Below are 72,089 nucleotides of genomic sequence, written 5' to 3'. Positions count from 1 at the left end.
GAAGCCGATCTCGAAGAGCATATCCAGACTCTTCCGAGGTGGGCCAAGATATATGTATGGACAGCCTACCTGGAGAGGCCCAATTGACTGTTAGTCAGCCATTTGAAGGGCTGTCCGCTTCAAAGCATCTGAATCTGTTTAACTGAAACTTCAGCTCAGCCCTTCATTTTGAGTCTTCCACAGAGTCATATCTAGAAGCATCCTCTCAGGTAGTGGATTCAATTTTCCAATTCGGCTACCCAGTTAGGTGTCTGGGTTCAGCCATCCAGGTTAACAACGGATTGCAGAGGGAGCATCTTGGGTGAAACCCTGTGGTCAGTACGTTTGTGAACAATTCAACATCAAGAATAAAGAAATCGATACAACCAAAATTCAGTCAAAATTAAGGTTTTAAAAATCGGACTAGAGTACAGGGAACTGTTTTGGATCCAGTTCTTGGGTTGAATGGTCTAACTGTCCAATCCGAACAGATGACCCATTCTGACAAAAAATAACTAAAAACCATTGTCTTAATCAATAAATTAATCACCCGAATCAATAATTTTCTAATCAAATCAATCATTTTTGGCCAAAAAAAAAAACTATTTTGAAATAAAACAGAACTGGTCAAGTGATCGATTCCTGCATTTTCTAGTCCGGTTTTAAAAACACTGGTCAAAACGAATGTGACATGACAAAAGAAGCATGGCATTAATTAACACACCTGCATTCTATAAAATTTCATTCATTATCAATCAATCCCTTGATTTTTTTTTTCTTTTGACAAAAACCCACCTCATTGGTTTCATGATGATGCCCGTTGATTTGGTTATAATTTTTTTTTCCGATATCATATCTCAACGTCATCATAGTCGAATCCTTTCTTTTAATATCTGAATAATTTTTAGATTATTTAAAATCATTTGGATGGTTGGAATTAATTGAATGATCATAGTTTGCTAATTTGATCAACTTTCCCCTCTTAAAATCCCCCCCCCCCCCAAAAAAAAAAAAAAACCCCAAGTATCACACCTCTTAAAATCCGAAAAAAGAACACCCCTAAGTACAGTGGATCCCTGTAATTTACATAAGAAATAAGAAAAAATATCCCTCTTTGAACAGACTACATCTCACTTTGTATTAGATTTTCAGAGGGTTTTCTCGTATAGTCCACAATTGGATTTATCTCCAAGTTAGGTCCTGGTTTTACGGTTAACCGGAAGGTTCATCTGTTCATTTGATCTTCACAGTCCAACCGTCCGGTCCGGGCCATCTCTTATAACATTGATCTGAACCTAAAATCCTTGTCATGTAATCAGAATAAATTGCTTCTTGTAAGCAAGTTCAATATTAAAATAACATTATTGAAGCTTTGGTAGACCAATGTTGCTTTGATAAGGCAGTATGTAATAAAAGGTGGATACATATAGACGACCATTCAAGTGTCCTGCATCTTCAAGCTTGTCTCTGTAAATTACTGATTTATCAGTGAAGGCCTGGTGTAAGTAATTAGAAGATTACTTTAATTTCAGTTGAAGGGTCCGTTTTGGGAAGTTCCCACAGGAAGAAGAGATGGAAGAGTGTCCATAGACTCAGAGATCACAGAAAATCTACCACCTCCATCTTCAAACATCACAAGACTAAAGACATCATTTAAGAGTAAAGGTCTAAGCACAAAAGACCTCGTTGTCCTTTCAGGTATAGAAGCTTGGAAAGCTCTCAGCTCTTACTAGAATTTTAGGGCTGTATGCTAACTTGATCTCCCCTTGATTGCATCATTCAGGTGCGCACACAATTGGACGTTCTCACTTCTCTATTTTTAGTGATCGCTTGTACAATTTCAGTGGTAGGGGTGATACAGACCCTTCACTGGATCCTAAATATGCGATTAAGTTGAAGAGGAAATGTAAGCGAGGAGATGTGACTACAGTGGTAGAATTGGATCCGGGAAGTTTCATAACTTTCAACAAAGATTATTACAAGGTTGTAGCAGAAGGAAGGGGAATCTTCCAATCTGATGCTGCTCTTCTTGATGATAATGAGACCAGAGATTATGTTATCAGCCAAGCTGCTTCTGCTGTGTCGTCTACTTTCTTGAAAGATTTTGCTGAAGCTATGATCAACTTGGGTAACATTGGAGTTATTACAGGAACAGAAGGTGAAATCAGGAAACGTTGTGCTTTTGTTAACTTCTAGTTCAGTGAGATTGAGAGAGGTTGTTAATGACCAAGTAAGGTATGAAAATGTAACAAAGAATAGAATCATTATATATCCCACTCTTTGACTCCATTTGTCTGCACCCCAAATCCTAACCCAGACGCAAAATTTACACGTTTTTAATCTTATTTGTATTCATTTGTAGTGAAAATTTTACATCCCAAGAAACTGATGCAAATTTCAAACCGCCTTCCTGACTGGGCTTGGGTTGGGTCCAATCGGAATCCAATCCAAAAAGTTGGATTGGACCAGTATTAAGTGGACCATTACGGTGATGTTTGGCATCCATGATGATTCATCCTTGCCGATTATCCAAAAATTGTTGTTTGGTATCATGTATGCCATGTAAGCAGTTTATTTGGTACAAGGGTAATTCTTTTTCCTTGGAATCATTCTTTTCTTGGAGACATATTGGATGCCATGCCATTCTTCAAAAATCGGAATCACCAAAAATGATGATCCCTCAAGATGGGCCGATTTCAAGAATCTTTTTTCTACTGATTTCTCAAAAATCATGAAAATCGACCAACCAAACAGATTGAAAATCACACCATGTGGCTTTGACATGTCACTGATTTTTGGAAAATTGGCCTATGCCAAACATCACCATATATTGTAGGATGAGATTAGATATTATCAAAATGGATCCATTAAAACCCAGTAACACTCTCATTCCCTATCATTTTTCCAGACAAGTTTATATTATTTTTATTATCTTCTATTATAAATTAATCAAACTAATAATCTTTACTAACTTTATTAGCTATTTTCTATTTTGTATTAATTTATATTATTTTAGTGGAATTAAATGGATTTAAATATTTAGGATCAAAATTGATTCAATGAAACTGGACCAATCCAGATTGATTTGATCAAACCTGACCAAAATAAAACCACCAATAATTAATAACTTAAAGTGAAAATTATAGTTTATCCCACCTCATAAATATTTATTTATTTTATTTTGCAAAAATCCTATTTATCATCCACCTACCCCCTTATGGGTGTTGTAAGGATTACCCAACCGTCGAAGAAGAGATAGTTTACTCGAAACAATGAACACAACAACGGTAAGAGGCTCTAAAACCCCATGGTTGAGCTTCCAAAGGAATTGGATTAGCTTAACTCTTCAACTGTTCAACCGTCCGTGGAACCGATTGTCACTAATAAATTGATGGCCCCACTATAAAGATATGCGCCCCATGTATTTAAACAGTTAAAGTGTTCAAAGTATTTCCTAATCACTGGTGACTTGGATAATAAACCAACAAAATGAGCATAAACCAATGAGTTAAAACTCTTATACCCTTCAACATAGATACATAAAAACTGGTGAGACTCTCGTGAAGTTAAAACTTCCCCAAATAGCTACATTGTTTTACTCCTTCAATTTCAACAAATATACAAAAAGCACAAGAACAAGCCATTATTTAAAGCGTCTCACTCAACTACTTCAAAACCCACCCATTCCATCAGTGGGAATATTTGTGAAAATTATACTCTATCTCACCTCATAAATATTTATCTATTTTATTTTGCAAAAACCCTATTTACTCGAAACAATGAACATAATAACGGTAAGAGGCCACTAAAACCCCATGGTTGGGCTTACAAAGGAATTCAGATTAGCTGAATGCTTTATCTGTTCAATCGGCTGCCAAATCAATGATGAGGTTTTACACTAATAATAAATTCATGGGCCCCACTATAAAGATATGGGCTCCATGTATTTAAATAGTGGCATGAAATCTCATCATTGATTCCACAACCCGTTGAACAGTTAAAGCGTTCAACTAAACTTTGCTCTTAAGGATGACAATTTTCCCCATCCCGGATGGGGTTGGGGATGGGGGTTGTTTTGACGGGACAGAGACGAGGACGGGGATTAATAGGATTTGGGATTGAGGTTCCCGCCCACTTCGACCTCGATTATATATTTATATATGTACTTAAATGTTATATATATATATATATATATATATATATATATATATATATATATCAAAGCATATTTAAAGCATTAGTTATAATTTAAATTTTTTATTTATTTCAAGTAAATTTGTTTTCCAAAAAAAAATACTATCATCTAAAAACTTTTGGAAATTTGGATCCCCGTGAAAACCCTTCCCATCGGAGATCGGGGATGGAGGACAAATTTTATCCCGACGGGGATCGGAAACGAGAATGGGGATTAATTTCAGAATCAAAGGCAGGGATGGGAAATATGATCCCCGCCCCGAACCCGCCTGTTGCCATTCCTACTAACTCCTATTCCCCAAGTCACCGGTGACTCCACATAGGCTGACGTTCGATAATAAACCAACAAAATGAGCATAAACCGATGAGTTAGAACTCCTTATACCCTTGAACATAGAAACATAAAAACTAGTGAGACGCTCCTAAAGTTAAAACTTCCCCAAATAGCTACATTGTTTTGTTCCTGCAACTTCAACAAACATACAAAAGCACAAGAACAAGCCATTATTTAAAGCATCTCACTCAACTACTTCAAAACCCACCCATTCCAACAGTGGGTCATATGTGTCACGTAAGGGTAGGGGTGCAAATTGATCGGATCATGATATGATCTGATCTTATTTGGTCGAATTCGGATAACCCCTGCTCAGATCTTTGGATCGGATTGGACCTGATTCTCCCCCTTATCCAATCCAAAAATTCAGTCCAATGTGTTATATATTTATACATATATATGTTATTTATTTATTTATAAATATAATATTTATATTGTATTTTTATAAATTTGTTATATTATTTATTTTTTATAAAAAACATGTGCATATATGATGAAATAATTAAAAAGTATTTGTATTTTTTGTTTTTTTTTATTTATTTAAATTGGTATATTTTATTTTTTTCTTTTAATAATTTATTAATTTTTAAAGAAAACAAGTCGGATCAAATCAGATCCAAAGATCCGATAGGATTCAAATTCAGTTTGAGTCCTATTAGATCTGATCGAGTAGGATCCAACATGAATATTGTCGGATTGGATTCAAATATACCCTGATTCAAATCCAATCCGATCCGTTTGCATCCTTTCAGTGAGAGGAAGAGGGAGGGGAGAGGGTTGGAGAGATCTATTCCATCAAATAGAGTTCTATTCCACCATTCGAATCTGATTCGAGTTCAGATCGAGTCCCATCAGATCCAATCGGATCCGACATAAATGATGTCAGATCATATTCGAATATACCCTAATTTGAATCCGATCCGATCCGATCCATTTGCATCCTTAAGTGAGGGGAGAGGGTTGGGAGAGAACATTGCAAGGTAGAACAATCAAATAGAGTTCTATTCCACCATTGAACCATAAGTCTCTTCTCTTAATTCTCTGTTCCACTGGTCATCAAATCGAGAATTGGGTCGAAAGCTGTTAGGGTTTTAACACCATTCTTTCGCCATTGAAATTGTTAGGGTCAAAGTTTTTACTCAGTTCTCTCAACTCCTTGTTTGTTCCACCATTGGAGCAAGTTTATTCCCTTAGCTTCAACTCTGCTGTTTCTCATCATGCCACTATTTTCATCACCTTTGTTTCTTATTGTTCTCAAGTCGCATGTAAATTGGAGCTTTGGATAGGTAAATCTTTTGACATTGCTCACCTTCTTTAATCTCATAGTTGTTATATAGTGTTTGGCATACTGAAGTAGGAAGTCAAGATGGAATCATATTCTTTAATCTCAAATAGTCGTTTCTTAATGTATGGTTTCTAGTTTCTACCTAGCATTTGATTTCATATTGAAGAACATAAAATTTCCGTTATATTCACTTAACATAAACACTGTGACGAAGGATTGATTTGTAACCATCCTATTCTGTTACATATCAACTCCTAATTCATTGTAATTCTTTATACGATGATCTGTAATTATCCTGTTCTTCTATATATCAACTCCCGATTCATTGTTGTTCTTTAGACATTGATATATAATTATCCTGTTCTGTTATATATCAACTCAAATTTGTTGCTTTTGTTTATAAAGAGGAAGGAAAAAAAATATGGTGTTTAAAGACTATGTAATGCTGATAAATTTTAGAATGCTACTATGAAAAAAGTATATAGTTAGAACTGAATTTGAAGACTAGTGATAGTTGTAAATACTGGTACTGCACCATTTCTCCTTCCGAAAAATTCCTTTCCTAGAGTCCAAAACATTTCTTGAACTCTGGGAAAAAATCATGGTGTTCAAAGATTATGTAATGCTGAGAAATTTTAGAATGCTACTATGAAAAAAAGTATGTAATCTTTGTAAGAGATATAAAGATTGTTAGAACTGAATTTGAAGACTAGTGATAGTTGTGAATATTGGTACCACACCATTTCCCCTTTGGAAATTCCTTTCCAAGAGTCCAGAACATTTCTCGGACTTAGGGGTGGATTCAAGTTGAGCCAAGCTAAATAACTCGCTATTTGAGCTCTACTCACCAAGAAAGTATGAGGCTCGAGCTCAGTTCAAGCAAGAGACTTAAGTTTGAGTTCAACTCGAATCAAAAGCTCGTAAGCTTGAGCTCAGCATGGCTCGAGCTTGGCTGTAAGATAAATGTTTTATAAAAATAAAAAATTATATATAAGAATTATTTTTATTTGATATATAAAAATTAAGAATTATAATAAATAGTTCTTATTATTATATATAAAAATAAGAATATTTTATATATACACAAATGTATATATATATATGATTTTCTATATGTATAATATTTTTAAAATTATTATTATTATTACACACACATACATATGTGTGTGTTGTGTGTGTAGTATATGTATGTATACATATATGTAGAAGCTCGATTAGGCTTGCGAGCCTCATGAGCCAAGCTTTATTAGGCTTGAGCTTGACTTGATTAGAAAATGAGCTTGTAAATTAGGCTCAAGTTCGGCTTATATGGATTGACCCAACCTGCATCCCTCACATGATCGTCTTGAGAGAGATGATTCTCTTAAAATGCCTTTTCGGGTATATGGGTTGACTCGACTTGTTTTGTCATGTGACAATCTTGAGAGAGATGATTCTCTTAAAAATGTTTTTTGGGTATATAAGTTCACCCAACCCATTTCTGCATTTATAGGTGAGGGTAAGTGGGTCAATATGGGTGAGAGTAGGTGAGAGTTAGTATGAATGAGTTAGGGTCAGGGTGGATTGTAACCCATTAACAAGGATTGATGATGGGTCATAATAGGGGATTAGTGGGTCAACATGGGTGGGTTGGTATTCAACCCTTACCCAACCCAACCTACCCATTTGCCACCCCTACTCAACTCTCTTGACATTTCCTTGTTACAATTGATATGTAGGCTTTAACGTGCCAAAGGGTTGTGGATTATGCCAACCCAACCCACTTTATCATGTCGTGTGGTGTTCCACTACCACACCAGCTGCAAAAGCAACTTTGAGAACTAAGAAGAAAAGGTATATTGGAGTTAATAAGATCTGTAGTAGCTTCGGAGATGAACTTATTTTGTGTCAATGAATTCAATGGTTCATCTGCCATTCTGAGATGAACCACTTGTAGTGGTGCTATTGGAACGAAAGAAGAAAGTTTTAGATCTTCAATTGAATTTGTGAGAAGCATTATGGTAAGAATGAAATCGGGAAGAAAATGTAAATTAAAATTTAAGACAATCAATTGATAGGGATGTGGTTGAATTGGAAGGGGTGCCTGAGGTTTTATTGGTTAAAAGTAAAGTAACAAATTATTCATGATTAATGAGAAAAGGATTGCAAGAACCGAATAAGAGGTATGAAGTGGGTTAATTACTGAAATAAGGGTGAATATATTTTTTTATTATGAGAAATTTTATTTTGGGCACCAACCTCAATAAAAGACGAAAACTAACCGTAAGTTAATTACTCTAATAAGAATGATTATATATTTTTAGAGTTGTTAAAGAAGAAAGGGATTTGTTTACATTAGCAAAAATGAGGAGTGCTTATGTCAAAAATCACTGGCCATTTTTGTTGTTTAAGATTTAACTGAAAAGGTTCACATGTGTAAAGATTGAGAGGCCAAAGAGCTTCATTTGGTCAGACCACTTGCCTCCCACTCTTTCCTCTTTCTATTATATACTAGCGGTGACCGGTGAGATGTATGGGCTGATGCTTTAAAATATATTTTTTAAAGAAAAAGAAGTAATAGTGATTCATCAAAGTTTTTTTTTTTTATAAAATAGTACAAAAAATATATTTTTTTCTTTTTTAGTTATTAGGTTTGAAGTACATAAATATATATATATATATTATGAGAAGTACATAAATCAACTGCTTAGCATGAGAATCAATTGACAGTTGCTTAGTTGATGGGTCCACTAGGGGTTTAAGGTTTTGGGGGATGGTCTCCACACGTTGTGTAATCCTATAAAGCCAAAAAATGTGATTAGTATGAGAGATCAATAACTAAGTAAAAAAAAAAAAACAATTGCAATTTGAACTAACAAAAATAAACAAAAGGCTCACATTAAATGATTTCTTTGCATTTTATTATTTAATCTGAACAAGCAATGAAACAAATTTATATTAAATTAATAAAAAAAAGAAAGAAAAACATGATATGCCATGGAAAGGAGCAATGGTTTCTTTAGACTTTTATATAAAAAGATTGGTTTACCCCATGTACCTTGGAAAAATTTTGGTCCAAGATAGGGTTCATATTTAGGTTGGCCCTTAACCTAATCCATTTCATCAAATTTACACCCCTATTTTATTAGAGGGAACCAAAATGGATTAAGAGAGATATAGGTTTAGTTTGGGAAAAGTACAAATACAAATATCTACTATGCATATTTTTGTGTGAGAGAGATTTAAGAATGATTTTATTAAAGAATAAATATGGATTTTATGATAAACAATTAAGACCCACAAGAGTTTTAATTTTGACTTGTTATATTTTTAATGATTTAATTTAAAAATAAATATGCATATGTGTGAGAAAGGAGGAAGAAGAGACTCATGTGAGCGTATCTCCATTAATGAACCAGTTTCCCTCATTGTATGCTTTGTTTAACCTGAAAAATGAGCCCATTTCTTCCTTGTTCCTTCAAACTTAGTTTTTGGTTTTGGGTGGAATTTGGGCTTGAGAAGGGTTATCAAGGACACTAAACTGGTTGTACTTTGACTCTCTTGGCTACTCTCAAAAATGTTTTCTTAGACCCTTCAAAGAAAGATAATAGAATTTGGACCCCCTCTCCCTCGGACTCATCTTGTGCTTCATTCTTTAAAACCTTAACTCAGTCACCTGTTCCTCTTGGTCTATCCTTCCTTGTTAAAGAGGTCTAGTGTAAAACCATTCCTCCTTAGGTTAGGAGTTTTTCTTGGGAAAATTTCCTGGAAAGAATCAACACAAAACTTGTTTATCCCTGCATAGATATGCTCTCTACAAAGTTGATGGGGAAACTAGTTATTACCTAATGGTATCTTGCCTTTTTGCTAAAACTATATGGGAATGCGGTTTCTCCCTTTTGGGGTGTAGTTGGAACCCCCCCAATGAATGTGCAAAGTCTATTTTCTCCTTCTTTGTTCAACTAGTTAATGAAAAGATGAAGGATCATGTGGAGATGTATTCGGAGGCTGTTTCTTGATCTTTATGGGAAGAAAGAAATTCATGAATTTTCTTAGACAATGAGAGAAATGTTGAGAACATAATAGAATTGATCCACATAAGAGTGGCATAATGGTTGAAATCCTTAGACCTATTCACAAATTTCACTTTGGATGACTTGCTGAAAAATTGGAAAGAAATGGAAAGTTTTGCCTAGATTAAGAGGGTTCTTAGTCATTCTTAGATCTCTTCCTCCCTCTAAATTTACAAAACTGAATTTTAATGGCAGTAGCATAAGGAATCCAAGGTTGTTTAATATTGGGGAAATCTTTAGAAATAAGGAAGGAAATGTCTTAGCCATGTACTTAGTCTTAATTGGAGAAAGTGACTCCCAGGATTGAGATCCCTATAAATTTGGAAGGAATCCAAAAAGCAAGAGAATTGTTACCAAAAGGCTGATAGTTTAAGGTAACTGTGGTGAGATGGTTAAATGAAGGTAACACTGAATGTGGAACTATAGCAATGAAAAAAAAATTTTAATGGTTGGCTAAGGAAATTCTTAAAGATTATTACCTACTTTTACGATTGTCAGAATAGCTATCAAGTGCTCATTTAACTTGCTTGCTGTGTTGATTGTACCTGCTAGATCTGGTCCGATACATAAATAATGCAACTTCACCTATCAGTATAACTGGACAAAAATAGAGACAAAAAGCAAACCGTTAGATTGGCACTCATGATGCACTGCCACGCGATGATATCAACTCTATCGACAGATATAGATAATGGAACTTTGCCTTTCTAGTTGGACAAAAAAACATAGAACAAAAATTAACTGTTGGATTGGATTGACATTCATGTGATGATGTAACATGCATCATCCACGCACTGCATCAACCCCCCAAGTTGCGCCCCATATGTATATCTCAACATGCATTAAAAACATCTTCCATTATTGCCAGACCGATATTTCTAATACATCATGGTTTTTAAAAATGAACCGGAAACATAATCAAATGATTCAACCATCTGGGTCGAACGGTTCGATCCATAATGTTATAAATAATTAAAAATAAAAAAATATTTGTAAATAATAGAAAATAGCATAAAATTAAATAAAAAACAAAAAAATACAGAAAATAAAATTATCTAAATAAAAAATAATAAGTACAAAATATATAAAAATAAAATATAAAAAATTCTAAAAAATACAGAAAAAACACAAAAATTTTCAGAAAAATAGAACAAAAATTGTGAAAAATACAGAAAAAAGCTCTAGAATGTTAAGTCCTAAGATGCTAAAATCCTTGACCTAAAATCAAGATTCACAGAGATAGATTCCCCTGTCACCAAAATAAAAGGGGAGAAATACGAGCATTCACTCTAGAATGTTAGATTGCTATGCAACCAAGATTGATTTGTAAAAGACTTCAATACACATTAATTTTACCTAATTGATAAAAAAATTACACTAATTTTTACTTGGAAGTGCTACAAATTCGCTTGCCGTAAAGTCTGGAAGTGTTGCAAATTGCAAAAATGCTAGCCATCGCTGGTCGTCATTAATCACGGTCGATCGGTGTGTGTCGCCGTCGAACATCGGAGGTTCTAGCTGCCGCAAGTCGTTAGTCGAGTGTGAGGGATGGCCTCCGCTACAAATTCGCCTACCGCAATTGGAAGTGATGCAAATTGCAAAAAACGCTAGCCGCCATTGCAAGCTCGTCGTCGCCAGTTGCCGTTAGTCGCGGTTAGTTGGTGTGTATTGTCGTCGAACGCCGGAGGTGCTAGCCTCCGCAAGTGGTCGGTTGGGTGTGAGGGATGGCCGCCGCTGCAAATTCGCCTGCCACAAAGCCTGAAAGTGCTGCAAATCGCAAAAACCGTTGTCCGCCACTGCAAACTCGCAATCGTCGATCGCCATTAATCACCGTCGGTTGGGTGAACACTGTCCGCCCTGCAGTCGGTGTGTATCGCCGTCGAATGCCGGAGGTGTTGGCCGCCGCAAGTGGTCAATTGGGTGTGAGGGATGGCCTCTGTTGCAAACTCGCCTGCCGCACTTGAAAGTGATGCAAATTACAAAAAACGTTGGCCGCCACTGCAAACTTGTCGTCGCCAGTTGCCGTTAGTCGCCGTTAGTTGGTGTGTGTTGTCGTCGAATGCCAGAGGTACTAGCCTCCACAAGTGGTCGGTTGGGTGTAAGGGATGACCGCCACTGCAAACTCGCCTGCCACAAAGCTTGGAAGTGCTGCAAATCGCAAAAAACGCTGTCCGCCACTACAAACTCACCATCGCCGATCGCCATTAATCACCGTCGGTTGGATGAACACTATCCACCCTGCAGTTGGTGTGTATCGCCGTCGAATGCGGAGGTGTTGGCCGCCACAGAGGGTCGGTTGGGTGTGAGGGCTGAGAGGAAGAAAGAACGAAAATGAGTTCTAACCCTACATTCGATTAATTTCTAATCTTTAATGTAACTAAACCCGGGGAACTAACCGGTTACCGGTTTTTTCAGTCCGACTGTCCGGTCTGATCCGGTTTTGAAAACCATGCAATACACAACCGAAATGAACTGTCGGCGTTAGCATCAACCAGTAGGCACGTGTGCATTTTTTGTTTCAATGCTTTCAGAGACTTTGTTGGCTTGTTTCATACATATATTCATAATAATAACTAATAATAACCATGCACCCACACATGGGATGATGATGGTAAGGGGTATTATATGGAAGTGGGACGTATTTGTGTGATTTGGGAGTGGATCTATATATGGTCATTTTAAGAGGCTGTTTAGGGGTAGGCATGAATCCATTTTTTACTAATTATTTGAGCTTAGTTCATGAAAAGTTTCAATTGACTTGATTTAAACTCAGTTTTGAGTCAAGTTTAGTTTCATCATATAGGCCTTTATATTAATTGAGCCAACAATGAATTCTAGTTCATGAAGCTCATAATTAATCAAACCGAATTTACATTATATATAATATTTTTATTTTTATATTGTATAATAATAAATACTTTTTTTTTATGAAAACTTTGGCTCACTGTCAAGTTCAAGCCAAGCTGAACTCGAACATCTAATTTTTGCAAGGAGTACAAATATAAATATATAAAGTGCAAAACCTTCTATCTTGTATGTATTTATATTCTACGTATTTGTATTTATACTCTTTACAAAGTGAGCCTAGATTCTTAAATGATGAATATATTTATAGAATAAAAAAGATAGAACATCTTTTTTTATATATAATTATAAATTAAATTCTCATTAAATCTTTGGGGAAGAAAAAATAAAAGAATGGATATTCTATTTTCCGATCCCCACCAGGCCTCTAATGCTATGTCTGCCCCACCCCGGGCTTGGGCTTGGCAAAGTTAAGGTTTAAGGGAGTGTTCTATAACGTAGATGAGAAATTGGGTGATGTGTTTTCATCAACACCACACCACAACAAGATAGTTGTTCTGCACCATGGACAAAAATGTGTGTGTAGATCTATACCACACCTTAATGGGTGTTCTGCATAGTGTGGCACAATTTTGTCACCATCTTCTATGTGATTCCATGCATCTCAACTACAACATATGAGATTATCTATGCCATTAATCATTAAAACATAATATTTTATTTTTTAGTAATATATATAATAGAAAAACATTAACAAATTACAAAAATTAATATTGTTACTAATTACTAATAATTAACAATTGATGTAACCGTTTCTGGTCACGCACCATTTTTTGTGATGTATAAATTTTTTTGGCTAACTACCTCGTTATTTAACCCGGTGGTGACGTGCCTTGGTGATGAGCTACTTGGTGGCGAACTCCCTGGTGGAGAATTGCCTGGTGGCGAGCTCCCTGGTGGAGAGTACTTGGTGACAAACTGCTTGGTGGCAAACTCCCTGGTGGAGAACTACCCGGTGGCGAGCTGCCTGGTGCGCGAACTGCCTAGTGGCGAACTGCCTGGTGGCGGGCTCCCTGGTGGAGAGTTACTTGGTGACAAACTGTTTGGTGGCAAACTCCCTGGTGGTGAGTTGCATGGTGGCGAACTCCCTGGTGGACTCATCATTTGACCTGCTCCTAGGCGGCCTACAACTTAGAGGATGGTGGAGCTCCCTAGTGCAGCGCAACCCGACTACCCTCTACATGAGGTGATTTCCTCTCCTTTGTAGGCGGTGGGAGCTGAGGGACCTGTGAGAATTGAATCAGAGGACCTGGGGGTATTTTTCCGATGGGGACTCTCTAATGCCTAAGTTAGCATTCTGATTACAGAGAGCTTGGAGAGAAATGAGAGAGCTAGAGAGCAGGGGTTACCATCCTTCCCCCCCCTCCCCTTTGGGGGGTGAGGTCTTTATATACTGGAGTCCTCGCAGGTTAGGTGGGTGAAAAGCCTCCAAACGGTAAGACTCGTCACATCCCGTCTGAACCAGGGTACGGTGGTGAACTCCTCGAGGTCGTCAGGCTGGCGCTTGTGTCAGGCGGCCAGGTCGGCGCCTCGGCCAGGTTGTCAGGGCGGCGCCTGCGTCAGTCGGGGGTCGGTGTCTGGGCCAGGTTGTCAGGTTGGCGCCTGTGTCAGTCGGCGGGTCAGTGTCTAGGCCAGGTTTTTAGGCAGGAGATCTTCCTGCGATACGCCAAATTACTCCTATACTGAGCTACCCTACAAATGGTGAGTTGCCCGGGGAAGCTATGCCGAGCTACTTGTGGCAAGCTCTGCTGAGCTGCCTGGCTCCTTGGCGAGCTCTCTAGTGAGCTACCGAGCTCCTTGGTGAGATACCGAGCTCGTGGAGTATGCATGCCGAATTTATCAGTGGGCGTCTTATGGGCGGCTAGGTCGGCCAGGTCTGATCATGTGCTAGGCCGATCTAGGTCGGCCAGGTCACGCAGACCACGCCAGGCCACGCGCAGACCGTGCCAGGCCGCGCGCATTCGGCGCCAGGTCGCGCGCAGGCCGCCCGTTGGCCGCGTGCATGTCGCGCCAGGCCGGCCAGACCAATGCCCGGGTGGGACGCCAACTTGGTAAGTTGTTGCCTGGGTGTTTTCCTAGTTGTCATGAGGTGCCACATGTCACAATTTCACTAGAGGGCCAAATCTGTCCTCATCAATTGCCCCCCCACTCCCGAGCTGAGAGTAACTCAACGAAGGGAGTAGATTTCTTTTGGCCCGTAAGTCGACGAACTAGTAAGTGCTGATCCAATTCCTTAGGCTTCGGGAGCTGCCTGTATGTGGCGAGCTGCCAGTAAGGCAAGGGGGTCTCCACCAGTTCAGTAGTGTAGCCCTTAGACTCTGGGGCGATTTATAGTTCACTTTTGCTGATTTTGCTCCTGCTGAGGAAGCGAATGGATATTTAGCAATAGTGTGGCCCGTAGGCTTTGGGAGTGACTTGTAGTCTACTCTTCTTTTACTATTACCCATGCCGGAGAGGTGACCGGGTCTTAAGCAGTAATGTGGCCCGTAGGCTTTGCTTGTGAGGTGTCGAGCTATGATTGTGCTGCATCAGCTTTGTAATGCCGGTCACCCACTCCTACAAGAAGCTACTAGGAGCTCGACCTTCGGGGGCAGCACTACTAACTTTAGGTTGCCATCTCACATGGGAGCCTTGGAAGGCTCAACCGATAAGGGCGCCTATATAGTCTGTTGGCCGCCAACTCCCGCAGAAGCCACAAAGAGCTCATCTTTGTAGGGGGTGTTAGATAGTTTTGTATGCCCTTAGCTTCAATCAAAATGATGTACTTTATGAGTTTATTGTAAATGAATAAAAGTGCATATTTGATTCATGTTCCCTTGGTATGTTTCTGTGTAATAGCCTTAAACCGGACACTTAATGACACTCGTGTTAGTTTAGAATGTTCATAGCCAGTGGGTCGGTCTGGGGAGACCTATCTTGACAAGGCTGACACTGTGGTGCCACCAAGTCGGTTGGGGTGGCTTGTCTCAGATACCGGGGTGAGACCCTAGGCACATACAGTGTATGATTAATTGAATCTTTGAACTGGACCAGATTTACAGTATTGCCCTGGACCTTGGAGATTGATGGGCAAAACTGAAAAGTTACACCCGACCCCTAGACTCGATTATGATACTGCACTAGGTGTCGGATTGGGCTTTCTTTGATGTACCAATCAGTGAGATCCTTAGCGGGGGTCAAAACCTGGGTATGTTGGGACAGTCTGAGATTTCATCTGAGTGGGTGATCATAGTAACAGGATCAGCCCCTTTGTCAGACAAAGGTAATGATCGGGGATGCACTCTCACTAATGGAAACCAAGACTACCGGCAGCCGATTTCAATCGTTGAGATTTGTTTTGCAAAATATATTTTATATGAGATATAAAAGTATATAAATTATGGTTTTGAAATGATTTACAAAAGGTTTTTATTCCCGGGATCCATATAAGCAGAGAGTGCAACACTGTTCCTTGCAGCCGAGGGAGAGGCCCTCTCTTGTCGGGCAGTATAAGTTCATTAGGGCTAAGAGGTTAAGTGTAAGACCATTGAGGATAATACCTGATGGGTTAATCTTGCATCTGCCCACAGTCCCTGGGTGTTATAAGGTGGCTTGGCCCAGGGACCACTTAGGGTAAGTGTTGGGCCCATAGAGCCCATCTGATGGGTTTCAGGGGGTGCACTGTCCATAACAGTGTATTCGGCAAGGCCTTGTAACAAAGGCTGGGCTGAACTCATGTGGCTGATGTGTAGATCAATGTTTGGGTCCCACGCCATACAAGAAAGCCTAACTAGGTAGCAGTTTGGAAGGCTAAATGAATACATAACCTTAAATGGGCCTTATGCCCATTTCGAACTGGGCTAATTTGATTAGTCACTTAAGGGGCGAATTCTGAGATGGATCAGCTGATAGGATTGGGCCCACACCCTATCCACTTAGAGAGTCCAAGATCTAAATAAGATTTAGATGTGGAAATTTCCTAATTAGATTAGGAGATGGCTGATCTAATCTGCAGATAAGGGTTATCCCTTATCACTTAAAGGGACTTCTAATCCAAATATGATTTGGGTTAGCAACTCCTAATGGGATTAGGAGCTGATCCCTTTAAGTATATAAAAGGAAGAGGGGGTGGCAGCCTTTAGACATGACAAGCAAGCAATATAGAGACTCTTGTCTTCAGAGCTGAAATTACTAGAAGAGAGAACTCTGCACCCTGCGAATACTCTCTTGCCGCCTCCTTCCTACAGCCGCCGCCTACAGCAGTTCGATCTCCAGTTCTTGGGAGATATCAAGATTGGATCTTGATACCAATCTTTTGGAGAAAAGATTGGTGAGAGTTGTATTCACAAGCCATCCATGTGATTCTTGAGAAGGGTCAAGTTTTTCTGGAAGAACATTGTTGATTCTGCTCCACCTTGCATTGTGCCATCTTCAATGGGAGCAGATTTTGGATCCTTCCTTGGGCGTGAACACCTCTATTGGGTGATACTACTTCTTTGTATCAGGTATTATCTCTCCCTACTCCTTTTGGTTCAGATCTGGTTCAGTTTATGGTTCAAGAATGATCTTTGAAAATATGATTTTCTAAATGGGAAATTCGATTCCTAGTTGAAGGGAGAGAAAAATTTTTGAAATTCGCCCCCTTATTCCGCAATCTTTGGGTGTCCATGTGATGAATTTCCTATCCCTTCAGTGGTATCGGAGCCATGGTTCAAATCTTGAACCATTCTGTTTCAAATCTGAACCTAATAGGGAAAAGGCGTTCTACCTAATTTGCGTAGATATGGGTTTTGGGAAATTTGTTCCAAAAGCTGATGGGCAAATAATCTAAAATTAATTTTATATAAATCTGATTATTATTTAGAATAGTTCTTTATAATTTTCTTGATTTATGAGCTATTCGTACAAGAGGATATCGAATTCTTGGTTTGTGCAGGGAGAACTGCAAGATTTGCAGTTTCTTGAATTTATTTATTACATTTGGTCTGTAAATAATTTTTTTTTAATTTTTAGACTCAATGTATAGGCATTCGATCTGATGTAATTATTAATAGAAATAGGATTTCTATTTAATTTTATTTTGGATCGAAGATGGCGGCGCAGAGAAGGAGATTTCACAGATGAGACATTCGATATCTGCAATTTGCAGTTTGTGAAACTGCAATATCTGATCTAACCTCTGTTTTGCAGGATGGAGTGTGCGAACAACCCTGATTAACTAATTCTTGATTTTCTTTTATCAGTTATTTAATTATTTTCTTGAATTAAGGATTTAATTAAAAATCAAACCCTAGACCCATTCGAACCAAGATTGGTTCAAAACTGTTTGGACCAAATCTAGGGTTTAATCAAGGCTGAAAGTCAGCTCTAATTTTCCCACTAATGGGCCTGAGGATTGATATTTAACCTGTAAAGGCCCAATTTTAAATAGTTAAAACTGCTAAAAGCCCACTTCAAAGGATAAAGCTATATGGGCCAAACTGGGTAACCCTAATTCAGCCCGTATACCTAGATAATATTAATGGTTAATATTATGAATTTTCAACAGGCTTCTAATGGGCCTTACAGATAATTAATTGATTGGATCAATTTATCCCTGCATGAGATGTTTGGATGTGTGATGTGCTGCGTATATGGTCCATAAGTACTTGGCCCATGCTTATTCGACAGTGGCTCTTACGTACACCATTGCTGAATGCACATCATTGCCATGGTATCCCTTCTGGTCATTGGATGACCTCCTTCAGTGGTGGGCCCCACACCTCATCAAGAGGTTACGTGCAAAACCCTAGCCGATTTAGGCCCACCGAAATCTGACTTTATGAAAGTCAATGGGAGCCACTTTGGTTTGACCTAAATCAAGCTAGGGCGTAATAACTGTTCCCTCCAGCTAATATGAGTGCAAATGATAGGGAGATTCATATGATGAACTCTCTAAAGGCATTCCATCATTAGCATGAGGATGGGTCATTTAGTAATGAGGAAACACACCAGAAAACGGGCTATCCATTTGCTGTTGGGCTTGTCTAAGTGTTTCATGAGATGATAGGGGTGTCATAGACCGATGTGGGAGGGCTTCACCAGAAAATGGGAACTCTCTCACGGTACCTTGGCGTTCACGAACATGATGGGTGAGCACTCACTGGACAGAAAGGTTACCTGAAAATGGCTCTAAACCTTGTCTGACAGAGGCCAAAGGGAAAACTCATATGATGAGTGGATGTGATCCTTCACAGAAAGGTGGTGGGGTTATGCAGCTGAAACAGTTGGCTCCATGCACCCTATGTGATTTCCCTCATTTCCAGAGACAACCCGTAGTCTCTGTCACTAAGAAATGAGGGAAATCTCAGAGATGAATAAATGGATATGGATCGTAGATTAAAATCCATATCCATGAAATGAACATGAATCAAATTAGATTGTGGACTGATGTTTGCTTTTTTATCAGAAAATGGCAAACTGATCTTTTGCAAAGCTTCTTGACGACAACAAGCTTAAGGGCCCAAACTATGTCGACTAGTACAGGAACCTTATGTTGGTCTTAACCTCTGAAAAGTTGGATAAGGTAGCCAAGAATCCTACCCTAGATCATCCGGGAGATAGGGCTTCTGAGGCCCATAGACGAGAATACCAAGAATGGGAGGAGAAAAACTCCCTTGCCTGCTGCTATATCATTGCCTCTTTGGACAATCCAATTCAGAGGCTGTTTGATCAGATTGAACATGCCAAAGATGTATTGGATAGTCTTAAGACAATGTACGAAGAGCATAATCATTCTACTCGGCAGAAGGTCTTGAAACAGTTCATGACCGTGCAGATGTCTAAGAACCAACAAGTTCACAACCATTGTCTCTGGATGATGGGTTATATCAATGAACTGGAGGCTCTTGGATCGGGGTTGGATCTAGTAACACAGATCGATGCTATTCTCAACTCTCTGCCTAAATCCTTTAATCCATTCATCATGAACTACAACATGAACAAGCTGAACGTCAACTTGCAAGAGCTCAACAATATGTTGCAAAGAGCTGAAGAATTGATTAAAAAGGATGAGCCCATTGCTATGCTTGTTGAAACTGGCAAATCGGGCACAAAAAGGAAGGCAAAGAGAAAGCCCCAGAAGAAGGCTGCCAAACCCAAGAGGCAGAAGAAAGACAAAGCATCAGATGCCTGCCACTTCTGCAAGAAGACCGGCCACTAGAAAAGGATTTGTCCTGCCTACCTGGAATCCAAGAAAGGTAATTTCAAATCTTGTGTTATAGAAACCAATTTATTGGTAGCTTCTGCGTCCTGGTGTATTGACTATGGGGTTTCAACTCATGCGTGTAACTCACTGCAGGGGTTCAAGGTAAGCAGAAGGCTGAGTGAAGGAGAAGTTACACTCTACTTGGGGACTACTGCAACCATTGTAGCCGCGACAATAGGAACCGTGGAGTTAATTTTTAGAGAAGGAAAAATTGTACTGAAAGGTTGTCTTTATGTACAAAATTTAAGGAGAAATTTGATTTTTGTTTCAAAACTGTGTGCAGATGGTTATTCTGTCTTCTTTAGTAATACGATTACTATTAAAAGAAATAGCAGATTCATCGCATACGGAGAACTGGAGAACGGTCTCTTTGTTCTACATCCTTTTCTAGAAACTAACATAACCGAAACTACGTCGGCTGAAATCCCCAAGAAGAGAGCCCGTGATACAGTTAACCCCACGTGTCTGTGGCATTACCGACTTGGCTACATCGGTGTTGACCGAATCACAAGGTTGGTAAAGGATGGTCCTTTGGATTTTCTAACTGTAGAAGATCTTCCCACTTGTGAGCCTTGCCTACAAGGCAAGATGACGAAACAGCCATTTAACGGTAAGCCTGAAAGATGTACAGGCACATTTGACCTAATACATACTGATGTATGTGGTCCCCTGAGTGTTAAGACACAAAATCAACACATGTATTTCATCACCTTCACAGATGATTTCTCACGATATGGTTATGCGTACCTAATGAGACACAAGTCTGAATCCTTTGAAAAGTTCAAAGAGTTTAGACAAGAGGTTGAAAAACAATTGGAGAGAGATATTAAAGCCCTTCGATCTGATGGAGATGGCGAGTATCTCTCTGACGAATTCAATGACTACTTAAAAGACAATGGGATAGTATCACAATTAGCTCCTCCTGCTACACCACAACTTAACGGTGTTTCAGAGAGGAGGAATAGGACCTTTTTGGATATGGTCCAGTCACTTCTCATACACTCAGAGTTACCCACATCCTTTTGGGGTTACGCATTAGAGACTGCTGTTTACATGCTGAATCGAGTTCCAACCAAATCGGTTCCGAACACTCCATATGAACCTTGGACCGGAAAGAAACCAAGTGTCAGACACTTGAAAATTTGGGGTTGTCCAGCACACGTTAAAAGAACGAGTGCAAACAAGCTGGAATCCAAGACCAGTCGTTGCCTATTTGTAGGCTATTCAAAAGGCTCTGTAGGTTATCTATTCTATGACCCAAGTGAGCAGAAAGTGTTCTGCAGTCGAAATGCCCAATTCTTGGAGACCGATTACATCCTAGACACCCATCGTCAGGAAATTGTTCTTAATGAGGAGAGCTCAGGAGCAATGGGAGATGTCCCACAAGTTCTAGGTAGTGACCAACGTAGAAGATCCACTCGGGTATCCAGGCCACCAGTTTGTTATGGTTATGACCAAGATAGTTACCTAGTGAAAACCTTGACAAGTGAGGAGGATCCCATGACTTACGCGGAAGCTATATTGGACATAGATTCCCAGAAGTGGGTGGAGGCCATGAGAGCAGAGATGGACTCAATGGAGACCAATGGAGTCTGGACTCTAGTAGATCCGCCCTCTGGGGTAAAAGCAATCGGTTGCAAATGGATTTACAAGAGGAAGAAGGGCCCCGATGGTAGGATTGAGACCTTCAAAGCTCGTCTGGTGGCGAAAGGGTACACTCAGAAAGAGGGCATCGATTATGAGGAAACCTTTTCGCCTGTGGCCATGCTTAAATCCATTAGGATCCTTCTAGTTGTAGCAGCATACCATGATTATGAGATTTGGCAAATGGATGTCAAAACTGCATTCCTGAATGGAGATCTTACTGAAAATATCTATATGCAGCAGCCGCAAGGCTTCATAGCTGCGGGTCAGGAAAACATGGTATGTAAACTCAATAGATCCATTTATGGACTTAAGCAAGCTTCTAGAAGTTGGAACATCCGTTTTGACTTTGCTGTCAAATTGTTTGACTTCGAGCAGAATCCGGATGAACCCTGTGTTTACAGGAAGTACAGTGGAGATAAGGTTACCTTCTTTGTTCTGTATGTAGATGACATTCTTCTCATTGAGAATGATGTAGGAATGCTGACTACGGTGAAAGTATGGCTTTTACAGCAATTCTCCATGAAAGATCTTGGAGAAGCCTCCTATATACTGGGTCTTTGACTCTATAGAGATAGATCAAAGCGGATAATAGGATTATCCCAATCTGCCTACATTAACAAAATAGTCAAAAGATACAGTTTGAAAAACTCCAAGAAAGGAAATGTTCCTTTCAGGCACGGAGTCACTCTCTCCAAGAAGATGTCACCCAAGACTTCTGAGGAGATTGATGGCAGGAAAGACGTTCCCTATGCCTCTGCCATAGAGAGCATCATGTATGCCATGCTATGCACTCGTCTGGACATTTCTCAGGCAGTGAGTGTAGTAAGTAGATTTCAGGCCAACCCAGGGCAGGAGCACTGGACTGCTGTGAAAAACATACTTAAATACATTCGAAGGACAAAAGAGTTTTGTCTAGTATTCGATGGTAGCTCACTACAGATCCAAGGGTATATAAATGCCGATTTCCAGTTGGATCCAGATGATAGAAAGTCTACATCTGGATATGTTTTCACAATAGGATCATGTGTTATTTGCTGGAAAAGCAGCAAACAGGGGTCCACTACAGACTCCATGACCGAGGCCGAGTACATTGCCGCAAGTGAGGCTGCCAAAGAAGCCATGTGGATAAAGAAGTTTGTTCACGAGTTGGGAGTAGTTCCGTCCAGCACATCACCCATCCCATTGTTGTGTGACAACAATGGAGCTATTGCTCAGGCTAAGGAGCCACGAGCCCACTCAAAGTCGAAGCACATCGAGAGGAAGTACCATGTACTAAGGGAGATTGTTGGCAGAGGGACGTCCTAATTCAGAAGGTAGCGTCAGCGGAAAATGTAGCAGACCCATTGACAAAGCGACTATCACAGAAAGTGTTTGAGAAACACGTGGAAAGCATGGGACTCCAGCTAGTACCTTATTGGACCTAAGTGCAAGTGGGAGCTGTTAGACAGAAAATGATGTACTTTATGAGTTTATTGTAAATGATAAAAGTGCATATTTGATTCATGTTCCCTTGGTATGTTTCTATGTAATACCCTTAAACTTGACACTTAATGAGACTCGTGTTAGTTTAGAATGTTCACAGCCAGTGGGTCAGTCTAGGGAGACCTATCCTTACAAGGCTGACACTATGGCGCCACCAAGTCGGTTGGGGTGGCTTGTCTCAGCTACCGGGGTGAGACCCTAGGCACATACAATGTATGATTAATTGAATCTTTGAACTGGACTAGATTTTCAGTATTGCCCTGGACCTTGGAGATTGATGGGTAAAACTGGAAAGTTACACCCGACCCCTAGACTCGATTATGATACTGCACTAGGTGTCGGATTGGGCTGTCTTTGATGTACCAATCAGTGAGATCCTTAGCGGGGGTCAAAACTTGGGTATGTTGGGGCAGTCTGAGAATTCATCTGAGTGGGTGATCATAGTAACAGGATTAGCCCATTTGTCGGACAAAGTAATGATCAGGGATGAACTCTCACTAATGGAAACCAAGACTACCGGTAGCCGATTTCAATCGTTGAGATTTGTTTTGCAAAATATATTTTATATGAGATATAAAAGTATATAAATTATGGTTTTGAAATGATTTGCAAAAGGATTTTATTCCCGGGATCCATATAAGCAGAGAGTGCAACATTGTTCCTTGCAGCTGAGGGAGAGATCCTCTCTTGTCGGGCAGTGTATGATCATTATGGGCTGAGAGGTTAAGTGTAAGACCATTGAGGATAATACCTGATGGGCTAATCTTGCATCTGCCCACAGTCCCTGGGTGTTATAAGGTGGCTTGGCCCAGGGACCACTTAGGGTAAGTGTTGGGCCCATAGAGCCCATCTGATGGGTTTCAAGGGGTGTACTGTCCATAACAGTGTATTCGGCAAGGCCTTGTAACAAAGGCTGGGCTGAACCCATGTGGCTGATGTGTAGATCAATGTTTGGGTCCCATGCCAAAAATGGAAGCCCAACTGGTCAGCAGTTTGAAAGGCTAAATGAATACATAACCTTAAATGTGCCTTAAGCCCATTTCGAACTGGGCTAATTTGATTAGACACTTAAGGGGCGAATTCTGGGATGGATCGATTGATAGGATTGGGTCCACACCCTATCCACTTAGAGAATCCAAGATCTAAATAAGATTTAGATCTGGAAACTTCCTAATTAGATTAGGAGATGGCTGATCTAATCTGCAGATAAGATAAGGGGTTATCCCTTATCACTTAAAGGGGCTTCTAATCCAAATATGATTTGGGTTAGCAACTCCTAATGGGATTAGGAGCTAATCCCTTTAAGTCTATAAAAGGAAGAGGGGGCGACAGCCTTTATACATGACAAGCAAGCAATATAGAGACTCTTGTCTTCAGAGCTAAAATTACTAGAAGAGAGAATTTCGCACCCTGCGAATACTCTCTTGCTGCCTCCTTCCTGTAGCCACCACCTACAACAGTTCGATCTCCAGTCCTTGGGAGATATCAAGATTGGATCTTGATACCAATCTTTTGGAGAAAAGATTGGTGGGAGTTGTATTCACAAGCCATCCAGGTGATTCTTGAGAAGGGTCAAGTTCTTTTGGAAAAACATTGCTGATTCTGCTCCACCCTGCACTGCGCCATCTTTAGTGGGAGCAAATTTTGGATCATTCCTTGGGCGTGAACACCTCCATTGGGAGATACTACTTCTTTGTATCAGGTATTATCTCTCCCTACTCCTTTTGGTTCAGATCTGGTTCAGTTTATGGTTCAAGAATGATCTTTGAAAATATGATTTTCTAAATGGGGAATTCGATTCCCAATTGAAGGGAGAGAAAAATTTTTGAAATTCGCCCCTTATTCCGCAATCTTTGGGCGTCAATTGATGTAACCGTTTCTGGTCACGTACCATTTTTTGTGAAGTATAATTTTTTTTGGCTAAGTACCTCGTTATTTGACCTAGTGGTGACGTGCCTTGGTGATGAGCTACTTGGTGGCAAACTCCCTGGTGGAGAACTACCCGGTGGCGAGCTGCCTGGTGGTGAACTGCTTGGTGGCAAACTGCCTGGTGGCGAACTGCCTGGTGGTGAGCTCCCTGATGGAGAGCTACTTGGTGACGAATTGCTTGGTGGCAAACTCTCTAGTGGAGAACTGCCCGGTGGCGAGCTACCTGGTGGCAAACTGCCTGGTGGCGAACTCCCTGGTGGACTCATCATTTGACCTGCTCCTAGGCGGCCTACAACTCAGAGGATGGTGGAGCTCCCTGGTGTGGTGCAACCCGACTACCCTTTGCATGAGGTGATTTTCTCTCTTTTGTAGGTGGCGGGAGCTGAGGGACTTGTGAAAACTGAATCGGAGGACCCGGGGGTATTTTTACCGGTGGGGACTCTCCGATTCCTAAGTTAGCAATCTGATTACAGAGAGCTTGGAGAGAAATGAGAGAGCTAGAGAGCAGGGGTTACCATCCTTTCCTCCCCCCTCCTCTTTGGGGGGTGAGGTCTTTATATACCGGAGTACTCACGGGTTAGGTGGGTGAAAAGCCTCCAAACGGTAAGACTCGTCACATCCCGTTAGAACCGGGGTACAGTGGTGAATTCCTCGAGGTCATCAGGTTGGCGCTTGTGTTAGGCAGCTAGGTCGACGCCTGGGCCAGGTTGTTAGAGTGGCGCCTACGTCAGTCGGCAGGTCGGTGTTTGGGCCAGGTTGTCAAGTCGGCGCCTGTGTCAATCGATGGATCGGTGTCTCGGCCAGGTTGTCAGGTCAGCGCCTGTGTCAGTCGGTGGGTCGGTGTCTAGGCCAGGTTGTCAGGCAGGAGATCTTCCTGCGATACACTAAACTACTCCTGTACCAATCTACCCTACAAGTGGCGAGCTGCCCGGGGGAGCTATGCCGAGCTGCCTGGCTCCTTGGCGAGCTCTCTGGTGAGCTACCGAGCTCCTTGGCGAGCTCCTTGGTGAGATACCGAGCTCGTGGGGTATTCATGCCGAGTTTATCGGTGGGCGTGTTATAGACGGCTAGGTCGGCCAGGTCAGATCATGTGCGAGGCCGCGCAGGTCGCGCCAGGTCGCCTGCAGGCCACGCAGGCCGCACCAGGTCACGTGTAGGCCATCCGTAGGCCGCGTGCTGGTCACGCCAGGCCGGCCAGACTAGTGCCCGGGTGAGACACCAACTTGATAAGTTGTTGCCTGGGTGTTTGGCTCGTTGTCATGAGGTTCCACGTGCCACAATTTCACTAGAGGGTCAAATCTGCCCTCATCAACAATGTTTAATAATATTAATAAAAATAATATTCAAAACTTATTAATTAATTAAAATCTTATTATTAATTTTACTAATATTGTTTTATGAAGTTATTGGCAATTTGACATTACTACTATTAATTTATGCAAAGAAATAAATAATAAAATATACATTTATCCAATTAAATGATATTACTTTTTCCATGGTTTTCAAAACCAAATTGGACTGGAAAAATCGGGAACCAGTCAATCGACCGGTTTCGTTTTTGGACATTATCGAATTTTGGCGAAAAAAGCATTGACTTGGTTAGCAAACCACTAACTGAGGCAATTGAACCATCCAACAGTTTTGACCATTTTTTTTTATTTTTTTTCCTATTAGATCAGGTTGACCATTCTATTCGAATAGTCGGGCCCGAAAAAGCTAGGAGGTGACCGATTCCGTTTTTTGCCAAAACCTGATTTTGGCAAAAAAACATTGATTTGGTCAACAAATTGCTGACTCGGGTGGTTGAATCGTCAAGATTCAAAATATCAATATGCATGATATGCTGGTAGGGCCGTTTCGAGCGAATCGATACCTTTTTTTTACTTATTTTTATTTTTTTTCAAAACCAGTTCAGGAGGGCTGGTTTAGGGCTCTTCCAACCCCCTGAACCAGTCAGACCCTCGATACACCTACTATAGGGGTGTATCAGAGAGGTCCTGGAATGATACGTAGCGGCCGATATGAGCCGATATGTGTCGACATTTTGAACCTTGCTCGAACTGTTCAACGGTTTTGACCATTTTTTATTTTTTTATTTTTTTCTGAGTCTGACTGGGTCGACCATTTGATTTGAATGGTCGGATCGGAAAATCAGGGAACAGGTAAGGTGACCGGTTCTGTTTTTCGCCAAAACTGAATTTTGGCCAAAAACATTGATTTGCTCAACAAACTGCTGACCTAGGCAGTTGAACCGTTCGAACCATTCAACAATTTTGACTGCTTTTCATTTTTTTGTCAGAATAGACCGACCGTTCAGTGTATTGACACAAGATAATAGTGGTTCAATCCCAAATAAACATCTATGATAAAATAAAATCCATATGAACATCTATTCAAATAGTTGATGAATGTTCAATGAACTGGAGTAACTTTGACTGGTGTTAGTCACCTTCTTCCAGCGGCAAGGTAGACTCATGGGAGAGCAAGAGCTACAATGGTTTACTAAAAAAAAAAGCTACAATGGAATAATGATGCGAAGCAGGGAATCAATGGCTCTTAGAGTTTTTCACCGTTGCATGGAGCAATCCACTATTCTTACTTGTGGAAGAGATTTTGCGATATAGTGTGGACTGTTCCACTACATATTGTGGTTCAGTCCAAACCATACCGAACAGGACGATGTAAATGAGCTGTAGTGTGTTTTCAAACGCAATATATCGTGGATAACTACGATACCGAACACCATCTAAAATTCCATAGTTGTATTCCTTTTTGTACCGATACATTATGTGTCAGTCATTGCATTGGGAATTTTGGATTACATTGAAATTTTAATTAGGCTGTGCTTGGTTTGAAGAAAAAAATTAGGGAAAAGTAGAGAAACCTATACAAACCACTTTCCCTTCCTTTCCCTACCTTTTCCTTAAAATTATGGTTTTCAAAACTGGATTGAACTGGACAATTGGACTGGAAAAACCGGGAACTGGTCACCTGACCAGTTTCATTTTTCCCTAAAAGCATTGATTTTGGTCAGCAAACTGCTGAACCGACCGATTAAACGTTCGAACGGTTTTGACCGTTTCTCAAATTTTTAAATTTTTTTATTTTTTGTCAGAATAGGCCAACTGTTCGAGTCAACCGGTCGGACCATTTGAACCAGTAACCGGACCCCTAACCGGTTCGGTTTTAAAAACCATGCTTAAAACCAAACATAGCCTTAATCTTTCTCCCATTTAATAACTCCTATATTTAATATTAATTCCTACATTATATTAATTAAAGTTCAATTTTCAATTTCAAATGTTTTTTTTGCCGCAAATTTCAATTTCAAATGTTAACTCCTACATTTAATTAGGCAGCATTAATCACTCCTGTCCCACAATTAAGACAACATTAAACGCGTACGCCATTAGGCACACCCCTTAACTAATTATAAACTACACATAAGAAGGCTTCAACTTCAACCCTGATCATTTGTTTGTGATATATAATCCATGTTCATTACTGCACCATATTTTAATTATTTGTTATAATTGTATGCATTTTTATTTTTAAGCAAGCTTTCTCTTCTTTGTGGTTATTTGTTATGTGTTAATAAAGGCTAAAATTGATTATTAAAATTTATATATTAATAATTATTAAAAAATTATATTAATTTTCAGAAAATTAATATAAAATTTGATCCTTTCATCATTTTTCAACGGTTACCAATTATGTCTCAATATTTTTCACACATATAAGGCAATTGAAGTATGTTTTTTTATGTACAAATAATTTACCTGTAGTCATATGAAACTTGTACTAATATGTTTTTATGATTATTTTGAGTTTTCTAGTATATTTATATATATCTTGACATTGTTTTACTTTAGTGATCTGTGCATATCCAAAGCCTTTACCTCTTTTACATTTGAGTTTCCAATACTTTGAAGCTTGGACATGCTAACATGGGTGATTAGTTAGGTTGAGTTTTTACTTGATTTAGGAGTCTTAAATGCATGCACACCAGCCTTTAAATAATGGTTTTTAAGGCTTTGTTTGCTTTTGGGTAAGTTATTTATCCGGATAAGTGTATTTACCCATGTTCTTTTATTTTTCATGTAAATAAGGCAATGACCATTTTAGTCATAAAAATCCATTATTAAAAAGGTCATTTTTGTCCCATTCAAGCATGATTTTCAAAACCGGACCAGATCGAACAGTTAGATCAGAAAAATTGGGAACCGGTTAGTGACCAGTTTCGATTTTCCCCAACACCGGAATTTCTTCAAAAACCATTGATTTTGGTTAGCAAACCGTTGACCCGGGCGTTTAACAATTCGAACCGTTCGAACGGTTTTGACCTTTTTTATTTTATTTTTTATTTTTTGTCAGAATGGGCCGATCGTTCAATTCAAATGGTCAGACCATTTGACTTGGTTACCGGACCCTTGATCAATTCGGTCTCTAGGTCGGTTTTAAAATTCATGCATTTAAGTGTTGGCAGCTTTCCCACCTAACATGGGTGATTAGTTAGGTTGAGTTCGGTCTCTAACATGGGTTAGGTTGATCAGTTCGGTCTCTAGGTTGATTTTAAAATTCATGCATTTAAGTGTTGGCAACTTTCCCACCTAACATGGGTGATTAGTTAGTGTCAACATATATTTTGCTAGGCCAGCAATTACGGGTAACATGATAACATGGGTGATTAGTTATGTTGAGTTTTTACTTGATTTAGGAGTCTTAAATGCATGCACACCAACCTTTAAATAATGGTTTTTAAGGCTTTGTTTGCTTTTGGGTAAGTTATTTATCCGGATAAGTGTATTTACCCATGTTCTTTTATTTTCCATGTAAATAAGGCAATGACTATTTTAGTCATAAAAATCCATTATTAAAATGGTCATTTTTGTCCCATTCAAGTATGATTTTCAAAACCGGACCAGATTGGACGATCAGATCAGAAAAATTGGGAACCAGTTAGTGACCAGTTTCGATTTTCCCCAAAACCGGAATTTCTTCAAAAACCATTGATTTTGGTCAACAAACCGTTGACCCGGGCGTTTAACAATTCGAACCATTCGAACAATTTTGACCTTTTTTTATTTTATTTTTTACTTTTTGTCAGAATGGGCCGACCGTTCAATTCAAATGATCGGACCATTTGACTTGGTAACCGGACCCTTGATCAATTCGGTCTCTAGGTCGGTTTTAAAATTCATTTATTTAAGTGTTGGCAACTTTCCCACCTAACATGGGTGATTAGTTAGTGTCAACATATATTTTGCTAGGCCAGCAATTACGGGTAACATGCTAACATGGGTGATTACTTAGGTTGAGTTTTTACTTGATTTAGGAGTCTTAATGCATGCACACCAGTCTTTAAATAATGGTTTTTAAGGCTTTGTTTACTTTTGGGTAAGTAAGTTATTTGTCCGTATAAGTATATTTATCCATCTTCTTTTATTTTCGATGTAAATAAGGCAATGACCATTTTAATTATAAAAATCCATTATTAAAATGATCATTTTTGTCCCATTCAATGAAAAAAAAATACCCCTAAGAGAGATCAAGAATCAAAGAATAAAAAAAAAAGAAATTCACTCTTATGCAAATTGATATATTGGAAAAAATTATTAGTTCAATGAAATAGGAGCTACTACCACGATACCACCCACGTGTAAAGTTATAGGTTGAGTTTTTAGTTGGTTTAGGAGAGGTTTAAATGCATATACACCAGCTTTTAGATAATAGTGTTTTAAGAGAGAGAGAAAGATAACCAAATAATGAATAAACCAAAAAAAGGCTTCCTCTTCCGTATACTGGATATATTGGAAAAACTCTTTTTTTTTTCATGAATAAAGAGCGACAACAATTACTTGGAACTCCAGGCGACAGTACGTTCCAACTACACACAGAACTTTTCCCGTACTTCTATGTTTTTATTCATACGGAGCTGTTGTCAATGCATGTCTGCATTAGTGGTGACTGGACCCATCTAGCTATTTCCTTTTTTTTCTTAATAATATAGCTTCTTTTATGACTTATTAAATAATAATAATAATAATAATAATAATAATAATAATAATACGATTTCTATAAAATGAGCCCACATACTCACGTAGGTGTACGTACCCAGATAGAGAGAGAGAGAGAACGCAGATCTCTTGCCCACCCTCGATCCATTCATGGTGCTAGTTTCAGTCTAAAGCATTCGATCCTTCTCCTTCATTCCATTAGAGAGACGAGGAAAGCTCTCTCCTTTAGTCACTCTTCTCTCTCAGGAGGCCATCATTATCAGCCAGCGTATCAGGTACTTGATCTTTCTTTCTCTCTCACACACACCAAAGACAAAGACAGACGGACCACTGACGAGCCTATATCTCAATACGAGCAATTGAAATCTGGGCTTTGTTAGGATGCCACTCTGCAATATGCGGCCAACTTTGCTTCTGAGTTCTGAGAGACCCGACACTTGAAAGGCAGATGTACCCACCTCACCTGGCTGCATCTTTGTGTTGTGGGTGTCGTCAGATAGACGTAGACATACTGTCTCTGTTTTAAAACCCGATCTGAAACCGAATGACAGGTTTTTAGGTGAACGGTTCGAGTATCCGGTTCAAATGAAGGGTTCATTCAGACAAAAAATTTAAAAATTTAAAATAAAATATACTAAAAAATCAGAACCAATCGCGTGATTTATTCAAAAACATCGCATATTGTGTTCGTTTTTGTATTAATTGTATCTGCTTCTCTTAAGCTCTCTAATTCTTTTTGTCTCGTTTGGACGAAAGCGAAGAAAAGCGGAGAAGAGGAAGGAAGATGACTCTGAAGTTCAGAAGTCCCTTGTCCGTTCAATCTCAGAAGTTTCCATCTTTCGGTCTTCCACCTCCGGCCAATCTCAAATGCCCCGTTCCCAAGGTTTACATGCCTTCCAGCCTTCGCTCCCCCGGCAGCAAGTGAGTACTTGTTTTTTCATTTTCGCTGTCGCCGTCTTCCTCTTTTCCCGGAATAATAGGACGATGCATCGTCATTTTAGTAGTATTTGTACACTTCTTTTCCTTGTCCGTGTGGGTTTATTTATTGTCTCGTACCGTCCTACATTAATACTCTCTTAGTACGTAGGGGTGCAAAATGTAAATGGATGGAATTATTTGGTCGAATTCTGGATCGGATCGAACATAAACAGTGTTGGATTATATTCTAGTCAGGGTATATTCAAATTCATATCCATCATCCGTTTGCATCCATATTAGTACGTGTTTGATTCTGTGGGTAGATGGGGTATTTATTGTTTCAAATGTTTATTTTAAAAATTTTACTTTTTTATTTTTTACCTCTTATTAACACCTATACCACATAAATATTTTATTTCAAGAAATTAGCGCATTGGGAAAAACAAGAATTCGACATGCCTAATGCACATAAATCTAAATGTTTTATATTTTTAGTGTTTATTTGAAAAACGTTGAAATTTCATGCACAATAAATATTTATGTGCAACAAAACAAACATAGCCTTAATTTCCATTTAGGGATGGCAATTTTCCCCATCCCCAATGGGACCTCACTTCCTCGACCTGATGGGGGCGGGGATGGGGATTCTTTTGGCGGGGCGAGGACGGGGACAGGGATTAGTAGGAATCCCTGATCGGGGTTGGGGTTGAGGGTGGGGACCTGCCTTGACCCCGATTATGTATATATATTATATTATTTATATTATATATATATATATCAAAACATATTTAAAAAATTATTTATAATTTATAATTTTTATTTATTTTAAGTAAATTTATTTAAAAAAAATACTATTATCTAAAAAAACTTCGGGGATTTGAGTCCCTACGGGGAATCCATCCCCATCGGCGATTGAGGATGGAGGAAAAATTTTATCTCCGGCGGGGATTGAGAACGGGGACGGGAGTTACTTTCATAATCGGGGTCGGTGACGAGGAATATGACCCCGGCCCCAAACCTGCCCCATTGCCATTACTATTTCCATTGTTTAGTTTCTTACATTCAACTTTCTATTTTATAGTTTTTTGGACTTTTACCTTTATTTTTTTCAATAAAAATAAACTCATTATTCCATCACCATCGGTGCCCTACACAAGCAATAATTGAAATTAATAGTAAATAATAAAGGCTGATAAATAAATATAAATTAACAAAAATATTAGAAAATAATATGAATTAATCATACTTGGCTTTGAGCTTTATTTTAGGATCAGGCTTGAACTTGGGCTTGGACATTGTCTATTAATAACGGGTAATCCCATCCTATGAATAGGTCGTTTTATAGGGTCGCAATTGAGCGGGCTTGGATGGGTTTAAGCTCAACCTAGGCTCAACCCTAAGAATTGGGCCTGAGGCCTGAACTTGAGGTCAAACCTAAATTGTTCAACATAGGCCCAACCTGAACTTAAACTTTATGCATTTGGGTTGGGTTTGGCCGACACTTGTCAATCAGTTTACATTAAAATTTAACATAAACATATGTATATATGTATTGCATATATACATATATGTATAATTAATCAAAATATATATATATATATATATGTATATATATATATGTGTGTGTTTGTGTATGCATATATCTGTACATTAGTATATAGGCTTGGCTCGAGTTAGGATAAGGTTGGGCTGAGCCTGGGCCCAACTCAAAAAACTAAAAAAAGGCCCGAACCTTTTAGGTCCAGGCCCAAACCAAAGACTGAAAACCAAATCTCCAACCTGTATAAAATTGGGAGCTGCGTAGGTCCAGATTCAGGCTGGAGAGATAGTGTGACTCAAATCCACATCTCTTCTGGACAAACCCATTTACGTGACAACTGAGCCACCACTCAATTGGTGGAATTGATTTTAATTTGTACCATAAGACCAAGACTTACCACGTTGGAACACGAGATTTTTGTTGGCAGGGGATTCCGATTCGATTTTTTTTTCTTCCGTTTCCCGCCTTAATGTTGCAACATGTTGGAAGGGATTTTTATTGGTAGGGGATCTGGCCAATTCGGTTTCTTTTTTCCTTCCTTTTCCAGCCTTAATATAATTGAGGAAGTGGGTGGATTTTTCTTTTTGGGTAAAATGGACAGACCTACGACAGAGAGATACCCTGTATTTTCCGATTCCTAATTAAGAAACTGTTCCACCGTTAAAATGTTGAACCTCTATTAAGAATCATTTGTGTTATCATTTGGAAGGAATATAAATATAAATATGTAGAGTGTAAAATCTTGTATTTTATATTATTTTATATATATTTATATTGTGCATATTTGTATTCCTACTTCCTTCCAAATTTAGGCTGAGTGGAAAATGTTTAATGCATGGGATAATGGTTGTTTATTTCAAAAGTACCTTATCAAGTTTTTAAAAAGAAATCCCTCCCCCCACAACAAAACAACTTGGTTGGGGAATTCCTTCCATCCAAGAGAAGTGTTTTAGTAAAATGCAGATTATAGGATAGGTTTGAAACCTTGAACCATTTGCCCTCTCCTGTATGCATCTCTAAAACCCAAGTCATTATCTTCTTTATTAGACTTGGTTGACGAGATCATGGATACCAAACCCTTTCTCTTGAGATGCTATAGGGTTATGTTGTCTGACTTTTGAATGGACATTTTCATAAATTTACCCTCACTATCAAGCCCTTTAGTGGGATGCACAACATAGTGTTGGAATCTGAAAATATAGGGTAGCCATCTGGCAAATGAAAATTTTGGAGATATCATTTCTTGTTACCACCATTGTAGCACAAATCAAAGACCCCTGATGAAATTGATTAAAACACTGGTGTGTTTTAAATTTCATTGGATGGTCTGGTCTTCAGTTTGTCTTGATAGTGGTTATAGGATATGTGATCTTTGGATCTAAGGCTGTGTTTGGAAATGATGTAAATATAGTGTAAATCCCGGTTCAGGGTAAATTTGCATTCTGTTTACTTTTGCTTATGTTTGGTAACATTACATTTTTGCATTGACAAATGATAGATCAATGCATATTTATATTGATAATAAGATGTAAACATATGTCAATAAAAAAAAAGTAAATTTGCATTCAATTGAGTTTTTGATAAAAAAAAAAGGTATATGCTTTATTGGAATTCGTGTTTGTATACATTACAACTAAAAGTTTGTTTGATAAGAAGGTAAATTTTCCGGTGTAAAACTAACCCAACTTTGCAATTTATATGAACCCTTTTACACTCTACATATTTGCACTCACACTTATTTGTATCGTTTCCAAACCCAACCTAAGTGACACTACCCTCAAATTATAGAATAGGTTTTTGTATTTTACCTAGATTCTGATTGATGTCTATTGTGGCACACCTGTCATGTATAAAAGTGTAATATGGGCCATGTCATGTGGCACGCAAGCCTTGGCCAGTCATGCTAGTATGCAATGGCTAATAAAAAATACATAGGACCCACACCTTTTACAGTGGGGCTCATGAATTTATCATTGGTTCCATAGCCTACTGAACAGGTAACCCGAATTCTTCAAAAGGAAAGCTTGACATGACTTAGGACCCAAGCCCAGGTGGGCCCATGTCGTTTTAGGCATGGTGGCATGACTTTTTTTAGAAAATTGAAAAAAAAATAATGGAAAGGTTAAAATAAAATAACAAGATAGAACAAAAATTACAATAAAATTGAAAAAATAATAAAATAAAATTAGAAAAAAAAATACAATAAAATTGGAATAAAGTAATATAATAAAATTGAAAATAATATATATATATTACACCCATGCCAACACGTCATGCATATAAAGCTTTAAAAACTGTGTAGGCTGTTTTTTTCCATACAAGCAAACTTTTCCCATATTGTCTCTCTGAGTTTCGTGTTCGTGCATTTTCATTTGTAAGACGAATTTTATTAAAACAAAGGTGGAGAGAACATAGACGAAATCATGGGGAAAATGCAGAATTTCTCAAAAGCTAACCTACGGCTAAAGAAACATCACAGCCAGTATCTCTGGAATGTCAGCTATTTAGTATAGTTCAGCTTTCTGGGAGATGCCTCTGTTTGTGTGTTTTCATCTGTAAGACAAAACTCTTTACTAAAACAACCAAAGTTGAGGGAAGCACAGAAATGATAGAAAGATACACATGATGCCCAATTATAGGAGCACGCATCATTTCTCAAAAGCTAACCCATGGCTAAAAGGAACACGACTGAACTTCTCTGGAACATCGAGTATACAGAACAGTTATTACTTCCATCCCCTATCTTGCTGAATTATCCCACTAGTGAATTGGCAGATCTCCACATCTGGATGAATGAGATAGAATTTGAGTTCATCAATATCTCCATAACAACTTCACTCCCTTGGAAATAGTTGATTCTATCGAGAGGATGAGTGATAGAAATTGGGAAGTCTCCACATTATTGCTAAACATAGAATAAGTAGGGGTTATGCTCAATGCTGCTTAATCCTCAGTAGCCATAGGAATAGGTATGTACTCACTGCAAACAGCCCCTTCACCCTAGAATCACCACAAAACTGATGTTTACACATCAAACAACATCACCAATAGTAATCGACACCCAGAAACATATTACCACTAAACAGAATCAAATAGATTACAAGTTGTAACAAACTATCACCACACATAGTCAACCCAGGTCAAGTCTGTATTTTGTAATCACCATAAATTCAATTTCCCCCTTGACATAAAAGGAAAGAAGCACTTAAAGATATGTAATGAACTTCCAGATCTGAAAAAGCTTAAAATAATTAATCAGAAACCTTGCTGCACAGCTTCTATCAACACAGAAGAGTTCTCCATCACATGCCTTGGCACACAAACACACCGCACACACCCCGGCAGTTAACAAAATCCCACCATCTTTCTTCCAGTCACCTATCAAATAAGGAAGTCCAAGAGAGAAAAGAAGAAAAGAAGTTTCATCAATCAATATCCCTACTCTGATACCATGTAATCAGACCTGTAATTCTGTAAGAAAGGAGAAAAGAGAGGAAAAGAGAGAAAAGGAGAAGAGACGACAAAATAGAAGAGAATCTTAGTGGGAGTGGAGGTGCCCACTCTACCATTTTATTAGGGGGACCTAAATAGAGATAAATTGATAAGAATGCACATATGCCTCTACTTACACATACTACAACAGTACACTTTTCTTCTATGTGTCTCGTGGCTTATATTTGCTCCTAGTTATCTATTACAAGTTTCTAAACTAGCTATTTCTGGTCAATTAAGGGAAATTGAAAACCTGAAGAAGCCTTTCGGCTCTCCCCGTGAGATAGATATTCGGGTAACTCACTCCATGCCACCAGAAAAGATTGAGATATTTAAATCCATGGAGGATTGGGCAGAGAAGAACATCTTGGTACACCTAAAGCCTGTTGAGAAGTCTTGGCAACCACAGGATTTTCTACCAGACTCTTCATCAGAGGGATTCTATGAACAAGTCAAAGCATTGAGGGAGCGATCAAAGGAGATTCCTGATGATTACCTTGTTGTCATGGTTGGCGATATGATTACAGAAGAAGCCCTTCCTACCTACCAAACATTCCTTAATTCCCTAGATGGTGTTCGCGATGAAACCGGCGCAAGCCCCACTTCTTGGGCAGTGTGGATCAGGGAATGGACTGCTGAAGAAAATAGGCATGGGGACCTGCTCAACAAGTATCTCTACTTGACTGGACGAGTTGATATGAAGCAAATTGAGAAGACAATTCAATATCTGATTGGTTCAGGAATGGTAAGATTGTTTCTATGAACTCATGCTTTTTTTTTCTTCATTTTTTTGTTAGCTAGCACCTAGCATTGTAGTTAAATCTTCATTGTGTTCATCAAAAAACTTTTTAGGATATGCATGTGTCAATAAGTGGAGCTAGTTCCTTTTCATCTTGGCTTAGTTCTATATCTAATTGGACCAGGACTGGTTTTAGTTGTTCTAAACCAATTAAGATCCGGATTGGTTCTGGGTTTGTTACTGCAGACGCTATAGGATCTGGCTCAGAACTGACCTGCTCACAACTTTGGTTCAGGTCAACCTGTTGACCCATCTGATTCATTTTAATGGGTTACAGACTTACAGATCATTAATTTTCTTACCTGTTGATCCAGAGAAAACCAGCAAAGAGGTTTTTCACTCTATGAAATTATCCCACCTTTCTAAGGCTCATCTTTTCCTCAACATTTTCATAGGATATAAGGACAGAGAACAACCCCTATCTTGGGTTCATCTACACATCATTCCAGGAGAGAGCCACCTTCATCTCTCATGGCAACACTGCCAGGCTTGCCAAGAAGCATGGGGACCTGAAGCTGGCCCAGATATGTGGGACTATTGCTGCTGATGAGAAGCGCCATGAGACCGCTTACACCAACATTGTAGGGAAGCTTTTTGAGATTGACCCAGAGGGTTCTGTCTTGGCTTTAGAAAATATGATGAGAAAGAAAATCCTGATGCCTGCCCACCTGATGTATGATGGAAGGGATGACAATCTTTTTAATCATTTTTCAGCTGTTGCACAGAGACTGGGGGTCTACACAGCAAAAGACTATGCTGATATATTGGAATTTTTGGTCAGTAGATGGAATGTGGAGAAGTTGACAGGTCTTTCTGGTGAGGGAAAGAAAGCTCAGGATTATGTGTGTGGTTTGGCTCCAAAAATTAGGAGGCTGGAGGAGAGAGCCCAATGCCGAGCCAAACAAGCTCTTTCACTTCCTTTCAGCTGGGTTTTTGATAGAGACGTGAAGCTTTAGGTGCAGCATGGAAGCAAAGGTCAATTCCACTCTCTTGCCAAACTCCTCTTTAATTGCATTTTCATTTTAATTCTATTGATTTCTTCCTTTTGTCATGGATGATGTAGGTCTGCATTTCTTTTCCTCTGAGAGCTCTATGAGGATGCTATGGCGTATGCAGCAGGGGTGTCAAGTCTATGTTATGATACATGTTTCTTATAAATTATAATACATGCTCCAGCCCTCACTAGGGCTATCATTCTATCTTTTTCTATCTCACTACCATCAATAACACCAGCTGATTGATTACCACTTCTATGATGCCGACTGGTTATCAATTTTTTTAGGTCCTATTGGCTTTCCAGTGAGATTATACAAGAATAAAGCTGTGTTTGGTTTGAAAGAAAAGGAAGGGAATGGAAGAGAAATCCTCTCCTTTAATTGAATTAACTTCCCTTCCTTGTCTTTCAAACCAAACACAGCCTAATCGATTGTCATATTGCTTAATTATTTGCGTTTTATTTAGGGTTTCTATGTTTTAGTATTAGATATGAATACATGATTGCTTTAGATTTTGTTCAAAATTTCTTGGTACTTTAGTACTTTAGTTCGAGTATCAATTTAGTGCCCTAACTTTAAAATGCGATAAACTACTCAAACTTTAGAAATAGGACAATCTAGTACCTCCCTTAACTGTCATGGGAAAAAGACACACAGGTGCTCCATTATTGTTGATAAAGCAACAACTGTGTAAGAAATGCCCTTAATCAACCCCGGTTTTCCTTTTTCTTTCTTCGCTATTCATCACCGTTTATGACAAGAAACAGAGGAGTTGCAGCGGCGAAACAACTCTATTACTATCATTCGTCTATCCCCTTTTGGCACAAACCCAATCGATACCCAACCCCATTCTATTCCCCATCGATCCCCCTTAGTATTCCACTGTTTTCAAGCTCTCTCATTACATCTGCCCCATCCTCAGTAGCTTCAGCATTCGAACAGGAAAGATCGACGCAGCAGCCATACAGATATCACCGGTTGAAGAAACTCAATCCTGCATCTCCCACGAGGTTATATATTATTGGAGGCAAACGGCCAAGCAAAAACTGGTCGAACCTCCTCTGTTTTTTCTTTTTTTCTGTATACATCATCCATGGAGTAGATTTGGTCGCAGCAGTTGTTGCTGGAGCTCCCTTTCATAACCAGCTAGCGTAGCTCACTCTTAGCGTTTCTACCCCTGTTCGAAGACAAATAGAACGCGCCAGAAATCCAGCCGGAGCTTTCTCCTCTGATTCTTTCATTTTCTTTCTCCTATATTTCACTGCTATTGGAGCTCGAAGGAGGGAGAGAGAGTCAATAGAGTTGGCGAGGGGATTTCCCAATACCAACTCCGGTAAGCTCTCGTCATCGACTCAGCTCTGTAACAGCCAGTTTCTCATAGTGTGGGTCATTGGCTCGCGGCCGGATGCCATCCAAGCTGGTTCTACTCAACGTGTATTTCCTCCATGCACAGACGTTTGCAACCAGTTCGTCCATGCCGTCCAAGCTGGTTCATATTAAGCGATGGTTAATCCTTAAGATGGTCGTCTGCAACATTACAGGCGCTTAACGGACATAATTGAATTAAATGACAAAGGGAGGGATGAAGGATCTGTTCACACATTACAGATAATCGCTGTCTGTAATGTTGCAGACGGTTAACCATCGCTTACACATTACAGATAATCGCCGTCTGTACTGAAATGAAACTCAGAAATAAAGCCTTAAGTCGTATTTTAAAAATTCGAGTACTAAATTATTGCATTTTAAAATTTGGGTACGAAATTGAAACTCAGCCTAAAGTACAGGATACTATCGGTAATTTTCCATTTTTTTATTTTATGTATTAACATTCAAAAAATAGAACATATAGCAAATTTGCTAATGAAGTTCTTCTCTTTAATAGCCTTTTGTACCATCTCTTTGTCTATAAGAATGGGCAACTTAACAAATTAACATGTTTGATCTTAAAGACCCTAGCATTGTGGCCATCTAAGCCCAGCTTAGCCCACTATGTTATAAATATATACTAGCAGGGACCCGTGCGATGCACGGGATTTATTAAGCACAAGCTAAATAATAGAAAGGGTCAGCTACTAAAATACCACTTATAATTTTATGGATTTAATAAAATCTACCCTATAGTTAAAATTTTACTAAAACACCACTTATAATTTGCAATGGATTTAATCAATCTTCCATTAAGTGACAGTGGAAAATGACAATGTTGACCCTAATGTTCATTAAATAAATTTTATTAAAAGAAAATAAAAATAAAAATATCATTTTTGCCCTTTATAAGACACGAGCAACCACTCTATTGGCTATATTTGGTTAATTTTATTTTTTGTACAAAAAAGTGTTAAGGGTATTTTTTGAATAAAAAATCATGGGTCTAATGGCAAGACAAATATTCCTTTGAAAGGTTGATTAAGTAAATAAGTTGTAAAATATATGGGATGTTTTGATAAAATGAAAACTATAAGGTAGGTTTAAATAAATATGTAAAACTATAAAATGTACTCTACTAAATGACACTAATACAATCACATAAGAGTATACAATTGTTTCATATTTTTAATTTTTTAAATAATTAATAATTATTCATATTTTATATACTACTTTTAATAAAGCTTTTATAATACAAAAATAACAATAACTAATTTTAGTTAGGTTTTCTAGTGTTTTAGGTCGGTTTTGATTCAAAATTTTTCCAATTCAACCAAGTTATATCATTTCACTTTGACCATTTATAAACCAACCAAAATCGAACGAACTAACCATGGATATATATTAATATTTTATATTTTAAATTTAATTTTTAATATGGAAAATTGGGAAATTTCCTATATTTCTTAGTCTAAAATGTTTTATATCACAAATCTAATTTTTAAATATATTTTTTAAAAATTGCATTATAATGTTTAAAACTAAATTTATTTCTTAAGTTTTTAAGGAATAAGTGTCAAAAAATTTTCTAGGTAATCATTGAATGTGCTAACAAGATTGTGTCTACCTAATCCAGACTATAAAAAAGGGTAAATTGATGAAACCTTGTTAAAGTTTTTGATCATTGCTAAAGGATTGTAAAAAAGGGTAAATTGTTGAAACCTCTATTAAAGTTTTTGATCGTTGTTGAAATTTTTTCTGAAGTTTGGTAATTGCAATCACCCCCCTGAAACTTTTTGACATAGTTGCAAGTAGACCCTTTCAGTCCAAGCACCCTCAGTCAGGGCATTATTCGCTCAATTGGAGAATGTGTCATGCGCCCTCCAATTCATGTACACGGTTGAAGCATGTGAGGGATGCTCCATGCCGTTAGTTACGCAAAACCCATTTTTTTCGAGTGCCCTCATCTCCTCTCCTCTCCCTTGAGTGTCGCAAGGGAGTGACTCATTCTCTTCTCCCTCTCTCCCCCCATCCACCCAGCGATGACTTAACGTCCATTACCGCCGGTGACAAACAACCATCACCGGTGGACGGATCAACCTCAAGTATTTTCTTCTTTGCATCTCTTTTTCTTCCATGAAAACTAACCCTAATCATTTTGGATGGCAGCCATCATCACTGGATACTGGCATCTGACAACCACTACCAGCGACCGAAGGTCTCTTCTCCCTCTCTCTCCCCCCATCCACCCGGCAGCGACTTAACAACCATTGTCGGTTCTCTCTTCTCTCTCTGCATCTCTTCTTTGTGAACCATATTCCATAAACAACAATTCAGTTACTATAGAACCATTATCACTAAAGGTGGTTAGAAAAAGTTTGAAGAGAGTGAAAATAGTTTCATTCATTACTTTATGAACTGTTGTATGTAGAACGTACTCGCTGCCTCTTCTCTGTGCTGCATAGGGAGATAAAATAATAATAACAGGGAGCTAAGTTAAGAGTATCCCAAATTAGACTGCTAATAATATCAAAAGAGCACTTGGACAAGAGCTGTCAACTATTAGATCTGCCTAGTTTTAAGTGGGCTCCATTTATAGTATGGAGGTGGATAATTAGGGTCGAAAACAGTGGATGGTCTTGGGTTAGTAATGGGGCCTTTGTATGATTTAATCCTGATGATGCAAACATGCAGTTACTCTGTAGTAATGCTTCTCATGAGTTCATCCTTCATCCCTTCTCACCCATAACCCACAGTAATGAGCTCTTGTGCAAAGCATGTCCAAGTGCACTTTGCAACAATGCACACTGTCAATCGGAAATCAGATAAAGGACAACTTACGACGATTTACGATCCTTTCCTCGTTAATGGCAGGTGGTGGTCGCATTGCAATCTTGTTGCATTTTATTACAGTAGAAGACTCCAAGGAAGAGTTCCCACTCGAACTCTGCAAGTGATAAGAAACCAGCAAGAGATAAGAACTAATAATAGATTTGTATCAATCTCCTAGATAATTTTAGAATCCTACTATATATGTACTTTATCTCTGTCTATAAATACAACAGCAAGCCGATCGGCTGTGTATGCTTTTCTCTTCCAAATTGTTATTTTAAGTCTTTTACATTTTGATGAAGAGGAGCCCAACTCAATCCTATACTCTGGAGAAATAAAGCTTGGTGCCTGCAATAAGGTCACGGTTTTGTAGTGACAAGAAATACACAGCGACCCATACACACACAGATGGCTGATAATAATTATGGTCGAGTAGTTTACGTTCGAGTACACATTTTTTCTTGGGTAGTCCTATCGCTAAGCCTTCTCCAATCCCAAGTCTAACACCGTGCGGTGTCCGAACCAACAATCCCAAAATCTACAGCTCATCTGAGCAGTAGGCTGAAAATGAAATATATACTAGAGAGAGAGAGAGAGAGGTGCATGGGAAACCTTTGAAAAGACAAGCTTAGAACACTAGAACAGGTGTTGGGCTTCAGTCCAGGCACCCTCAGTTAGTCCATTACTGCCGCCGGTGATGGTTGTTTGTCGCCACTGCGTGAATGTGGGGAGAGAGAGGGAGAAGAGAACAAATCACTCCCTTGCGACACTCAAGGGAACGGAGAGGAGGGTAATGGAAAAAAATGGGTTTTCCTTAACTAACATCGTGAAGCATTCCTCGCATGCTTCAGCCGTTTACACGAATTGGAGGACGTGTGGACTTAAGCCAAACTCTTTTTACTGAGGGTGCATCCCTCACATGCTTTGATGGTTTACACAAATTGGCACGTCCTCCAATTGCGCGAACAGTACCTTGACTGACGGTGCTTAGACTGAAGCCCAATTCTTCTGTTTGAAAAATAAATCAATTTCTGAAAAAAGATTAAAATGGTTTAATAGGTCTAGTTGAAACTACCAAACTTCAAGGGAGATTTCAGCAACAGTCAGAAATTCAAGGGGAGGTTTTAACAATTTACCCTATAAAAAAGATGTGTCCAAATCATTTTTCTCTAGTTATTTCCAATAATTAATAATTAGTGAAGTTATAATGGTCTATAATCTTACCAATACTATATTAATCACCAAGATTGACCATATAAATTTATTTATCTGTTGGAATGAGTGGAGAGTATATATTCCCTCAAGGAGAGAGAGAGAGAGAGTAGTAACACTATGGCAATCCATTCCTTCTCAATCTTAACCTTATTCTTCCATCTCATTATCCAAAAAAGTTGAAAAGTACTAAATTGCTTCTGATTATGAAGCAAAAAGACAAAAAAAAAAAAATCAAAAGAAGCACACTAATAAAATTTCGAAGTACAGTTGCAGATTGCAGATCTTTTCTTGGTAGAAGTAATAGTAGCATAGCATAATGACTAAACGATTTCCAACCAATTCTAGAGTCAGATGTATATCCACTACTTCGTTATTTCTCAACTCATCAATTCCTCCTCTGCCTAAGTTCTATTTTAGTTCATCCTAGGTCTGAACATGCTCCATGCCTCTAACTTGACAATTTGAATAGCTTCAGTCCCATTGTTAAATGCATACAAATGAGCATTCTCAGCTACTGCATGGAGGGGATAAACTCGAGATGTAATGCATGTCTTCCCTCCTGCACCGAAGCTTTCCACAACAGAGTGATCAATCTGGAGCAGTTCATCAATTAAAACCAAATTAGAAGATAGATCAAGAGCAGAAAAAGACCAATAAAATTTAAGTAATGTTTACAAAGGTTGAAGTCATACCAAACTCCTAAGAGATAGCACTCCATCTTCTAAATCTACATCTACAAAACCCCCAAAGGATGGTTTATACACCTCTGTCCTTAAAGAGGACCTGTTGTTTATAGCAAGGTAGACCAAAGAAAAATCAAGTCAGTGAGTATGTACATGAGGATCTAGCTACAAATATATGTGGGGATTAAGAACATAGCAACAAACCTGGTCTGGTCAGAGCACATGAGCACAACATGTTTCTTTTGAGCTTTGAAAATCCTAAAGAAAACAGATGTGTATTCATCTAGATTGCTGGAAGCCAATGTCAACAACCCAAAGGGGCCTACACCACCCTCAACGGTGGCACCCTTGTGGTCACAGAGCTGCTGTGGATCGACCCAATTAGGATCAAAGGGCTCAGCTTTGTCCAGATTTTTGAAACTGAATGTGACTTCAACATCAGCCTGTGAAGACCATTGGCATGAAAATCAGTGGGCTGAAGAGTGAAGAGGCTTACTCAAATATGAAAGTGAACCAGAGAAAGGAGAAACTTATATCTAACCAACCTGTGCAACTGATATTCCTTTAACCTCCACAATACCTCCCTTATTGAGGTTTACTTTACTCATATGGACTCCATGTAGCCTTAGATATTCAACCTCTTGGATCGGCCATTGAATTAGTTGTTTTCCACTTTTGTCAAGCCACAGCTTCCTTGGTATTGTCTGAAGCAACAACACAAACAGATTGAACAAAATATAAAGCACTAGTAGACTGATCAGTTGCTTGCTAGTTGCTAGAAACTTACTTGAATGCCAGCCCAGCCTTTTGCAATATCGTCGGCAGCAGTATCAGACTCATTAGCCCAGCCCCACAAAATCCTTCTCTTCTTCCCAGCATCAAAGAATGTCTTCGATGCATAGAAATTCCCATAATCATATCTCAGCCCCATTGCATTATCAGGAGATGTGTTATCAGGAAAATAGCGATCCTTCTCTGGAAAATATTTGCCCACTGTGTAGTACTCAAACCTTGTAACGTCAAGACTGACCTTAAAAACATGCTTAACGCCATGGCCGCCTCTAGATGTATCCAGTCCATCTTCACCTTCCAGAGAAACAGGGAAGAAATCTGGGCACTCCCACATGCCTATCTTAGCCACAGAGTGAAGAGGGTGCTGCGCTTTGGTCCATGTTACGAAGTTTCTGCTCCTGTAAAGAAGGGCCATCCCCCTGCTTCCTCTCTTGTGCCCAACCAGAACTCTCCAGCGCCCATCCTTTCCCATCCATGCAGTGGTCGGGTCACGGAATGCACTCGCGTTGACGCCTTGCACGGGCGCCATCAATGGGTTGTAACGAGGCTTAACCCACTCCCTGAGGTATGGGTCGGATAGGTTCTTCGGCACTGCGATGTTCTGAACCTGCCGATTCTGGGTGTCGATGCCGGTGTAGAGGATAACAGGTTTGTTGCCTGGGAGGATCGTCGCCGACCCAGACCAACAGCCATTGATGTCGAATGGTTCAGAGGGAAATATGGCTGGTTCGAGAGGAACCCAGTTGATCAAATCAAATGATATCGAATGGGCCCAGACAATGTTGCCCCAGACTGCACCTTTGGGGTTGTATTGGTAGAACAGATGGTAGACGCCATTGTAATACATGGGACCTGTTTCATTTACATCAATCGAGCGCGGAAGACGGAATCAGATTCAGACCCAATAACAGGAAAGAAAATATGGTTCGAGAGACAAGAACCCAGAAAGGAAAGAAAGTCGGAACAACTTACCATTTGGATCTGTAGGTTAGTTTGTTGCAGGGAATCGAACGCCATTGAAGAGGAAAGAAAGAGAGAGGTCAGAGACATTAGCATTTGAACAGGAAACAATCAAAATAATATACCGCAAATATGAAAATCAGGAAAGAAAGATGTCATTGCTCTAGTACTCTACTTCTAATTATGGTAACAGAACTACAAATAAATTTTAGAAAACCAAAAACGGGAGGATAAGTATGACAGTTCATCAGATTGCAGTAGGGAACAAGGACTTCAAAATTTAAATGGGCTGTGGCATGTGGGGGTGGGGATCAAAGTGGATTCCAGTCTGACATCAAGAAACGATAAAAGGAAAGAAAAACTTCTGCTTTTAAACCCCGGATCAAAATCCATGGTGGGACACTATTAAATTTATTTCCTATCTTCAAAGTTCAAACTAGTGCAGAAACATCCAAAACCCGGCATTCTTCTGGCCTTCTGAGGAGAAGAAGTAATAAAATAATAAAAACAAAAATAATAAAAAAATATCGAAGTAGGACAGAAGTCAAAGAAGTTCTGGGTTCCCCTTGGACGGGACAATTGGCCAAGAATCAGGTTCTATTCCTGCATCGAACCAACCAAAAACTGAAAAAGAAGTACTGAGTTTGACAGACAATAAGAGAAGAACACAAAATTGAGGGAAATTTGTTAACAAATTCTGTGAATTTCTCTCATTTCTATCAAACCAAATCAGCCTTTTAGTGTAATATAATCCACATTATGAGGATAATTCTAGATTAAATATATACTTTTGGCCCGACAGGGAATCATGGGGAAACATGAAGCCAACCAGACGACAGCATTCAATGCTTTTGGCCTATTGCCATCAACCATGCAGCGCATGTTAGCAATTTCCTCCCATTCATGCTAAAACACGCCTAAAATAAGAAATTGCGGCTTCCATCCTTTCCGTTGCACCACCCGTTGAGATTGAGATTACTTCACCCAGTGCAGCAACGATTAAGAAGGAAAGCCTCCGAAGCGCATATTAGAGTGCGCCATTCATAGAGAGAGAGAGAGAGAATCAGAGAGAAGAGCGTGCGCACCATTAATCCAATTCTTGGGGGGTTGAAAGTGGTAGCCAGTTCTCTGCAGTTGGTTGACTTTGGCCGCTGCAAGAGACTGGTATTCTGGGAAGATCCTGTGAGACGCTTCGACGACGCCATTATTGCTTCTCAGATTACTGAAACAGAAGCCATAAAAGAAGATCAAGGCCCAACAAAGGGTAGCCATTACTGAAGAGAAAGAGAATGAATGAAGAGGGAAGACGAGCAGAGCAACCAGCGAGAGGGAAGACGACTGCGTAGTCGGGTCCTGGCGGGAGGAAGAGAGTATTTATGGTTGGTGGATAAGATCAGTAGATTACTCCGCAGTTCCACAGTCCGCACATTGAAATGGGTGTTGATTTGGGCACGTTAATATTGTGAAAAGACATAAAAGGCCCTGCTTAGTAGATAGGGTTTGTTTTGAGTGAGTTTGGAAAGAATAAAAATGTAATATGTAAAGTGAAAAACCTTATTATTTTGTATTATTTACGCTGTATATACTGGGGAATTAATAAATGGGATGTGCCCAAATCATTCCCCATTGAAACACGAGACTCAGTGGGAAATTGGGAATAGAAATTACTAAAATTTCGCCATCTTCCCTGATTTTTCTCTGCCTCCGCTTTATCGTAAAGATGTACATTGCTCGGCGCCCATTGGTCCACGTAGTCTTCCATCTTTATTTTTGGGAATGTAATCGAGTTCGAATCCGTTGGATTATCCAGCGAAAGTCAACGATGATGAGTGATGACGCCACGGAGATACAACTGATAGATAGAGAGAGTGTGTGTGAGAGAGATTTGTTATCTGCTTCGTCCGATCATGGCGATTAAGCAAGGTTAGGGTTTTGAAAAGTAAAATTGAAGATATCAAATAAATTACTTAAGGTTAAGTTTGAAGAGATAATTACTGTAAATATATACAGATTAAATACATACAAAATATAAAGTTTTATATATATATTTACATTTATACTCCTTTCAAATTTAAGTGACAATTACCCCCGTTAGTTCTTTTTGCGTTAAAAATCCTTCGATCCGAATTTTTTACTTTTGTCACAAATATCTCCCTCTATTCCTCAGTTAACAAAAAAATATTTATTGAACTGTTTTAGAATTTTAAAATTTTCAAATCCTCAAACTGCCCTTTTCATATTTATTTGGACATTTATGATTGGATTAGTTTTTCTAAATATAATATTAAAGTTTTATATTTTAAAATGAAGAGGGATATTCATGTCAACGAAATGAAATAAGAATTTAAATAAACTTGTTGCCCTATGTCGATGAAATGATTTTTGTTATTTTAGTCAATTTACTTTAGAGAAAAATGAGGTACTTTTGGGTCAATTAGGGTGTAAGATAAAAGGACGCGGAAAAGAAAATAAGAAAAATTCATGTGGCCATTTAAGTAATTTAATGCATCCTGATGTCTAATTTAATGGCCAGTGGGCTTTTTTGTAGCAAAGTGAATAAGGGGGGGGGGGTCTTTGTCACAAAAGAAAGTTTACGGTGGTAATTTTCACCGACCCTATAGTACAAGGAAATTTTGTAATTTACCCCTTTTATAAAAGTGGCAACCGAACCCCTCATTATTTTTTCTCTTTGGTGTATCTATTTGAGTGATATTTGGTGCCAAGCTACCCCTTCTTGTGTAGCTCTTCCTAATTTTACCAAAAAAAGAGTTAAGAGCAAAAGAATGTCCCATAAGAATGATGTCAAAAAGACATCATAGCTTTATAAACAAATAAAAATATTAGTGTTTTTGTTGGAAAAAAAAGAGAGAAAAATAAAGTATGAAGTAAAAGGAGAATATATGATTCTTTTTTTTGTTGAACCCATGAAAAAACTTAGAAATTTGGTGTGAAATATAATCTGAATTCCGATCTATTTAAATTTCATTTATAATTAATAAAAATGAATAAAATTTAGCCACTCTCATTAGGGGTTGTAACTTGGATTGAATTTAGACCATCCAACCTAAATAAATATTATTTAGGTCAATGAAAAATGTGTTTACTCCTTTTAGCCCCAATTTCTTTTAATAAATCCTGTGCATCGTATAGATCCCAAATTAATAATTAATTATAAATAAATTAAAATATTAGTCCATACGAAAATGAAATCATAATAACCAATCAGTCAGTATTCATTCAAAATCATGTGGGTTTCGGATTGGTTTAAGTTTTCAAATCGGTATCATACCTACCCTAATTTTTCAGCACCCCTAATAAACAATTCTGCCTCAATTATTGGTTTTTGGTTATATGTTTTCCGTTCTTCTTTGTGTTTTTTGTGTCTGAATTGAATTGTAGTAGCGTGTTGTTTTTTATCAATGTTTTAAACATTGAGTTGGAACCTGAATCTCTTTGGCCACCTGTTTTGGGTCAGCAGTTTGATCACCCGATTCAAATAGATCAATCCAGAAAAATTAAAAAAATAATAATAATTACAAATAATTAAATAAAAAATTGCCTAAAACTGTTGTTTTGGCATAAAAAAAAATGGTTTGGGGTTGAAACGGAACCGATATCTTGACTGGTCTGAGCCAAATGCTCCAACCATCCAAATCAATGGCGAATCGAAAACCATGATGTTTATCTGTGCAAGAAATTTTTTATTAAAAAAAATTAAAAGTTTCTACCCCTAATCTTAGCATACTGGGAGAAATATTAAGAATAATATTATAAGGGCAAGATTCGAAAAATTGCAATATATGAATATCAGTTTTCAGGGTTATCAATATTCTAGTTATGTGGTGACTAGAAGCTAAAATAAAAGTTAAAATAATAAAAATTGATCTTAGTAAATCCTCAATAAAATATCAATATTTTAAATCTTGTTAGAGGTTTTGATTGTTTTAAAACCCCACGTATAAGGCATCTATTTTTTTATAAGCCCGTAGGCTTAGCATTAATCAACTCAAGTTACAATCACTCCCCACGAGATCAACGATGAAGGAAGGGGGGAAAGACCAAGAAATTGGCCAAACGATGAGCAACTTTGTTGCAGTTCCTTGATGATATAGTTTTGTAGTTGATGAATGAGCCTCTTGCACTCTGCAATCACCAATCCGAGTCACCATGGTGGTTCAGAATTTTCCACCAACAAGAGGTTGATAATAAACTTAGCATCACTATCAATAACTGTATCAGAAAAATTCCAAGATAAGGCCAATCTTAACCATTCAAGGATAGCTTGGGCTTCCACTTCTAGGGCTGGACAAAGAGATAGGGGGCAGCTCTAGCACAAATGCAATGACCACGGTCATCTCTGACAATAATTCCTACAGCAGATCGATTTTGGGCCAAAGCACCATCCACGTTGATTTTGAGAAAACCCGGAGGGGGTTTTTGTCAGCTAGGTATTTCACTTACTTCTCGGGGTGAAGCTTGTAGTGCCATATTGTTTCTTTTGTTTTTCATTGCCATTTCTAGGCCTCGGTGGGCATTAGTAATGATAGAGAAGGGGCCGAATGGCTTGTTTTCAAAAACAACCCGATTTCTGGCCCTCCAAATATGCTACATGACTGGCAGGGCTAGCGCAAAGGTGTGGTGGGTTACTCCATCCAAACCAGACTGTAAAAGTGACTGGACACTCAAAAAATAAATGGTCCCTCCCTTGTTTCCCTCACTCTATGACACAATGGGCATTTCACATCAATATTTGGGACATGCCTCGAATTGGTAATAGATTGTGAATACATCTCCAAGCAAAGCAAAGAATAACACTCTTTGTGGGGTAGTGGTGAAAGACCAAAACTGCTTCCATGTGAAGTTTCCCGCAATAATTCCATCTTGTGAGGATAATAGGTCCAAATTACTTATAAGCATGTAAGCTAATAAAATAGAAAACTTGCCTCACGGTGTCACATGCCACACAACTTTATCATTTAATACGTTGTGGAGGGAGTGGTATACACAAAATGGCTTTGTATCATCAAAAAGACTTTCAACTCTCTCACCTCTCCAAGTCATTGAGTCATGATCAATTAATTCAGCAAATTTGTGAGGATGCACTTGTTTCTTGCAAGTCTTGGTATAGAGCCAGCCATTAGATAAGCAAGGGTCTGTTATTACTTACTCATCACCCATTTATCATCTACACCCCAATCTTAACAACTGTTTGCACTTTAAGATACCACCCCCGATTAATGAAGCATTGTTGAACGCCATAAACTAAGCTTATAAGGCATCTATTATTTTTGATAAATTAATAATGTACGTATAAATTGAGTACCGTGAAATTAAACTTATATTTGTCACACCATAAATATTTGTGTGCATCGAATTATACACATGAAAATAACAGTTTTTTATGGGACAAGCAAGAAATCTCAGCGGATCAGCTTCTCACGTCATGAGACCCAGTGGGATACGGTGTCAAAAAAAAAGAACGCGTATCAATACAAAGAGAGGGTGTAACAGTTGATTTACATCTCATATGATTTCCACGTATCAGTATTTGGCATATTGTTATAACCAGGTTTGTATATGTATAATAAATAGATTTAGACCTGGCAAAATATTAACCCAATTCAACGTGAAAAAAACAGGATTAACTAGGTCTCATGACTACTTGAATTTGAGAACCATTTATGACCTTATTTTAATAGGATCTGTCCTTGTATCCTTGAATTTGAGAATGACCCAACCCAGAAAATACTGGGTTGGGTTGGGTTATCAATAAACCCACTAATCCGTGTAAATGGGACTATTTAAGTATTTTTAGAAGTTTTCACTTTTTAATCTTTACTCTTTATTATTTATTCTTTGAATTATTAAATATTCAAGTTTTTATTTTATTTTTAAAATTTCGAGGTTAACTCCTTTAATTTTAGCATTTTTCTTGTATTTATTCTTTATTTTTTTAAGTTTCAATTTTTTTTTTTTGGATGACACAGATTGATGCATGTGTCAACCCTAACCCGAACATTTAAGGTTATGATCTAGCATTTACCAATCTAAACCAAAGTGTCTTGATCCAACCCAAACCCGATTCACCCAACCGAATTGCCAAGTCTAGATAAATTGGATTGGACCGTGATCCAATCAACTGATCAATTGATGGGTTTGCTTGTAGGTGGGTTACCTAACTTCTGACATGACCAAATTAATGTCCTAATGACAGATCAAAACCTACGGGTGCCAGTCAGGCCGGGTTAGGTCCAGCTAAGTTCAACCCCAACCCAAACCTAAAACTTGGGGTTGGGTTTAGGTTGAGTACAGTTTGGGGAGTTCATCTCCGATTGGTCCATTTTTTTTTCTATTTTCTTTTGTCAAATGCATTTACTTATTTTCAGAAATACATAAACATTTGTAGTAAAAAAATACATAAATATATAGATATATACATTTATAGGTGCATGGTTGTATATACATACATGCATGAATAGAAAATATTACTTATAATGCGTAAATGCATATTTATATGATACTTATACATGTAAATATGAAGTTAGACTCAGGTTGGGTGGATTGGTCAACGCCTCAACCCTAATTTAACCCAAAGTTAGATTGACTTAATACTTTTCAACCCTAATCCTAATCCGAACTTTAATCAACCCTATTTTTTTCAGACTGCGTTTACACTAACCCGGCCCAAGTTGCAGCTCTATCAAAACCACTCATCTTCTAAATTATGGATCCAATCAGAGATCGACAAGGAATCCAAAATTCAATATTTGGTTTGGTGGCATGTGGTTCTCAGAAGAGATATTTAGTGCTAAATCATGAATGCCTACAAACTTTTGACTTGTCACATAATTAATCTATTTTCCATGCTTTATAACATGTAAAATGCTCCACCCCCTTTTTTTTCACCTACTTTAGGATCCATTACCACCTTCTTCACAACCACTTTCGGCAGCCTTCATCAGCCCCACCACCGGCTTTTGGCAGAGTTCCAAATCTTCAACGCCTTGAGTAGTGGTAGCATTATAAATTTTTAACTATAATCCTGTGCTTATCATGGCGTGGGCGACAGCTAGTCTTTGAAGAAATTGAACAATGAAAGGAGTAGCAAACCTCTACCACTCTTTCTTTGCCAACACGACTGTCACTTGACTCACTTCCATTTCATCCACCACCACCACCATCACTGCTATTACCACCTTCAGCCCCACTTTCACTGCCACCTTTCACAACAATGTAAAGTTAGTACGTGACAAACTACTTTTCTGCACGCGAGAGAGAGATTACTAGTTGAGATAAAGAGGGGGGAATTAAGTGGAAAGAAGGGAAGGTAATCTAAAAAAGAAACTTGCCATTAATCTACTATACCAAAATTGAGGCAGGGCTTACTTTGCACGGGTGCAAATCATGGTTTCCAAAACTGGACTGGACGGAAAATTGGAAATTGGTCAGGTGATCAGTCCCATTTTACTCCAGAACCGTTATTTTGCCAAAAACTGTTGATTTGGTCAGTAAATCATTGATCCAGGCAGTCGAATCATTTGAACCGTCCAATGATTTTAGTTATTATTTTTATTTTTTATTTTTTTTGTCAAAACGGGGCCGTCTGTTCGGTTTGAATGATTGAACCATTCAACCCAGGAATCGGACCCCTGACCGGTTCGTTGTCCGATTCAATTTTAAAAGTTTGATGCAAATGCTTGTAAAAACAATCGAAATCATGCAGATTCTGGTTCTTCACTTTTTTGGTTTAGATTTTACATTGTTGTGTTTCTTTTTTGGTGTAAAATGATGTTTCCTACCTTACATGGCAGAGAAAGAAGGTAGAGAAAAGGATGTAAATCCTTGCTGTTACACATTACTTGAACAGATCATCCTAATCCAAAATATTTAAATATTGAATCAGGTATCAGACTGTTAGAACACTCATCCCACCATTTGCAATTGGCTCAGTTGGGATGGAGTAGAAATACAAATATGTACAGTATAAGTACTTACAAAATATAAGGTTTTGCACTTTACACATTTGTATTTGAACTCCTTCCCAATTAAGGGCTCAATTTAGAAAGAGTACAAATGCAAATATGTGTACAATACAATTACATACAAAATAATATAAAATATAAGGTTTTTCACTCTACATGTTTGTATTTGTACTTCTTATAAGACTCAGTTTATAAAGAATACAAATACAAATATATACAGCACAAATACATACAAAATATAAAGTTTTATACTCTACATATTTATATTTGTACTCCTTCCAAACTGAGCCTAAATGGAGACATCATAACCAGCAGGTTTCAACTTCGTTTTATGATACATTCCCCCTTGAAGTATCACAAGAAAATAGACCCGTCTGTTAGCATTTTGTCAAGATAATGGACACATTTTTTAAATGTCCATATTATACTCTTATGGAGAACTTTACACTTATTGGCATTTTCATTTTCTACTGCTTGTCACTCATGAGATTATCCACTCTGTCAAGAAAAAGGCCCATTTTCATCTTAAAATATGAAATGAAGAAGAATGGGTAAAATCATCCAAAAAAATAATTTGGGCATTTAAAAAATATAGCATTTTCCATCCATTTCCCTAGTGAAATGCAAAGAGAAGTGCTTATTTGCATAAGGCGTAATAATGTAGGGGGAAATTTGGCACAAAATAAAGTTTAGGTAATTAAATAGAATACCCCCCATAGTATGGGTACAAAAAAACTTTTTATTCCCTTTTGGTACTTTTCCTTTTCTCACATTGACATGAAACTACCCCTAAATCAAGGTCCAAAGTATCGGAAACACCAAGTATATCAGAAAGACAATTTTAAGAGATGCATCGGGATACGCTTTGGATACGCATGCATATCGAAGAAAAATTAAGATACACATAGATACGCTTGGAAATACTATAAATACTTTAATAAATCATAAAAATACATCAACAATACTAAATATAAGACTTCAATGAGGAGTATATACAATAAATTAATATATTTTAATGGTTTTATGAAGAAATATATTGTAGTTAATTATAATTTCATTAAAAATCCTATGCTTAACTATAATTTATAAATTATAATTCTTAAATTTTAATGTTTTATAGGATGCTAAAAACCCAACTCTCCTATCCAACCATAAAAATGCATTGGCATAACTTATAAGTTAAAATATAATAAATAATTATTTATTATTTATTTTCAAAAATCATAAAAATAAATAAATATTAAAGAATAATTTTCAATTGCTTTGTGAATATGATAGATCATCCATAGAATTATAATATATTCAATCATTGTAATCAAATGATAAGATATAATTAATTATTTATTTAATTTTTAATTCTAAAAATACAAAAATAAAAAATAATTATTAAATAAAAATTTCAATTGGTCTCTGGATATGATAGATCATCTATAGAATTATAATATATTCAATTGTTGTGACCAAATGATAAAATATAATTAATTATTATTTATTTTTTAATTCTAAAAAGATAAAAAATAAAAAAAAATACTAAAGAAGAAATTTCAATTGCTCCATGGATATGATAGATAAATTCATAGATCTAAAACATATTTAGTCTTTATAGGCAGAGAAAAATTACATTTTCAAATTTTTTATTAATTTATATTTTCCTTAAATATCTTCATGAAATTTCCATAAATTTATTAATAACACAAAAAAATGTGATTTTGAATGTAAGAAATGTAGATCAACATAAATTTAAACATTCAAGAAAAAAAGAAATCACAAGATATTATAAAAAGTTAAAAAAAAATTACCTAATTTTGTCATATTTTTTTCAAATTTTGAAATTTTTTCAAAACAAATTAATTATTCACAATAGTTTTTTGCAAATTTAGCACTCTAGGAATGAGGTTTGGAGTTTTAGAGTCATTTTGGGGTGAAATAAGGCTTATTTCAGGGAAAATAAGCTTGCTTGTCCCCTTTATTTTTTCAGTTTTTGGTTGTATCTTTTTCGTTGATACACTACCGATACACCCATGATATGCCCCGATACGGTCTGATACAGGTCCGATACGCATGAAAAAAAGATGAGACATCCGATTTCCATGTGTATCCCGTATCTATTTGTCAAAGATACGATATGATACACTCTGTATCAAGCGTATGGTATCAAAATTTTAAACCTTGCGCTAAATTCATTTGTTATTTATTGCCAAAAAGTCCTCAAAACTTATATATTTAATGAGAAGTTAGGAATGTCATACAAGAATTTTGCTTTACTTTCTTTCTCTCCTATCTCTTCTTGCACTTCCTGTGTCATTCTCTCGCACCTAATTTGTCTCTTTCCCACTCAAGATTTACAAGTTTATAGTTTTCTATGTTCTTTATAACATGATTAATGGGTACCTTGGTACTCATTCCATGGTACTTGAAGGAGAATAGGAATTGCATTGAATGTGATAGAACATAGAAGCTCTACCCGAAGGAATCCTTTAGGCTCTTTTCAACTTTTTGGTAAGTTACTTATCCAGGTAAATGCATTTACCCAGGTAAGTGTTTCCCAGGAAAGACTTACCCGGGTATGTGCATTTACCCATGTTCTTTTATTTTCCTTGTAAATAAGGCAATGATCATTTTAGCTATAAAAATCCAATATTAAAAGGGGCATTTTTGTCCAATTCAAGTGTTGACAACTTTCCCCACAAGTGGGAAAGTTATTTACCCACCTAGGAGATGGATATCACTTACCCGGAAAATAAACTTTCCCTCGTCCCCTCATATATTTGAAAAAGAACATGGGTTTCTTGGTCAATGGGAATCAAAATCCCATTGACCAACTTTCCCTCCTCTCAAAATCTAGAAAAAGAATGCCTCCTTACTCCTCCATGGAGAATCAGACCATTTACCATAGATTGCAAAAGCTCAGTGGTAAATTTCTCCATTTGTTAGGTGGCCAATCTTTCTAGATGGCTAGATCAACAAAGCATCAGGCTGCCCATAGGGTTGCAGATTGTTAGGTTTGCTTTTACAATCTCCGGCAATCAGACTTGGTCTGCAATTCCTAGTTTTGTGAGACGATTCTAACTGATGCCACTTAACAATGTAATGAATGGACTTGATAGGTACCTCTCTTTATATATTTTTCAATAAAAAGGGTAAATTGCTCAAGCCTACCCTGAAGCTTCTGATTGCTGAAATTTCCCTTGAAATTTGGTAACGATAATCACCTCCTCTGAACTTTTTAACATAGTTGCAAGTAAACCCCCTTTGTTTTTTTTTTTTTTTCTTTTGGTATTTGGTGTCATACACTACTAATAACCCCCTCTTTTTTCCCAAATTGGTGGTTGTAGTAATCGATTCATCATCATTGCTGGAGCAGACTATCTAACATACCAAGGAGCCACTCCTCATTAGAATCCTCTAAAAAGAAGCATTAAAATGTTTAAAATACCCATATAATTACTTTTAACTAAAATGTCTATTTTCTAAATTTTCTTTTCATATAAATTGTTGGCCTAAATCCTTCAATCTCTTTTCTGAAATTGAGTTATTTTCCAAATTTTCACTTTATATCAATCACTTAAAGGTAAAAATTATAAATTTAAATTCTCTATTTTTTGTTATTTATAAAGTTTACATTGTTTTTTTTTTTTTCTGTATAAACCATCTACAATAATAATTGCACGAGTATTTTGTGTCGTGACTCTTGTTAGAAGATTTTAATAAAAGAAGTATACTTGCAACTGTATTAAAAATTCAAGAAAAGTGATTATAATTATCAAACTTGACGCGAAGTTTAGCAATTTGCCCAGATGAGTGAAGGAAGGCAATTATTAACATATGCTTTCAGTTATTGCATATTGTTTAGCTACTACTGTTGTGTCACATGATCTATTATTATGCTTCTTAATGAAGAATACAACGTGGCAACCCCAACCTGTCAGACCCAAAGTCCAAACCTAAATGTTGTCTGACAAGGAACAATACCCAAAGGCACCCCAAATTGGAGCAGATGTAATGGCTTAGTTTGCCATCTGCTGTTTGGTACATCTAGTGATGGGCACGAGTCCTCTGTGGGACAAAGGTTGTTCCAAACACCTCTTAATTGTACTAACTTTGAATGCTTTTTTAGTGTTATCAGCAGATAAAAAAAAAAAAAGGTCGATGAGTCCAATTTGGGTTGGGTTGGGTTGAACATTTGTTAAATTCTGAATGGCCTGAATCCTAATCTCAATTCAGTTAAAGTTCTTCAATTTGGACAATTCAACTTTCATCCCTCCATATAATTGAAAAAATATTATAGATTTTATAGGATGAGATTGAATTGTGACCGCACAATGCACAATATCCTTTGTATTAACATGTGTGCCACTTTTATATACCCAGGTCCTACTTGATGACCTACTTTCCCTTTTCCTTCAACCATTAATTTTATTAGTGAATAGATCCCTAAGAGTACTCCCAAGATTTTGCATTCCTACCAGTAAATTCTCTTTAGTAGTTAAAAAAACCCAGTTGTATTGGATTTTTTATCTTTTATTATTATTATTATTATTATTATTATTATTATTTGCTACTTATATTGGATAGCTTCCCGTTTGAAAAAGAGCAAATTAAATGTTAATTCATAATAAAATGCATGTAGAATATTGTGAAATCCACTTCAGCTTTGAAAGATGTTAAACTTGTGCTAGGGGTGTAAACAGAGAAAATTCCAATCAAATCAAGCCTGATTTAAATTTGAAACCGATTAAATAGATAAGTATTCAAATCCAATTTGATATGTGATGATTTTTTGATGAATTTGAATTCATATAAATTATCAAATATTCGAATTCAAAAAAAAACTTAATGCTAATCTCTTCAACTTCACCAAAGAAGGAAGAAGAAACCTAGTAAAAAGTCCTCTCATTCTCCACTGATCCAACTTCCAAGAAACCAAAAAGAACAAGTCAAAAAAAAATTGAACCATTGCCATTTATATGGTGTTGTTATGTTGGTGCTGTGCAACAAGCATAGAGAGGTCACCATTGGTTTAGTATGCTGTAGTCATAGAAAGGTCATATATATATATATATATATATATATATATATATATCAAAACAAGAATTTTTGTCTCATTCAAGTGTCGGCAACTTTTCCCTATATGGGAAAATTAATTTAACCACCTATGAGAAGGGTATCACTTACCTGGTACCTAGGAAAATAAGCTTTCCCTAATCTCCACATAAATCTGAAAAAAGAACTGGTACCCAAGAAAATAAGTTTTTTCTATCCTCACATAAATCTGAAAAAAGAATATGGATTTCTTTGGTCAATGGAATTATAAATCCCATTGACCAACCCCCCCCTCAAAATCTTAAAAACAAACGCCCCTAAATGCAAACAATGAACCAAAAGAGAAAGTGAAATAGTAGAAATAAAATGAAAAAAAAAAAATAGGAGATATGGGAATGAGATCTGTTCACAACAAAAATTGTACCAACATGATCTCTGTCCATACACTCACCATGAGGCTGAGACGCACGATATTTGCAATGTGCAGACACAAACCATGTTGGAACATGTTAGAACAATTTTTTGTTGTGAGCATATTTGGCCTTAGAGATATGTGCTTTTTATTAAAAAACGTTAAAATAATAATTTCTTTTCTCCAGAAATCATCATAACTTCGATAATCATTTAATTCATTGTACTTTAACAAAATAACTAGCAAGGGCTGATGACTAGATAAATTGCCTCTAGACCACTTGCTATGAAAAACTTAGAATTAGAATTGTGTGTAAATGGAAATATGCAAAATTAAATAAAATAAGATTTCTTTCAATTTTATTCCTTATAAATAAAAGCAAATTTCTGCAAAATCGCATTTCTTTTCAATATTAATCCAAAAAGAAAATAATTATTTTCCAAGCATCAGGTGGGGCCATTCCCAGCTGCAATGTACCTGTAATCAAATTGTGGACATTAAGAGATAAGGTTTTTCAAACTAATATGTAATATACAATTTTTCAGAATAAATAATTGATTTACATAATAATAGATCAAAGTGGGTACATGAGATGATGTACAAAGTAAGCAAGTAAAAAAAAACTGAAGTTAGATAAGAAAATTCTATCACTAGATAGATATTTCTTGTGAACACTTAGGTCCCATTTGCTTTTCGATAAGTTATTTACCCGGGTAAGTGCATCATTTATCTATGTTCTTTTATTTCTCATGCAAATAAAACAATGACCATTTTAGCCATAAAAATCCATTATTAAAAATGACATTTTTGACCCATTCAAGTATTGCGAGATGGGTATCACTTACTTGGAAAATAAACTTTTCCTGGTTCTCACATTAATCTGAAAAAAGAACATGGGATTCTTGGCCAATGGAAACCAAAATCCCATTAACCAACTTTCCCACCTCTCAAAATCCAAAAAAAGAATGCCCCCCTAAAGAATTTAATTCCCTAGGAATCCAGTTAAATTTTATCGTCAAGGAATCTATAATACTCTTGGCTCAGCCAGGTAGTGAGCTATCCTCCAAGGACTGCCATCCTCTCCTCTAGCCACTTTATAGTATTAACAAAATCATCTTCAGTGGCTAGGAAAGACAGTCCCAACTCTTTTGCAGTTAGGAACCCTTTAAGTGCAGCCAGAATGTCAGCCTTTGTAGAATCAACACCTTCAATCATTCCACTGAACCCACCATAAACTTCCATCCCTCCTCCCGAGTGCACCACCAATACCCGCTGTTCCAGATTACCTAGGGCACTTCCATCAAAATTTGGCATAACATCCTCTTCCCTTGTAGGAAAGATTCCGGGATTGCTTAGAATTCTAGAGGAACAGTTAAGGATCTCCACCACATTACTTTGAAGGTTATTTAAAGAGACTCCTTTGAATTCCAAATAACTAACCGAATACATATTACACAAGTAGGTCATATGAGGGATCAAATATTTAAAGGATTTAACTTTGTTTTCAAAGATATGATTGTTTCCTTCTTCCCACACAGACTGTAAACAATGGAGTCATTACCAGAATTTAAATGGGGAAGAGGGTCCAAATTTCATCAAGTCATACAGCTCAGTTGGTCATCTATTGTATATATTTGGCTTTTATACATCAAATCATACATCTACTGTCTTTTCTTATTTCTAAATATATGTAAAAATTAGTTGGTTCCTATATGAATTGGTGTACTCAATTACCTATATCCTATAATGTGCCTCGCTCTCTCCCTCTCTCCCTCTCTTAGAAAACCTCTCCATTAATCTCATTTTTTTACCCTTCTCCTATAATATCTCCCTCAATATCTATCTTCCTAATAGAGTTCTAAACTAGAAGTTCCTCTATCCCCACATCACATCCCTCCGACAAGATTTCCTTTTCTATCTCATCTTCCTAATACTAATTAGGATTGTTACTTCCCTCCCATGTCTCTTCTTTTTCAGTTCACACCCTTCAATCATCCTCCTTTCTATTTGAGAGTTGGAACAAACCAGCTTTTGGGTTTTTCACATAATTTATTTCAAGAAAAATACAAAATAAATAAAATAATTTAACTTTTAAGTAATTGGATTCAGTGCTTATAGTTATTCAGTTCAGTTTTTGCATAATAATGGCAAAGGTGGTTGGATTTCAATTCTACCACTTGTAATGTGGGCAGAGTTGTACTCCAACAAATGTGACAACTAACAAATTGATTGAAAGAAGAACTACAATTCTTCAAGTTTTTATTTCATATATGGATGTTGAGTATGGTAGATTCACAAAATGTTTGTGAGTTCTTCTTAGGCTATGGAGTTCTAGAGCCACCATAAGATCCATAAATGTAGTTTTGTGGATCATTTTGACCCCTTTGCTATTATTAGTGCATGGAAGAAAAATCACCTTTGAATTTTTCACTTCATTAAGAAAAATTAAAATTACAGGAAAATACAAATAAATTAAATAATTATTTTTTATATAAATTTGCTGCAATTAAAATTATAAATAGTGATTGTATACATTCATAATAACTTTGTTTAATCATTTAATACTAGAGTCACAACAAATCATGCCCAACCAACTTTAATAGAACGAGTGATTACCCTCCCCGCCCAAAGAAAAAAAAAACAAATTAATGAATATATGTAATAGCAAATAAGAGATACTATTAAGTATGTGCATATGAAACAACCAGAGAGAAAATATTGATAGAAACAATAGATATTAAGAAAAGTGATAAAAAAAAAATAGGTATAACAAATAAAGAAAGGTCAAGAGGCATTGAAACAAAAAGACTTCGGTTTAGAGATTGTAAGATCAATTCTTGAAAATAAAGAATATCTCAACCAGACAATAAACAAAACAAAGCATCTCGAGAGAGAAGATTTACATCAATCAAAAGTCAGTAGGAGATGAATAAAATAAAAAACGAAAGAATACATAGATAGATACATGATATTAACACCGCCTTTAACCATATATCTGGACACATCCTGACGAACCAACAAGTCTGCAACTACAGGTGATGAACTAAATACCGCAAACATCTCATTTGGAATCCCTACCATAACCTCAATCTTGCTTCCCATTAGAGCTAAAAGAACATCTGGTTCTGCATCAAAGATATTGACTTGTGCCTTATTTTCCTTTATGAGATCGACAACAATGGAGGGTGAGAGCCTGTAAGAAGATATTGTTCCACAGTTTACACCGATGGAAGATTCCACCATTGGAGCTGAGCTTGAAATGAGTAGAACAGAAACAAATGTTGCAAGAATGTGGTTAAGAAAATAATTGTCGTTATGAGAGGATTTCAGACAGCAAGAGAAAATGACCATAACATCTAAAAATATAGATCTAAACTCTAAGCAACAAATATACGGGAAAGATGTATTAATATATTTATTTAATATGAATGTAACAACAACACTAATACCGATATACATATAGATATATAATTTATATAACTATAACATATATAATCAAATCAAGGTCTCAATTCGAAATTAACCATACAAATGTCTTATTCGAACTTGACCATTAATGGTATTTGAATAATCTAAATTCGATTCAATTATATCAAATCTTGAATTTGAACTCAGAGTTTTGAATATCATTTACATCTCTACTTGTGCACGATATTACATTATTTTTTTGAGAGAATGATGGTTTAGCCCAAGGTTAGAATTTTTAGCCCAAAGTACAGTTGGGGTGGGTGTCAATTCGGAATTAATGCCAATTCACGGGTGGTCATTGATGTATAGAGTAGGGGCTTTTGATATTTTGAATGTTTATAGCTCTACATGGGAAATCAGAAATCTGCATTGGGTCAATTCATACTTCTCCGTATTTTTTTGTTCCATTTTTAAATATTAGTATTAGTATGTGTAATACTGAAAGAATATTCATCAAGATGGTTACTTGCACCCCTCCAAATAGGTCTCATCAATCTGGATGTAGTGATGCTTTCAAAGTAAAAAAAAAAAATGAATTAGGAAAAGATAACCTAAAATTTAAATTAAAAAATACATATTTGGAATTGTTAGACTATTTCCTACTGTCAAGTCGATCTAAACAAAAGTTAATCAAGGCTCAATAATACATGGAGGGTTTGTTTGGTTTGATTTGAATTCCAACCATTTGATTGGGTGGAATCAAAGTCCCATTCCCATTCCTAGTGGAATGATATTCCCCCATTTGAGAGAATATCCATTCGTTCCCCCGCCCTTGGGAATGAGAATCCATTCTTACTGATTTTGATTCCCATCTAATTATTTGAACCAAATTGGCAGGGGAAATAGGTTATTCTGATTCTAATTCCAATGGATTTCAATTCCAATTGTGAATCAAATGGGCCATATAGAATGTCTGATTAGTGCTTAAGGTGTAGGGCCCATCAAAATAAATAGGGTAAAAGGCTACTTTCATCCACTAAGCCTTCCTGATTGGAAATATATAATCAAGAGAATAAGGAGTTGTACATTGATATTAAAGTTACAATATTTGTCTACATGTACCTGATGTAAAGCACGACCTATTCTGGAAATAGAGTAAACGTGTAGTTATTATATATTGAAGCAATGACTCTTAATTAATTGTGTGCCTTCTGGTCTTTCATAAGATAAAACAAAATTTGTGTATTCATTAATATTAGTCACTTGCCAGGGTTTGTTTTGCACGGGTGCAAATGCATGTGAATGTAAATGAAAGAATGAAGAGTTTGGTTCACTTTTTTTTTTCTCTTGAAAAAGGTAAGGTAATGTATTTGTAAGCAGCATGCACTCCAAGTGGACGAAAGGGTATCAGCTAGGAAGCTCTAAGGACCCCTGTGTCTCACTTGTTTTTGCCCTCTTACAAATGGGATCCTAAGGCTATTAGGAGAAGATCCCAAAAAAGACATTTCTCTATTAGGAAACGGGGTTTTTATCCTTACGTCGGTTATCAAGAGAATTCCAGTAATGTTTTGTCGTGTGTCTAGCTGTAATTATTGAATCTTGTTCCATCGATACCTTTTAGGTTAAACCATGTCAATACATTGGTCAAAGGCTATCATGAACAATTGATCCATAAAGATATTAACCTAATTGCTACTTGTACCACTATTCGTGACAATTACAGATCACCAAAATCATGGATAGTAGTAGGAAAATCAACATTAATTCAGTTTGTCAGACTAATTAACATTAACATCCAATAAAAATATGCTCAAGAATCAATGAATACTTGAATTAAAAAGCAAGAAAATAAATTAACTATAGAACCTCACAATGACACAATCGAACCTCCCCCCTTGAACTAGAAAAAGAAGCTTAGCTGCTCATGATCTGCGAAACCTCCATGCTCTGCTTCTCCATGGCTGAACTGCTCTCTTGAGTTTCTTGAGTTGCTTTGTGATCTTTTGGATCTTGGGAGTGAGTGATGCTAGAGCTGGTTCGCCCCCCTCTTTATATAGCCAAAGGAGATGACTATTTTCCAACTCCTTCTAAGAGATCATCTTATCTTTAGGGAGTCTTGATCTTCTTTGGACTCTTGACTCTTGAATTCGAGTTGGGCTGCTTTAAAACTTGGCCTGCTTCAAGGTACTTCTGCGAGTTGGGCTTAAGTTGTGAAATGGGCCTGGCTGCGAACTTGCTCCGACTTCGGGCTTGTTTTCATACTTGATTCAGGCTGAATCTATCAAAACCCAAAACATAAGAGTTAAGCCCAAATTACTGACTGTCGCTGAAATTGTGCAAACTCACCCGAATTGCCCTGTTTTTTTCCAATTGCCTTCTTTATTGCCCTGAATCAAAATACAAGAGTAATGAGTTCATTTAAGTGCTAAAGTAATGTAAAAAGATGAAAATTATGGGACAAAAATAAGGTTCTTTTCAGTCTCATCAGTCCTCTTGTAGCCATGTGTTGTAACTTGCAATCAACTGACGTGTCCGAATGTCTTAGTAAGTCATCTTCGAAGCATTTTTTCATGAATTGTCACAACTGTATGGAGCACGAATTGCCTATAAGCATATACTGCCAACTTTGCCTTTATTTTCCCTCCATCATGAGTGTATATTATTATCTTATACCAATCACACAACGTGGGTTACACTTTGCGTCCATCACTGGTCTACGATATCATGTCATGCTCATCACAAGTCCCAAATGGCACTTAATGCTCATCACAGGTCTCAGATGGCACTCTGTGCTCATGACAGGTGTGTGAGTCTCCCATTGCCTTAGAAAAGTGTCATCATGACATTGCAAAGGTATTTTGGCTGCCCTGGTACCTAAGGGGTTTGTTTATTGTCTTTCTTGGCTTGATTGCGGTATTCTTTCCTGTTTGCAATTTCCTTATGCGATTCTTATCCAAGGTCTCTATTACAGTCTTAGTGATGATGAATTACATGTACTTACAATATTAACTCGCAAAGGGTATGAAGATATACAATCTACCTAAGTCCCCCTGTACAATGAGGAAACCCTAGTAAGCCAAAAGAAGCAAAAAAACTAAGCCAACCAGCATTTACAGAGAAAGAACCATCCAAAACTATGTTCTTTGTCAAAAAAAGAGCTTGTATGTCTAGATTTAAATAGCGAGTGATTAGCCAACCACGAACACAACATACCCATAATATTTTTAAGAACTTCATCTTCTGAGTTTTGACGCCCTTCAAAAATTATGGTTCCTTTCATGCCACACTACCCAGAACACAACTACCAGAATAGTGTTCCAAGCAAATCTTCCAGCCTTACTTAGACCCTTTTTTCCACCAAGAAAACAAGAAACTCTTCACATCAGCTAGAAAGCACACCTTCACCCCAAATAGATCAAAAATTTCCCCCCAAATCACACCTTTCATCATGCAAATGTCCTTTCTGACTAGGTTTTCTCTAGTATGAATTTTGTCCAGCACCGATGACACCTTTGAAGGGACATTCCTTATCCATATCTTCTTGTTCGGGAAAACAGAAAACTATTCCCTTGTCAACTGTTATAGAAAGATTTTGGTTCTCTTTTGACTGGCGAAGGGCGGCTTTGGCTTTTGGTGCAAGGCTGACTGTTGATGTGATTAACGGTCACGATTCGATTTGTTGTGATCAAGAGGCACCTTTCAAAGTTAATAGTCATTAACTGTTAAAAATTGTGACTGTTCAAGAAGCCTTCTCTAAACCAACACCTTCCTCTGCTTCATGACTCTTTAAAAATTATTTAAGGAATGTGAATCAAGCATTTACACACACAATTTTTAAAAATCACTTTGCCTCTCTCTCTCTCTCTCTCTCTCTCTCTCTCTCTCTCTCTCTCTCTCTCAATCTAGTCTACTAATGTCTCACAGAAGGTTTCTTCAGAGACTCTTCAACTTTGCTGGTTGTAGATTCTCGCCCAAGGCTCTGTTGTATCCTAGGAATTGACTTTCCTATAACCCAACAACTAACTTAGTGGAACTAAGTGGGGACAAATAATGTTCTAAAGACAATGTCTTCAGACATGCCTCAGAGCTTCTCCTCCAAGTTTCAATGACCCCATTTCCCAACAATATCTAATTATTCCACTTAGTTGCTACTTGTTGCATTAAACAACCCCATATGCTATTCAATAAAACCTTCATCAATGAAAAAGAAAAGTGAAAGCAGATGAACAAACACTAATTCGTTCTCGAATAAAAGAGAGATAAAAATACCTTAGACTACTAAAAGTTTACTTTGAGTGAAAAAACCCTAGAGCTCCCCACCATTAAAGCTTTGACCCTAGTTTAACATTGGCTCATGGTCTCCTCAAAGGGGTGGCACATGGGTGGATTGGGTGCAGGTTGAGTACCAAACGACCCATGTTGACCTGTTAACCCATTTGCCACCCATATTTAAGCATGCTACCGGCACACAACCAAGGCTTTAAAAGGTTTAAAGGCATAGTTAGAGGAGTAATGGCCCAAAAATATAACGCATAGGTCTTAAGTCATTGCGAGGCGTAAGCCTCAAATTTAAGAATAAAATTAATTAAAGTTTATAAACTAATAAAAATAACATACAATATAACAAGTTATAATGGCAGAAGGTATAAATATTCATAAAATAAAAGCTTACAAGTGGTTAAGCATTAAATAAAACAATAACGAATCAACTAGCAAGTATAAACATTTTACATTTCATGTCTCCAAATGCAAAATTCTCAAATAATTCAAGCAACCACTTTAGAAGAAAGGAAATGTATGAAGAATCATCCATATAGTTGGATATTAGATTTATGGTCATTCAATTGTTTAGAAGAAAGAAAATAACTTAGTTAATTTGATCTATGCAATAAATAAATCCATTGGGAAAAGAAATGAGAAAAATAACAAACTTGGGATGTTAGATTTAGGCCTTATTTGATGATTAAGTGGTTGCTTGGTGACCCACTTACCAAATCACTTCTTATGTTTTTAAGCACTTATTGGGGTGGGGATATTTAGTAAGATACTTTTTTCATAAGTGCTTATATTGACACAAATGACAATTTTAGCCTTCACTTCACTCATACATATATATAATGCAACCAAATATTCATTTTTGGATTTTTCATACGAAACCAAAATATTTTTTAATCAAACAAATAATCATACAAAAAAACCACCGAACATGGAGGGGAGGAGTTGGACGAACTAACCTCCTTGTCGCCGGAGGCTGGACGGTGACATTGTCACCGTTAAACTCTTCCAAATTGAAGATCTACGAACACATCAAACAAGGGAGTTTCATGTTTAAAAAAACCCAAGAAAATAGGCTTAATATGAAGAAAAAGTTCACAAAATATAAGAAAATGGAAAAACAGTAGGTCCATCAGCCATTTTTGCTCACCATCGATCATCGCCGATGGACTTATAACTAGGTGTGCTGCTACCTAGTTCGCTATGTTCAAATGAGAGGAGAGGGAGGTAAAACCCTCGTATTGGGGTATTTTGGGTATTAAAAAATACCGGGGACTGGTTTGTCCTTTTCTATTGGAAGAAGTACTTCTCCAAGAACTACTAAAAAAAAAATTAACTTCAAGTCACTTTTTTAAGAAGTGCTTCTTTTAATAAAAAGTACTTCTTCCCCACTTTTTTACCAAACACATAAAAGCACTTAATAACTACTTAATGTGTGGTCCCAACTCTTAAAAAAAGTACTTTTTAGAAGTGAAATCAAACAGGGGCTTAAAAACTAAGAACTCGGTTGACCCTTTTTGCATTGAACTCTCCTAAAACACTAAGAGAAACTAATAAAACTTCATTTCTCCTATTGTTTTTTCATTTTTATTCTTTTTATTTATGTGGCTCATAATTAGTGAAGCTTTTCTTCCATATATTTTGAACTATAAAAATGCATAAAATATTTTTTTGCATTAAATTGATAAACAATCATTGATACTTGAGGGTTACACCTTTGTATGCCTTAAGCTATGCCTAAGGCCTTGAGACTTGAGGCTTATACCTCATTTTGACAAAGGCTTAAGCCCCACATTTTGAGGAAAAATCTGTATGCTTTGCCTCGAGGCATAAACCTCACACCTTAAGGATTAAGCCTTTTAAAACAGTGGTCACAACCCACCCTAACCCTAACCCTAACCTATACTAGCCCACCTAATATGACCCACTAACCCAAATTGAACTTTTTTGGGTAAAATATAAAGACCTCCTGGTACTATGGGGTCAGTGACAACTACCCCCAGAACTTCCATTTGCAACAAATACCCCTTGCTGTTAAGTCAAATGAAAGAAAGTATGCATTGCATTATTAAAATACCCACTTGAACTTTCTTTGTTTCCTTTTTCTTTGCTCACCAAATTTCTTGTAAACCCTAAACAACCCAAAAATACTTTTGTTGTTGCACCTCCATTGCCAAGATCTGCCAAGTAATTTCAAATCCTTGTTTGTGAAAGACCTCATAAATGTTCTTATTCATAGCTTTAAAATCTTTTAATTCATCCAATATTTGTTTTCAAATTTGTCAATTGATGCAGATAATTTGTTGTTGCTAAAATACTCAGCTTTTCATCCTCAATCCAACTTCACTAAAGGGTTTTTATATGTTTGTTCGGGAAGAAATGCAGTTTGACAAATCACATAGGGTTTCTATATGTTTGTAAATAGATCTTGCGTTGATTACTCACTTGTTTAGCAATTTATCTGAAAAGATTTTGTGGAACCGGGGATCGACAATTGAGAAGACTTTGAATTTTGCAATTTTCTTGTTGCATAGAATTCAAATAAATAAGAAGATAATAGCTTAAATAACTTTGAACAATCAAATGAGAATCTTTTTCGAAGCGAACTGCAGAATCCTAATAGAGGGGATGTCTGTCGCAAAATGAACATGCAAGGGGTCTTTATTGCAAAGTAAAGTTTTAAGGGGGTAATTGTCACTGATCCCATAATACAAGGGGTCCTTGTAATTTACCTTTTTGTTACTTTGTCTCTATTTCAAATTTCAAGTGCATATATATACAACTAAAAAACATAAAAAATGAAAAAAAAGTTTAAAAATAATTTTCAACTAAAAAATAAAAATGTACAAAAACAAAAAGAAAAAATTCACCTACAACTGACACCATTGTGTTTCCGACCTTGTGTTTGCAGCATACCAGAAATTACAGAAAATTGCACAAAATGCAAGAAAAATGCAGCAAACTTCAAAAAAGTCTAGGAAAATGAAGGAAACGCAAAAAAAAAATGCAGGAAATAGAGAAATTTGCAATTTATGATATTATAGAAATTTGCAGAAAACTGATAGAAATGGAAAAAATGTAGAAATTACAAAAAAAAATGATTAATAGAAAATTGTAGAAAAAATGTAAAGAAAGTGATAGGCATCACAGACTTTTAACTGTGAAAATGCAAGAAAAAACAGAATTTTTTATTTTTCTAACATTTAAGTAGAAATATTTCTGCCAAAAAAGCAAAAGTTGCAAAAGTGCATCAATTGATAAAAATGACAAAAATTATATATTTTTCCAATAAAAAGATTCTAACCATTTGGATCTTTCACTGTCCAAAACGACTACCAATAAGTTAGTAACACTACTCTTATGCCCAAACAAACACATGGTTAGGTACTTCCAGGTGCATCAAATGGCACTGGCCATAACTATAGCAACAATTGCGTGCTTGCAGCAGCACAGCAAACCAAAGGCAAAGAGAGATTGGACACCCATTAACTCACAGAGAGGGAGATGGTTTTGGGTACGAGGAGATGGCTCTTGCCGTGGATGGCGAAACGTTGTTGCAAGAACATTTCACTATGCATCTTCCACATGAGAAATGTTGTTGGCGAGAACTAGCCTCATTAAAAATACTGCTTCTAATGGAAGAGTCGATATAGGCCCTCATGAGTTAAATCCTCAACATGTTAGACAATCCAGTGGCCATGTGATAAGCCACATGTTGATGGTTGGTTTCTGTGTTACACATTCACAGATTCACACACCAATAAGTCTTTCATATAATTATTATTATCTACTTTAAAAAGAGACCATTACCTGAAATGTTAATCGGATCCAATTTCTAATGGAACACCACTGGGCTTAGTGTAGGTAGAGGTGTAAAGTGGGCTGGCACGCATGGCCCATTGGCGGCTCGCACAAAGTGCAGGTTGTGCCGTGCTGGCCCCTGGGCTGTTACGGGCCGTGCCGCTTTCCCTTATGAAAATTTTGGGGTCGGTCTGGCACAGCCTACGGCCCAAGCCCGTGCGGGCCCATGTTGTGTTGCGGGTCGGATTGGCCCATGAGTCGAGCCTTGGGTCAGGTTGGGCTGTGCATTAGGCCAAAGTTATTTATTTAAAAAAAAATGGCAAAAACTTAAAATTTTAATTTTATATGAATTTTATATACACAATTGCTTATATATCAATAATTAAATAAATTAGTATAATAAAATTAAAAAATAATTATTTTATTAATATATTATATAAATAATATATATGGGTCATGTTGTGCCGGCCTGTGGACCTAAAACCCCAGGCCCAACACAGCCCGCATGATCATGCCGGGCCTGGCACAGCCCGTAGACCGTCCAAGTTTGTGTAGAGCCATGCCA

General features: G+C 37.4%; 3 protein-coding genes across 4 annotated transcripts in view; 2 read left to right on the top strand and 1 right to left on the bottom strand.

Annotated features, from left to right (window-relative positions):
- Positions 1-2,268, top strand: part of LOC148871260 (peroxidase 27-like) — a 3,550-nt gene extending 1,282 nt beyond the window's left edge. Inside the window, exons 3-4 of the mRNA XM_088973535.1 lie at positions 1,512-1,677; positions 1,763-2,268. Coding sequence (XP_088829661.1) covers positions 1,512-1,677; positions 1,763-2,175 — 579 coding nt within the window. The 3' untranslated portion in view covers positions 2,176-2,268. The remainder of the gene's footprint in view (positions 1-1,511; positions 1,678-1,762) is intronic.
- A 28,820-nt stretch (positions 2,269-31,088) lies between these two features.
- On the top strand, positions 31,089-39,009 carry LOC148871259 (stearoyl-[acyl-carrier-protein] 9-desaturase, chloroplastic-like). Of its 2 annotated transcripts, none has more exons than XM_088973583.1 (5): positions 31,089-31,284; positions 31,766-31,930; positions 37,200-37,704; positions 38,154-38,733; positions 38,822-39,009. In XM_088973583.1, exons 2-4 carry the CDS (start codon positions 31,794-31,796, stop codon positions 38,712-38,714), a joined length of 1,203 nt encoding a protein of 400 aa, XP_088829709.1. In that variant the 5' UTR covers positions 31,089-31,284; positions 31,766-31,793; the 3' UTR covers positions 38,715-38,733; positions 38,822-39,009. The 2 variants fall into 2 exon arrangements, with proteins under 2 accessions (XP_088829709.1, XP_088829710.1); XM_088973584.1 differs by having other exon boundaries at positions 31,099-31,284; positions 31,771-31,930.
- Positions 39,010-44,296: 5,287 nt separating this feature from the next.
- On the bottom strand, positions 44,297-47,951 carry LOC148871258 (beta-fructofuranosidase, insoluble isoenzyme 1-like). Its single transcript, XM_088970344.1, has 6 exons — positions 46,616-47,951; positions 45,639-46,495; positions 45,397-45,555; positions 45,056-45,294; positions 44,861-44,951; positions 44,297-44,761 (listed from the first exon to the last, which is right to left on the bottom strand). The coding sequence occupies exons 2-6, from the start codon at positions 46,488-46,490 to the stop codon at positions 44,582-44,584; spliced, it is 1,521 nt and encodes a 506-aa protein (XP_088826470.1). The 5' UTR covers positions 46,491-46,495; positions 46,616-47,951; the 3' UTR covers positions 44,297-44,581.
- Between the last annotated feature and the right edge of the window lie 24,138 nt (positions 47,952-72,089).

The sequence above is a fragment of the Nelumbo lutea genome, chromosome 2, assembly GCF_056320005.1.
Source record: "Nelumbo lutea isolate HS-2025 chromosome 2, American lotus-T2T, whole genome shotgun sequence".
Taxonomy (NCBI): Eukaryota; Viridiplantae; Streptophyta; class Magnoliopsida; order Proteales; family Nelumbonaceae; genus Nelumbo; species Nelumbo lutea.
Note: the sequence above shows the minus strand (reverse complement) of the source record. Positions and strands in the feature narration are given on the sequence as shown.

Coding starts and splice junctions, on each gene's coding strand:
- LOC148871259 (XM_088973583.1), top strand. CDS start 31,794: ATGACTCTGAAGTTCAGAAGTCCCTTGTCCGTTCAATCTCAGAAGTTT. Junction 31,931..37,199: donor CTTCGCTCCCCCGGCAGCAA/GTGAGTACTTGT, acceptor TGGTCAATTAAG/GGAAATTGAAAACCTGAAGA. Junction 37,705..38,153: donor ATCTGATTGGTTCAGGAATG/GTAAGATTGTTT, acceptor ACATTTTCATAG/GATATAAGGACAGAGAACAA.
- LOC148871258 (XM_088970344.1), bottom strand. CDS start 46,490: ATGTATTACAATGGCGTCTACCATCTGTTCTACCAATACAACCCCAAA. Junction 45,295..45,396: donor AAGGAATATCAGTTGCACAG/GTTGGTTAGATA, acceptor TGGTCTTCACAG/GCTGATGTTGAAGTCACATT. Junction 44,952..45,055: donor ATGTGCTCTGACCAGACCAG/GTTTGTTGCTAT, acceptor TATAAACAACAG/GTCCTCTTTAAGGACAGAGG.